The sequence below is a fragment of the Hemiscyllium ocellatum genome, chromosome 10, assembly GCF_020745735.1.
Source record: "Hemiscyllium ocellatum isolate sHemOce1 chromosome 10, sHemOce1.pat.X.cur, whole genome shotgun sequence".
Lineage (NCBI taxonomy): Eukaryota > Metazoa > Chordata > Chondrichthyes > Orectolobiformes > Hemiscylliidae > Hemiscyllium > Hemiscyllium ocellatum.
The window spans coordinates 85469461-85530408 of record NC_083410.1 but is presented as its reverse complement, the minus strand read 5'-3'; the positions used below and the strand labels follow the sequence as shown (position 1 = coordinate 85530408).

The 60948-nt window shown below is 44.2% G+C and overlaps 2 protein-coding genes across 2 annotated transcripts; both read left to right on the top strand.

Moving 5' to 3' along the window:
- Window positions 1–2777: 2777 nt before the first annotated feature.
- LOC132819575 (solute carrier family 22 member 3-like) lies at window positions 2778–21748 on the top strand. The gene is made up of 7 exons (XM_060831143.1): window positions 2778–3188; window positions 6266–6369; window positions 6453–6607; window positions 6893–7061; window positions 7166–7283; window positions 16212–16318; window positions 21484–21748. The coding sequence occupies exons 1-7, from the start codon at window positions 2778–2780 to the stop codon at window positions 21746–21748; spliced, it is 1329 nt and encodes a 442-aa protein (XP_060687126.1).
- Window positions 21749–23380: 1632 nt separating this feature from the next.
- On the top strand, window positions 23381–44116 carry LOC132819574 (solute carrier family 22 member 3-like). Its single transcript, XM_060831142.1, has 5 exons — window positions 23381–23417; window positions 26763–26871; window positions 28341–28453; window positions 43868–43967; window positions 44062–44116. The coding sequence occupies exons 1-5, from the start codon at window positions 23381–23383 to the stop codon at window positions 44114–44116; spliced, it is 414 nt and encodes a 137-aa protein (XP_060687125.1).
- The last annotated feature ends 16832 nt before the right edge of the window (window positions 44117–60948 follow it).

Genomic DNA, 60948 nt, shown 5'->3' with positions numbered 1-60948 from the left:
ATAGATTCCCTACAGTGTGGAAACAGGTCCTTCGGCCCAACCAGTACACACAGACCCTTCGAAGAGTAACCCACCCAGACTGATTTCCCTCTGACTAAGGCATCTAACACTATGGGCATTTTACCATGGCCAATTCACCTAACCTGCACATCTTTGGACTGTGAGAGGAAACCTGGAGGAACCCCACACAGACACAGGGAGAATGTGCAAACGCCACGCACACAGTCGCCAAGGCTGGAATTGAACCTGGGACCCTGGTGTTATGAGGCAGCAGTGCTAACCACTGAGCCACTATGCCACCCATATCCTCAAATACAGATTAACTAGCGTCTGTGAAGAAGTGTTTCTTGTTGTTAAGGTGAGTCTCCTGCAATATCCACCCTCTCTTTTTTGAGGCCCGACAGCACTTTTATCCTTTTAACTGGTGAATGGATCCCTCTAATGTTCCAGGTGCACCTTTTAAGAACACCGCTAGCCACAATCCTTTACAACCACTTCTGACCTTCCAAGAGGAAGAATTTGACTTACAGCACATATTCAACAAAACCAAAACACTAAACTAATTACCCCCTACTCATAGAGAGTGCTTCCACCTCCCACACACATTCCCATTCGCCTGTCCAGCTTGAGTCACACCCTAGACCCAAGCAATAGAAGGAAACAGACAAAATAATGAACACTTTGCCCACCCCCAACTACAGTATATACCGACACCAATCCTAATCGGAGAGAAAAAAAACACCAACAGCAGCTTCTTTAAGAAAAGGGTAACGTTACAAAAAACATAGCAAGAGAAAAAGAAAACCAAACATTATTGCCCATGTCCATAAATCCATCCAAATTATTTTAAAGTGTCCAATAAATGTTTCCAAGGAGTCAACTGACTGCACCATCTCCTTGTGAGTAATACAAAGCACTGCTGGATATCTCAATGAATGTTGAATACCAAGGTCCCTTAATTTTCTCTTCACCTCATCAAACAATTCCCTTTTACGGATTCACTGCCACAGAAAATCCTGGAAAAACATGACCTTAGTTCCCTGATAAGTCAGGGTCTGTGGATCTTTCCCCATCCTTCAAGAAGATTCCAGGGTTCTTGTCCCTGTGGCTTTGAAATTGTACCAGGACTGGGCAGGGGCAGGGGCGCTGACCCAGACCGGATCTGCGCACGGCGATCTAGTGAGCTCTGTCAACCTCGACCCAGTCTGTCTCAGCATCCCAGCCAAGAAACTGTGGCAGCCAATCATCATAAAAACTTGCTAGCTGCCCACCTGCCACTCCCACCGACAGCCCAACGACCCAGGGATTCTTCCTCCTACCTCAGTTTTCCAGATCATCGACCTGTTCAGTCAAGGCCCGGACCTGGGTCCCAAAGGCCTGGATCCGCCTTACCAAGGACTCAACCTCGGTCTCCAATGCCCTGGTCTGCTGCTTGACCTATTCAACTCGTTTCCTGAGCCCTTCCAACTCCTTCTCATGCTTTTGTAGCATGACCGAATCAGTTCCAGTTGAATACAATTGTCTTCCATCAACTCCTTGATCGCCACGTGTTCGTCAGCGACGCTCTGCTGGGGGGTGCCTCTATCTTGGCTTCCGAGGGAGCTGCAGCTGCATCCACAGTCACAGTCGTGGGCACACCCGACGCCTTGGGTGAGTGTCCCGTGTGTTGGGGCTTGGCTGTATGCTTTCCTTTAGTCATCTTCACTTGCTCAAAGAGGATTTACAGTAGAACACCAACCATCCGAATCCTGGACCATCTAAAAAAGATTCCAAGGCCTTGCAAAAACAGCACTAGGCAACCCAGCATTCAGTTATCAGTTAAACGGCATTCTGCTGGATAATCAAGAGATGTTCGATAACTGGCACTCAATCAGCTATCGACTAACCAGCACCATGACGTGAATTGCTGGAGAGACACTCAGACAACCAGCACGCATGGATTACCTACCACTTGTTTCCAGCCACCCGAACTCCTTGCCCATCTCACTCAGACAATCGAGGCTCCACTGCAATTGGATTTAAACAGTTTCGCAACCATTTAACATGAATGTTCTCTGAAACAAGGTAAGGTAGGTGGGTGGGTAAAAATATCACCCCAGCTGGGCTGGGGTGCAGAGCTCAGCAAGGCAGATCTACTCAGATCGCTGCCATCTTGGCTCCCCCGACCAAAGACTGAATTTAATGTGTCGGCCATCTTCAGGATACAATGCAACAATTCACCAATGCTCCTGTAATAGCACCTCCCAAGCTGTGAGTTTCAGGTCCTCGAAGCAAGAAGGAAGCAGGTCTACGGCTCCAGAAGTTTCTAATCAAGTTACATATCAGTCCAGTTTGAAGGGAAATCGCTGTCGTTGGGACAAAATGCTAGAACATGCTGCCAAACAGCACTGACGGAACACTTCAACCCGAGGAGCTGCAGTGCTTGAAGAAGATGGCCCACTATTGTCTTCTTTAGGGCAACAAAGGATAGGCTAGGTATGTCCATAGTATTTGCCCTCGTAGTTTTCATATCCCTATAACGTTTTCATGAAATCACATTAGTGTGGTAGACTGTATTCAGAGCTGTTTCTGAATTTTGGGGGCTGTTATGAATAGTCACCCTTGTTGAAGCAGTTTGGCAGAGTTTTCAGTTGTGGTGTTGATGTGAACTCTGTACTAGTTTCACTGTGTATCAGTGAACCGTGACAGTCCAATAGAAGGAATGTGAGCCCGCAAAGACGGACAGCAGTAAATCTTTGTCTCTTTGTGCAACACGTTGTCCAACATAGCTGGCAAAAATGTTAACCTATGATGATATTTTAAAGGACATCGGAGAGTTTGGAAGATACCAGAGGTGGATTATCCTGCTCTTGTCTTTAAATGGGGTAACATTTTCCTTCCTGACTGTTGCATTTATTTTCCTGGGAGTGACACCAGACCACTGGTGCAGGGGTCCCCCTGGCTTACTGGTGCTGGGACAAAGGTGTGGATGGTCTCCGGAACAGGAGAAGAATTATACTGTGCCTCTGGAGAGATCAGGCAGCCCCTCACACAGTCGCTGTGAAAGCTATGGGATAGACTGGAATGCGACTTTCCTCAGCTGTGAAGATCCTGTGTCATTAATCACCAATGATTCTGGAGATTTGCTTCGCACACCTTGTCAAAATGGTTGGTCTTTTGATGGTTCACGAACAACAATTGTCAGCGAGGTAAGTAAAGCTCAAAATTGTTTCACTGATGTGCAGCAGGGTGAATATTAGCAAACCAGTAATCTTCTTGCGAGTCGCTTTTGGTCCACATATGGGTAATTGTGAAAGTGAGCCTGTTTAAGGTTGACTTCACTAGGTATAACAGGAGGTTTCACAGAATCACGGAAGGTTACAGCACAGAAGAAGGCCATTTGGCCCATCGTGCTTACACAGGTTTGTCCCATCAGTTCTATCCTTCCAACCCTGAAAATTAGTCCTCAAATCATCTGTGTAATTTTGTTGTGAAGGTCCTTATTGACTCCTTTTCCGCCTGCCTTTCAAATTGTGCATTTTAGGTGCTAATATTTTTCTGTGAAAAACATATTTTCTACTTTCAATTTAAATTCTTTTGCCAATGATTTTAAATGTATGTTCTCTGGTTAATGATTCAATACTTTATCCCTACTCACTCTCTCTAAACCCCTCAAAATTTAAAAAAAATTCTATTAAGTGTCCTTAACCGGTCTGCTCTGAGGGCAACAGGCCCCACATAATTGATGCTTCTCATGCCTGCTGTCACCTTGGTCAATTATTGATAGGATGTCAGGAAGTAAAGGCAATAAAGACTGTTTATTTTTTCCGTCTGGTGAGTGGTAATGTGTAAAGTCTCATTTGTATCTGTGAATAATTTATAGAGATTGCAGTAAGTCTTCGTGACTTCTCCATTCTGTGATCTGTAGAGCTGGTGTTTCCACGTCCTTTCGACCTCATCTCAAGTAGGGGGAGGAAATGTGCAGGGTGCAAACCCTCCAGCTGTCCCCAGCCAATGATTGTGAGATTGTGTTATTACATTAGCAACAGCTCCAAGTTGTTTCCTTTCCACCTTATACTGAGACCAGCCACAGAACTCTGGGGCAATTTTCACCCTTTTGTTTTCTAAATGAGATTATACATTTTACACAAAGAAAAACGTTAACCACCAAAGCTGCAAACTAAGAATGAAAAGAGGAAGGACTGTAGTTTAAGGTAAAGTCATCATAGACTGACCAAGCCTTATGGCTGATCTCTTGTTAGAGAGAGGCAACTGGTGGTGGTTTAACCTGGTAATCACCACATCTCAGGCAATGGAGGGATCAAGAAAGAGAACCTTTATGGTGGCCATGGTTAGTGCAAGAATTGAGCCGTTGGTGTCACTTGGTATTGCAAACTAGTTGTTCAAGAAACTGAGCAAAATCAACTCCCTGTAATTGCACAATCTCTGACAACACCATTATCTTCATTATTTGGAGGTGTTGATGTTGGACTGGGGTGGACAAAATGAAAAATCACACAACACCAGGTTATAGTCCAACAGGTTTAATTGGAAACACTAGCTTTTGGAGTGTTGCTCCTTCACCAGATGAAGAAGTGTCGCTCTGAAAGGTAGTGCCTCCAATTAAACCTGTTGGACTATAACCTGGTGTTGTGTGATTTTTAACTTTATCTTCATTGACTAGCTTAACTTTTCAACTTTAGAGTTTTAGATTCCATCTTCTGCCTAAGAAGTTAGTGGCAGAATTAACCAACTAAATTACCAGCTTTGTTTTAATCAATTTCCGAAAGAGGATTAACTAGTTGCAGATTCAAGTTATGGTACCTATATATGTAACTTGTCAAAAATGGCTGGTCTTTTGTTGGTTCGCGAGCAACAATTGTCAGCGAGGTAACTAAAGATCAAATTTGTTTCACCGATGCAGGGTTAATATTAGCAAACCAGTAATATTCTTGCTAGTCCTTACTCACCCAAAAGGGATTGTCTTTTATGGCTGACATTTCCTCTTCAATTCATTGTAATAATCTTGACAATTACTCGATGCTGTTCAACCAACTCTAAACATTTTGTGAATGCTTCCCTCATCACAGATGGACTGAGAATGTTTGCTAGTAGTTCTGCAAAGTTCAGTTTTATTTACAATGCCTTGAAGGACGATGCTTCCCATTCTGTCCAGCAACAGGATCTGAGTAACATCAATTTCTATGCTGATAAGTGGAGATGTTACTCACATAATCTCAAATCTTGTCTCCATCTCTATTCATATCATGGAACACTGCTGACCTGTCATATCAAAACTGGAGCAGTGATTCAGTGAACTCAAGAGGAGTCGCACGTATTATTTCAGATGTGTCATATTAAATTCATCCCTTGGTCCAAAGGCAGATACTTTGCAACCATTTATCAAACCACAGCACAGTATTGTGAGTTTTCTTTTACTCAAGCAGACAAACTCTAAGTCTATCTCATCTGGAATGGGACTCTAACCTCATGATGCTGGTATTAACCTAATCTGTCGAACCAACTTAGCGAGTTGGCCCCTCAATGCACCATGACGCATGGATTCCTTAGTCACCCTATAATGTACAATCTGATTCAGTTCACACCTAAGGTCAAACCTGGTTTCATGGGAAATTCAAACTTGCTTTTGAGCTCAGGGACTTTGGGAGTGAAGCCAAAAATCTCCACAGGGTAATAGTTATTCTCAGATTTTATACTGGATGGAGTAGAGATCATGGATTTCCAGATGCACAGGATGAAGGTAGGGAAATTGATGAATATGGCAGTGGACACTAGGAAGTGACAAAAACACAGCCAGTTTCAGTAGAGATAGGAGCTATTTAGCTTTTGACTTCTGCATTAGTTCTCTGAAACAGCTGTCCCTTTTAATGTGTCCTTCATCAAATATTTATCCTTCCTTGTCTTTCTTTTTCCCTTACCTTTACTGTTGTTCCTTTGATATCCCAGCAGCCCACTGCATAAAGAAAATTCTCCCAACCTTACCCTTCATTTACATTGAAGATCTGAGTATTACGCTTTTGCTGCCCAGTGGAAACCCTTCATTTTCAGAATTTATCCGGATGAAGCAACTTCATTATTAATGGAAGGGAGTTTGACAGTGCTGCGGGAAAGTAAGGAGGTATGAGGGTGAAATTCCAGGAAACTGTTCGGATGCAAGCCGATGACATCAGGAAAGAACTAGATGCATTTGTAACATTTGAGGTTCAGAAATTCATGATACATCTTTACAGCTAATAAACTCTTCCTGTATTGTCATCTCCCATAGTATGAACTTGTATGTGACGATGCCTGGAAGGTGGTTATGTCTCAAGCATGTATTGAAATCGGCTTTTTCCTTGGAGCGCTGATCGCAGGCTATTCTGCAGATAGGTATGTGACACTCACCGTCTAATTATTGCCTTGTCCACTTTGAGTCCTTCATTGCCTAAGTGAAACAGTCTTTCTGTTTGCAGGTTTGGCCGAAAGCTTTGCTTACTGGCCTGTCTGGCTGGGACGGGAGTTTCTGGGATTGCTGTTGCCGTTGCACCTACTTACCCAGTGTTTGTGATTTTTCGAATCCTACAAGGTTTATTTGGAAGAGGGATATGCTTGACCAATGCTGTGATTGGTAAACCTTACATCTGAATATGTTTTGATTCTAGCAAATACCCTTTAAAAGTATAATTTTGCAATTTTTAAATAACATAAGCCAGCTTCCATCCATAAATCCTTCCTGTTGACACAATAATCCAACAATGTTTCACTCTCCATAGATGTGCTGCTATACCCAAGAGTCTTCTAGTCTGTTGTTGTCAGCTCAAAGCTCATCAGTTATAGTCAGATGATATTTGATGTCTTATTGTGTTCCGACCATTATAGCCTCCAGAGCAAATGAGCTTGTTCTTTCTTTCAGCAACAGAACTGGTTGGACCGAGATACAGGAGAGTCATTATAGTTGTAACACAAGCAGCTTTCTCATCGGGGATAATGATACTTCCTGGTTTGGCCTATCTAATTAGATCTTGGAAAGGAATCCAAATGGCCATTACCATTCCAAACTTTGTCCTGCTGCTTTACTGCTGGTAATTCAAATTTACGGGAAATGTTCCCATTGATTAATGTTGCACCACAAACGCTTGCTGCACGATGGAACTGATTGCATGTTATTGACTCTTTCCACTTTTAGCTTAATCCCAGAATCTCCTCGGTGGTTGTTGACACGCAAGCGGATCAAAGAAGCATTGCAGATTGCCCAGAAAACTGCAGAACAGAATGGCAAGAGTCTCCCATCGACTTACAAAGAGGTAATAGATTGTGTTTTGTGCTTGGATATCGGTAACCAACTCTGAATTTCAAATGCCCCAATCTTGATGCTGTGTAGAGCCTCAAATGTGTAAAAGACTAAAGATACTGTTATGACCCCCTGTGTGGACTGTTTAACCAAGGTCACTGAAATTACTGAACTACACTGCAAATGAGGAAAATAATGGACAAGATTTATTTAGAGTCATGGAGATATACAGCATGGACCCTTCGGTCCAACCCGTCCATGCCAACCAGGTATCCCAATCCAGTCTAGTCCCACCTGCCAGCACCCAGCCCATATCCCTCCAAACCCTTCTATTCATATACCCATCCAAATGCCTCTTAAATGTAGCAATTGTACCAGCCTCCATCACATCTTCTGGCAGCTCATTCCATACACGTACCACTCCCTCCGTGAAAAAGTTGCCCCTTAAGTCTCTTTCATATCTTTCCCCTCTCAGCCTAAACCTATGCCCTCTAGTTCCGGACTCCCTCACCCCAGGGAAAAGACTTTGTCTATTTATCCTATCCGTGCCCCTCATGACTGTATGAACCTCTATAAGGTCACCCCTCAGCCTCCGACGCTCCAGGGAAAACAGCACCAGCCTATTCAACGTTTTCCTATATCTCAAATCCTCCAACCCTGGCAACATCCTTGTAAATCTTTTATGAACCCTTTCAAGTTTCACAACATCTTTCCGATAGGAAGGTGACAAGAATTGCATGCAATATTCCAACAGTGGCCTACCCAATTCCTGTACAGCCGCAACATGACCTCCCAACTCCTGTATTCAATACTCTGACCAAACGCCTTCTTCACTATCCTTTCTACCTGTGACTCCACTTTCAAGGAGCTATGAATCTGCACTCCAAGGTCTCTTTGTCCAGCAACACTCCCTGGGACCTTACCATTAAGTGTATAAGCCCTGTTAAGATTTGCTTTCCCAAAATGCAGGACCTTACATTTAACTAAATTAAACTCCATCTCCCACTTCTCAGCCCATTGACCCCTCTGATCAAGGTCCCATTGTAATCTGAGGTAACCTTTTTCGCTGTCCACGACACCTCCAATTTTGGCGTCATCTGCAAACTTACTAACTATGCCTCTTATGCTCACATCCAAATCATTTATATAAATGACAAACAGTAGAGAACCTAGCACCGATCCTTGTGGCACCCCGCTGGTCACAGGCCTCCAGTCTGAAAAACAACCCTCTGTCTATTATCTTTGAGCCAGTTCTGTATCCAGTTGGCTAATTCTCCCTGTATACCATGAGATCTAACCTTGCCAACATAAGTCCAACATAAATTAACAGCCAAATCATATCCATAATGAAATCTAAACTATTCATGAATAAGAAACCCAGCGAACAAATTATATAATATCTTATAGCGATCATATATACTGATAACATAAAAAAGCAACGGTTTTGTCATGGACATGTCTTGGCCTAAGTACACTTAGGGGTGACTTTGGTATTTCTGCTGTTCTGCTGTCACCTATAAAGGATCTGTAATGAGACCAAAATAAGAGAGTAGAATTGAAGCACACATTTAGAGAAGGTCTGACTACTCCCATTTCCCCAACCCCTGTTCAGGCTTTTTAAAAAACATCTGTATGTTTTAATATCATTCGCTCCAAGATTGGGTTCTTGGATTCTTGTTTTGTGAGCGACATGGGTTTTCCTGTGTGCCTGAAGTTAACAAATAAATTGAAGTGTTTCTGTGGCTTTATCTCAGAAGCAGGCTTTGAGGCCGGGCTTTAGAATGAATGGGTTTGTGTGCACCACTCATGGAGTTTTATGCATTTTAAAAATTATTTTGCAACTCAGCAAGGTAAATAATTGGACTCTCAAAGTTGCTAGAGACTTTTGGGGAAACACCCAAAGGTTAGAGAATTAAAAAAAAATAATTTTACTTTGAGATTGAAGCAGTCCTATTGAAATAGGATGGCTGTGGAGACAAGTGCTCCTGAGAAGGGAAGGATATGTAATGAACTAAGTTACCTGAGAGTGAAGAGTGAGTGTTAGTCCCAGACCAGAAGTGTTGGGATAAAACCCTGAAGAGGTTATTTCATACTGAGTACATTTAACGGGTATATATTAGCTCCAGGAAAAAGCTATCTGTAGTTTCAGTTTAAAAGTTGAAGTCACAAGTGTCTCAAGCTTGCTGGGCACAGTCCCTTCCATTGTCTTTTGGCCGAGATATTGTCTGAACCATTAACGTGAATGGCTCTCAATCGTACACGCTTGATGAGGTAGAAAGAAGGAACTCGTACCTCGAGTGGAATTTGGTGTATAAGGTAATCATTCTGAATGAGTTAATGTTCATGCTATGTTCTGAAGCAGTTTTCAAAGGGAACAAACAAATTGGGACCAGGTCTCAAAGTCCTAGAAAGCATGGCTGATCAAAAGTATCTTAATATTCAGCAATAACCCTTCTTGTTATCAAAAACAGAGCCTCTTTTGTATATAATCTATGGCAGTGTGTCCTCTACCACTAATCACAAAGTAAGCTAACCACAAAGGAGAACTGGTGAAATGAACTACCTGAAAAACACTTGCCGAGTAGCATATACTGGTAGAGGTGGTAAGGAGTGGAAAAATGTTCCAGGGTTGCAGAAGCACGAATCTGATCCCTACCATGAAGTGAAAAACACTCTGAGAACCTAGAAAATACTTTGAACAAAGGAGTTTACCAGAAGAAGAGGAGATTTAGTGGAATCACAGCCAGTCAGTAGCTGAAATATGATTATGGACAGAGGGAGAGACAACAGCCACAATGGAAGCAGCATAAAAGGCTAGCTTAGAACTCCAGAAGCACAACTTCATTCAGTAGCTAATAAGAAGTGCTGGGAGAAAGGTTTGGGCCAGGAAAGCAAAGAAATGCCAGCTACACTTTGAAAATACAACGATCTTAGTGAAGGAGGTTCTTTAAGGAGCTCTGAAATGGAAGGATTCAGGAAATAAAGTTAGTGATCCCTAAGGAAAAAAGAAACAACTTTATATTAAAAAAAACTGTGCAAACACCAGAAAGGAAAGACCAGAGAGTGTAAAACAGAGCTCTCACTTCTCACAATGAGCCTTGCCATCATTAAAATTGAGAAGTTGCAAAGTACAGTGAAAAGAACACAAGAAATTGAGGCTGGGACTGGAGGATTGAGAAGGCCTCAGAATTTATTTAAGATTAAAATAGGCAAACTTTCAAAAATCTAGTGAAAGACTCTTGCAGAAGAAAAAAAGGTCAGGAAAAAAAATAAAAAATCAAAAGGACTGGGGCTCAATAATTGAGTGCAATTTTAACAGGAAGATTTATAAAGGCTACAGCCAGAGAATTTGAAGATTTGTGTAGAAGGAAAGGCAGAAAAACATCTATGTTACCCAGGGAGATCTGGAAAATCACCAAAATGCTTCGGTCTTGAATGGCTTCATGTTCATGTTGCATGGGTTGCACCCATTCTATTAATGTCACACAGTCTGGGTGCGGAGACATGGGGCAAAGTCTTACAGTGGTCTGACCAACATGAGCTGCAGTGGGATGGGTGGCAAAATCAGGACAGGAATCTGGTGAGCCACATTTCAATGTCAAGATTATCTCAACTCATCTTTTACATTTTGCACAAGAGATTCTCACAGGGCAGTGGTAAGCTGCCAGTTGATGGGGATCATCATTTAGATTAGATTAGATTAGATTACTTACAGTGTGGAAACAGGCCCTTTGGCCCAACAAGTCCACACCGACCCGCTGAAGCGAAACCCACCCATACCCCTACATTTGCCCCTTACCTAACACTATGGGCAATTTAGCATGGCCAATTCACCTGACCCGCACATCTTTGGACTGTGGGAGGAAACCGGAGCACCCGGAGGAAACCCACGCAGACACGGGGAGAACATGCAAACTCCACACAGTCAGTCGCCTGAGGCGGGAGTTGAACCCAGGTCTCTGGCGCTGTGAGACAGCAGTGCTAACCACCGTGCCACCGTGCCGCCCAAAGATTTGTGAAGATCATCGCTGACAGCTGAGCTCACCTCATTATTATTCCACTGAAATTGATTGTACCAAACTCGCTAAGCAAACTAGACATCAGGAAACCTCAGCATGGGCATCAGAGCATGTATCTGGTAGATTCAACTCATCGCTTGCTCCAAAATACCTCCATGTTGGACTCCAGGCACTGACATCACAGGGATGTTCCAAGGGAACCGGCTACACACATCCCATGTTCACTGACATCGGTAACCAACATGTGCTAGCCTCTAAGAACCCTCATGGCACATCTCCAATTCACTTACACTTCAACGGGTACAATCTCATTGTAATGCTGCAGCAAGGACACTGTGTGTTCAGGCACACAACCCAGCTCACGGACTGCACCAGGAACCAGTTCTGGGCTCCTGGCTCGGAATCATAGTACTTGCTCACTCTGAGCCAACCTGAATGCTCACAACTTACATTGCCTTGCCTTGCCCCTTTTCAGCCAGCGATACCTGGCTCATATCATTGCTGTTTAGCTGTGCTGTCTAGCACCAACACAAAGCCAGGACCTTTGTCATAGTACTTAGCAGACCTCAGTCCAGGCAATGGGAATAGCCTTCACTCAGGAATTCCCACACTGTAATTGATAGGTGCCCTCTGCTACCAGTCTAAGTACTGCTCAGAGTGCTCAGTCAGAACTTTTGCCTTATATTGGGTTTTGGTGAGATGCTCTTTGAGGGGTGGGGTCAGTGTGGGCTCAATGGGCCAAATGATCTGCTTTTACACTGTGGGGATTCTATCATTATATTGGCTGAGGAGCTGAATGGCAGACAGCACACCACCTGTGTTGGGCCATCTGCTCAGTTGTGAGGCTTTTTTTTATTTCAAAAATATGCTTTATTCATAAAATTACTTGGCTCTCTATACAATTGGTCATGCCATTCTTGTGCACACATTACATTACTTTACATACAGACATCGAAATTTATTTTTCCTATATACAAGTCTGTACATTTACTATCCAGCTCTTCCGCTGAGACGTCAGCAGAGCCCAAATGACTGCGCGGGCTCCCTGTTCTTCTTTAGGCAGGCAGATGTTACACGGTCGTCTTTCCCCACCGCGCCTTGGCGGCAGCTGCCCCAAGCTTCAGCGCGTCCCTCAACAAGTAGTCCTGGACCTTGGAATGTGCCAGTCTGCAACACTCAGTTGGGGTCAACTCCTTCAGCTGGAAGATCAACAGGTTTCGGACCACCCAGAGAGCGTCTTTCACCGAGTTGATGATCCTCCAGGCACAGTTGATGTTCGTCTTGGTGTGCGTCCTGGGGAACAGGCCGTAGAGCACGGAGTCCCGCGTAACGGCGCTGCTCGGGACGAACCTCGACAAACACCACTGCATTCCTCTCCAAATTTCTTCTGCTTAGGCACATTCCAGAAGGAGGTGTGTGACAGTCTCGTTCCCCCGCAGCCACTTCGAGAGCGGCTGAGAGTCCAGGACTGAATAAACGATCTCACAGGCAGAGCCCTTCTCACCACCAGCCAAGCCATGTCTTGGTGCTTGTTGGAAAGTTATGGCGATGAGGCATTCTGCCAAATGTCTTTGACAGTCTGCTCAGGGAACCGCTCGATAGGATCCGCCCTCTCCTTTTCCCGAAGGGTCTCAAGGACACTACGTGCTGACCACTTCCTGATGAACTTGTGGTCAAAGGTGTTTTTCTTCGTAAACTTCTCCACAAAGGACAGATGATACGGAACGGTCCAACTACTCGGAGTGTTCCGCGGCAGCGAGGCCAGGCCCATCCTTCGCAACACCGGGGACAGGTAGAACCTCAGTACGTAGTGACACTTGGTGTTTGCGTACCAGGGATCCACGCACAGCTTGATGCAGCCACACACAAAGGTGGCCATCAGGGTGAGGGTGGCATTGGGTGTATTTTTTCTCTCGTTGCCCAGCTCTTTATACATCGAGTCTCTTCGGACCCAGTCCATCTTTATCTCCATATAAACTGGAAGATGGCCCGGGTGACTGCAGTGGCACAGGTTCTGGGAATAGGCCAGACCTGTGCCACGTATAACAGCAATGACAGTGCCTCACACCTGATGACCAGGTTTTTTCCCACAATGGAGAGCGACCGTAGCTTCCATCTGCCCAGTTTCTGCCTCACTTTGCTGATACCCTCCCCCCAAGACTTGGCGCACGCCCCAGCCCCCCTGAACCAAATACCCAGCACCTTCAGGTGGTCAGTCCTGACAGTGAAGGGGATGGAGGATTGGTCGGCCCAGTTGCCGAAGAGCATGGCCTCGCTCTTGCCTCGGTTTACCTTGGCCCCCGACGCCCGTTTGAACTGGTCATATATGCACATGAGTCTGCGCACGGACAGTGGATCCGAGCAGAAAACGGCGACGTCATCCATGTACAGGGAGGCCTTAACCTGCAGGCTACCGCTGCCAGGAATAGTCACCCCTCTCAGGCTCGCATCCTTCCTGATGGACTCAGCAAATGGCTCTATACAGCATACAAACAAGGCAGGAGAGAGAGGGCAGCCCTGCCTGACTCCACATCTGACTGGGAAGCTATCTGATTCCCACCCATTGATTGAGACTGCACTGACAATGTTGGTGCAGAGCAGTCTGATCCAATTGCAGATTCCCTCCCCAAAGCCCATTTTGGAGAGAACATCTCTCATATACCTGTGTGATATCCTGTCAAAGGCTTTCTCCTGGTCCAGGCTGATCAGGCAGGCATCCAATCCTCTGTCCTGCACGTAGGCGATCGTATCCCTGAGGAATGCGAGACTCTCAGTGACCTTCCTGCCCAGTACAGCACAGGTTTGGTCAGGGTGAATCACCGACCCCAGAGCAGACCTGACCCGGTTGGCGATTACCTTTGACAGGATTTTGTAATCCACATTCAACAGCGAGACTGGTCTCCAATGTTTGAGTTCCTCCCTCTCCCCCTTCCGCTTGTAGATGAGGGTGATGATGCCTTTCCTCATGGATTCACTCATGGTACCTGCCTGAAGCATACTGACATACACCTCCAGCAGGTCCTGGCCAATCAAGTCCCACAGAGCGGAATAGAGCTCGACCGGTAAGCCATCGCTTCCGGGAGTTTTATTCTTTTCGAAGGACTCGAGGACCTTGGTCAGCTCGTCCAGAGATAGCGGCTGGTTCAGCCTCTTGCGTGTTCTGTCATCTAAGACCTCCGTGATAGACGACAGGAACGACTGGGAGGCCGCGCTGTCGGTCGGCTTCACGTCATACAGACTGGCATAGAAGGATTTGCTGATCCTCATGACGTCAGCCTGAGATGACGTTATCGAGCCGTCTTCTTCCTTCAGGCTGCTGAGCACAGAGCTCTCTTTGTGCACCTTCTGGAAAAAGAAACGTGAGCATGTCTTGTCCTGCTCCACCGAGCGGACCCTGGACCGGAAAATTATCTTGGAGGCCTCCGAGGCAAAGAGCGAGGCTTGCTTGCCCTTCACCTCCTTGAGGTCCTCCGTGACATCGACTCCCATCGTCTGCAGCAGGAGCAGGTTCTGCATACTTTCCTGGAGCTGGGACAGTTTTCCCCGCCTCTCTCTTGCCTCCTGAATACCTTTGAGGATGAAGAACCTCTTGATGTTCCCTTTTACTGTTTCCCACCAGTCCGATGCGGACTCAAAGAGGGGTTTCATGGTTCTCCAACCTTCTCAATGTTTCCCGGGGTCAACAGCTTTGTGTTCAGCTTCCACGTTCCCTTACCCGCCCGCTGCTTGTCCTGTAGGTGACAGTCGGCCAGCAGGAGGCAGTGGTCAGTGAAGAACACCGGCTTGACGTCGGTGGATCTGACCGAGAACGTTCGGGACACAAACAGGTAATCTATCCTTGAGCGGATAGACCCGTCTGCCCGTGACCAGGTGTATCTACGCTGCGCTCTGTTTGCAGGGGTGCTGAAGACGTCGTGCAGCTTGGCATCGTTTACCGTTTCCATCAGGGCTGTGGATGTGGCGTCCAGTTTACTGTCCTCCCCGCCGGATCGTCCATCTGCATCAATGATACAGTTGAAGTCTCCGGCCAGAATGACCGGCCTGGACGTAGCCAGCAACAGTGGAAGCTGCTGCAGGACGGCCAACCATTCACAATTACCCACTGGGGCGTACACATTAATCAGTCTCAGGGGAGCATTCCTGTACCTGACGTCAGTGATGAGGAGGTGCCCGCCCACCACCTCCTTAACCTCGGAGATGGTGAAGTTGCCTCCTCGCAACAGGATACCCAGGCCAGAGGCGCGGCTATCGTTGCCCCCGACCAAACTGACGGCTCATGGGCTCATAAGCTCAACCATCTCCTGTAGCTGCTGAGGTGCGGTATCCCACACTCCTGCAGAAACAGGAGGTCGGCTTTAACGCTGGCCAGGAAGGCCATCGTAGAAACACATCGCATAGCCGATTTGATGCTACGCACATTGATGCTGGCAACTTTAAACCCCATTTTAACAATTTACAAGGTTAATAGTGTCCATTTGCTGCTGGTCTTGCCCCTCTGGGGTAGCTGTGTGCATCCCTGTGGTGACGGCAAACTGCTGGACCCTCCCAGGGCTGAGGTAGCTGTCCAGCTCCACGCTGGAGCCATTTCCCTGCTCTGGTGTCTATTCTAAGCCAAAGAGGGTGGGTCCTATGGCAGATGAAAGTGGTTGCACAGTTGTTACTGTCTGTGTAGGCGGCGAGCTGTCACATTTAAACCATGTTCGGTGCCCATTTTAAAAAAAACGATTAACACTTTACACAATCTATACCATCATAGCGACACATTTATGACACTATTTTTAAGACCCTGTTGAGAAGAAACTACGCCATTTTCTGAAATAAAGAACAGTTCCTATACTTCAAAATGACTTCACCGGCACAAAAGCACTTTGAACAATGAACTACCCTTCCAATGACATGGTATTTTTACTGGTGCTTTTCAGATGGTAAGAGGAGAGAATAGTTCTGAAGAAATAAAGAATCCTTCCCTCCTGGATCTGTTCAGAACACCACAAATGAGAAAGCGAACACTTATTTTAATGTATTCATGGTAAGGTAATTTATTTAAACTACATGTGAGTTGCTCAAATGTGTTATTGAATACTTAAGACATCTTTTCTGTCTGAATTGTATGACGCTTGTACTTAAGGGTTACTTCGAATGCCATTGAATAAAAAGCCCTTACAGACCTGGAAGACCCCCAGCCCAACCAATATTGTGCTTAGTTCAGTATTGCAGAAGGAATGCTTTAGGCAGTGGAAAATCATCCTGCCTTGATCTGGAATGAATCCCATTGGAAGTGTATGTATGGAGATGTTTGGGGATCAGGGTATGATGAGTCAGCAGTTGTCACAACGCCAGCAAATTTCGGTGCATGACTAGACTTCAAACAGTACGGATGGTGTTAAAAAAAATTAGGCAGAAGGAATATTATTGTTCAATACGAAGAGGGGAAAATGTTCATTTGTCACACACGCAGGAATACTCATGAAGTCAATTTACTTACAGGAGATAATCAGGTAAATTTGAACATCATGCAAACTGGCACAGCTTATTGCTGGAAACCACCTACCTGTTAAGTGACAATCTATAATACCTGTGTAACTCTTTTTACCCCTCAATTAATGGGTTGTCAGAGTAAAGGAAAAATGGAGTGGTGTGCTTTATTGACACAACCTCACCCCAAAGATTCATAAACCAGAGTTGACGTGGTTAAAAATTCACCCAGCCAGAATTGCACATGGGCCTTACATTCTGGAGCAGTGTTACTAATCACCACCTCAAAACTTAACTTGAGTGCCCTGCATCTGCATTAGAGGCAGATTCTCACTGCTTTTAATGATTTCCTGAGGTTGGAACTGAGTGTGGGTCCCACCACCATAAGGGTGCCCACCTGTGCCACCTTCCTGATGTAGATATCACCTCGACAGAAAATAATTCCATTAAAGAATGCAGGTAGGGTATGAACATGGTTGGCCCAATGTGAGGGCCCGCAGAGATGCCAACATGGAATGCCACTCCAGCATGCAGAAGGACATCAAGATGGAGGCACTCTTCGAAGATGTAGGAACATTTTAAAATAATTTGGGGGCACTGTTTCTAAGTGATAATTGTGACCCTCTTTTCTGGATGACCTGTGACAATAGCTGTTGCCCTGAGGCAGAGGTGATGCTGGGATGCAGGTTGGTGGTGGAAGGACTTGGTTAACTTCTACAGCCTGTCACTAGGGAGTTGCTGAGCTTTGACCATAGTTTGAGGATCATTTGTAGCTGGGAAGATTCCAATAGCATTCCAAGTGGCTGTTAACTGGAATGAATTGCTATGTGCCCCCTCTGGGTTTAGAGGCTGTGGCTGCTTCTGATGCTCATCCACTTCTGGCAGGATTAGCCAGTGGCTGGATTGTGCCAGGCGGGTGATCCAAGTTCCTTGTGCCATGTTTATGATGTCACCCCCATGGCATCAGATAGGTCTTAGCATGGCTGGTAAGGTTCATTCAATAAGGAGCACACAGTCATCCCTCAGGAATCTATGACACTGAGTAGGCCAGTGTCATTGAGATCAAACTTTTAGAAGCTTTGTACCAAAATCAACATTTGCTGCTTTTGACCCTTTGGTGTTTCTCTAGAAGTTTCTACGGTGTACTGTAAGGGCTGGGGAAAGTCAATTTTTCGACTGGAGAAATGTCACTAATCACATTTACCTCTCTTCTGTTGGAGGAGGAAATTGTAAAGGATTGATTGGACAAATGAGAATGAGGAATCACAGAATAAATTTTATTTCTTACTTATAAACATCTACCCCATGGGGTTTGTAGACCACCAAGCCTAAACTCTGCAGAATACTGCGTTTTCCCCAAGACGATCTGGAGAGTTATACTGGCTCTGACCAAAGAATTTCAATACATTTCCATTAAGAGAGCAACACAGCCCATTGAAGTGAATGCGAAGCCATTTTGAATTTTATTTTTTTTGCTACCATTTCCTTCTTTGTTGGAAAATCCCTCGTACATCAGCAAGGCTGAAACACAGCGTTGCAAAATTGTAGACCATAAGCAGTATTCCCGGTGAAAGGTGATAGAACACAAAAGGATGTGGACATTCTGTGTAAATGCAATGTTATGGAGGAAACAGCAAACCATTCTAAAGAATAGCTAGGCTTCCCTAGTCTATAACTCATGCTCTCCATCCTCACCAATTCTGTCATGGCATCTCTGTTGTTTCAGCAGGACCTAATTATCTCCCCCCAGGATGATGGATGTCCTTTAGTAAGGGAGATTTCATCATTCCAAACTGGTCTGGCCTATATGTAACTCTTGTAGACTTCAATTCCCACCTTCCTGGCTCCAACAAGTTTACTCGGAATGTCAAAAACACAAGGCAATCCTAGCATTGGGATATACCCAATGTTATTTACTGAAGCAAAATACTACACAAATAACAATACACTCCAGCTTACCCATACAATGCTTGCAATTGGAAGTGAACCCATTTACATGGAGGATCAGATCAAAACAGGTGCTCACCCTGCTCTGTCTCAATCTCTAGTTGCTGACTAGACATCCTCTCCTGAGCTACCTTACTTTTATCTTTACTTTTTATTTCAAAATATAACTTATTCATAAGAAATATAAATATGTATATACATAGCCATGCGGTTCTGGACAGTATCAATTCAAGGAAATAAAACCATTGGAGTTTGACTTTATTCAACAAACCAAAGACATCTCTTACATACACAAAATAATGCATTTGAGGCACTGGGAAGGTCCAATAACTGAACACACCCCAATTTAACTGCCCTCAGGCAGGCTTTCTCATACTCTTTTCCAAACAAACAAGGCGTAATGTTCAAACTCTGACATTGTTCAATCTCCAGCAATTTGATCAGTTTGACTACTGGCCTGACTCACAAATGTGTGTCCCATTTTCCAGGGCCAGCTTGACCAATTAGTCATTACTTGTTTCCCTGGAAAGGGGCTCTTCGCTTGGTCTTAATGAACTTTGACCTCAAGCTGAGCTTGCTCACACTGCTGCCACCTTTACATCATCCAATCAACCAATTCTGTGTTGAAGCACACTGCGTTTAACTGATAAATAGTCAAGTTATTTTCTAGTTCACTGAGTCAGATTTAAAACAAGACCCCAACAGTTCAGGGTTGCTGTGATCGTTTAGACCATTCCTGCTTAGCTTAAAACATTTATTTTAACTTACATACATTACTTCAAAAAGAAACGGAAACGTTTGAACTTTTCTAATCATTAAGTCATCATCTGACCATTGACATTTGAACAGACCAGATTTCATCTCATTTTTTGTCATTTCATTTCATTTCAGCTAAACCAGAAAATTTTAGGTTGGTAGATACGTCCTCTGGTTTTCTGATCCCATCTGGCCTATATATAAAACCAGACAATATATGGTTCACGTTTAACTGCACCGTGGAATGGCCTAGCAAGGTTTTCAGTTGTATTCAAGAAGGTCCTGAGGAGTGTTGCTGAACAAAGAGACCTTGGAGTGCAGGTTCATAGCTCCTTGAAAGTAGAGTCGCAGGTAGATAGGATAGTGAAGAAGGCATTTGGTATGCTTTCCTTTATTGGTCAGAGTATTGAGTACAGGAGTTGGGAGGTCATGTTGCGGCTATACAGGACATTGGTTAGGCCACTGTTGGAATATTGCGTGATCTCCCTGCTATAGGAAAGATGTTGTTAAACTTTAAAGGGTTTAGAAATGATTTACAAGGATGTTGCCAGGGTTTGAGCTTTAGGGAGAGGCTGAACAGGCTGGAGCTGTTTTCCACGGAGCAGTATTGGCTTGGGGTGAACTTATAGAGGTTTATAAAATCAGGAGGGGCATGGGTAGGGCGAACAGCCAAAGTCTTTTCTCCAGGGTAGAGGAGTCCAAAACTAAAGGGTATAGGTTTAATGTGAGAGAGGAAAGATTCGAAAGGGACCTTCAGGGCAACTTTTCATGCAGAGGGTTGTGTGTGTGTGTGTGTGTGTGTGTGTGTGTGTAATGAGCTGCCAGAGAAAGTGGTGGAGGCTGGCACATTAAAGCATTTAAAAGGCATCTGGATGGGTACATGAATAGGAAGGGTTTGGAGAGATATGGGCCAAGAGCTGGCAAATTTAGGATATCTGGTTGGCATGGATGAGTTAAACTGAAGAGTCTGTTTCAGTGCAGTACATCTCTGTGCCTCTATGATGCTGATGATTCGACACCACCTTCAAACTTGGTTTGCTCAGTTGATTGGATGACTGGTTTGTAATGCAGAATGATGCAAACAACATGGATTCAACTCCTGCACCGGCTGAGGTTACCTCTGATAGTCTCTCCTTCTCAACCAGCTTCCCTCAACCCCCATCATGCCTGAGGTGTAGTGATCTCGGGTTAAACCACCATCAGTTGTCTCTCTCCCTCTGTCTAAGGAGAGAGCAGCCCTATAGTCTGGTAGGGTAATAGTGACTTTACTCCTTACTCAAGGGGAATTCGGAACAGGTGATAAATGCTCTGCCAACCTCCCCAACACTGGAAGTGAATATGAAAAAGTAATTAGTAAACTTGAAGGATTTTCATTGGGTGAACCACTAAATCCTAACGATCATTTGGGACTGGAGGAAGCGCAGTGTTCAGGGGAGAGGGTACACATGCTGATTGATGAAGGGACCATTGGCTGTGGCTCCAAATGACAACCTGTAGACTCAGGGTCACATTCTGGTTGAAATTGGTACTTGGTCTAAATGGCAATGCCCCATTACTTCATGAGGAGAAAGTTAGGACTGCAGATGCTGAAGATCAGTGTCGAAAGTGTGCTGGAAAAGCACAGCAGGTCAGGTGACATCCGAGGAGCAGGACAATCGACATTTTGGGCGTAAGTCCTTCATCAGGAATCATGAGCTTTTGCCCGAAACATCGATTTTCCTGCTCCTCGGATGCTGCCTGACCTTTCCAGCACTACAGTCTCGACCCTCATCACTTCATGAGGACTGGCCATTAGTGTTGATGAGCCTCTAAGCATGAGCAGCTATGAAATGCTTAGGGTAAAAAGTCTCTTTCATTTCTGTCCAATCCATTCTTGTAGAGCCTCATTGGAACTTTCAAGAGATTAAAAATAGATTATGTTCTGATTTTAGCAGGAAGTGTGCTCAGTGAATGTAATCAGTGTCCAAGGTTCAGAGGAGCAAGAGTTGTTACATCTATTGTATCCTTACCTTTCAGGTTCACAAACAATTTGGTGTACCTTGGGCTTATCTTGCGTTTAGGAATCCAAGGAGGCGACAGTTACACAGACCTCTTTGTCGTGGGTGCAGTGGAACTTTTAGCAACAATCCTTGGCATTCTGATGGTCGATCGTTTTGGACGGCGCAGACCCTCGTTGTTCTCCAACATACTGGCAGGAACCTTCTGTCTATTGGCGGCATGTATTTCACTCGGTAAGGGCTCAACAATTCTGTACAGAAATGCTGATTCCTGGAACTTGTGAGAGAAACGTTAAACAGAAGCCTCAGGTTTTGCTGAGCTTCAATGATCTCCTTGAACCAGCCCTTTTTGCAATGTGGAAACGGATACCTAGGTCACTGCTTAAGGCAGAGCTTCAGCCTTCCTGTGCTAAACGTATCGTGGGCCATGGAGCTGACAGGCTCCTTGTATTATCGTTGGAAATGTTTTCACCCAGCTAGTAGTGAGGAAATAGAATACACTCCCCCCGCCCTGGAGGCAGGTTCAATGCTCTCATTGGATGATTGTTCAGATGGACATTATGTGGCAAGGGGAGGGGGAGAAAGCTGAAGTTTGCACTGTGTTCCACCTATGACACAGGAAACTCCCCCCCCCCCTTTTGTGTTGTTGTCTCTGTGGACCCTCTGACCTTCCAGCCACTCTTCATTACAATTGAGCCCCTTTATTCTAATATTAATAGCCCCACTTATCCACCAGAACCCACTACCTTCGAATTCCCCTTGTCCTTCTTGGCTTTACTCCCTCCGTATGTAGATGCTAGTGTAACTATGACTTGTGTGACCCTTCCTCCACCACCCCCCAGCCTTCCATAACTCCCAAGACCATCCTACTCACTATGCGGGCCCCACCCTGCTATTTCCAATTGCCCTCCCACCCTGTGGAGTCTACTCCAGTGATGTCCAAGCCCAGTCTTTAGTTGTCCATTTTCCCCAGTACTCCATGGACTGCTACGTGATATTTTTGAGCAAATCTCCAAGACTGACTTGACAGGACAACCCTAATAGAGCATGGCCCAGCCCCAAACTGATGTCTCCACAGCTCTCTGAGTGACTTTGCTGTAATCCCCGCCATGGTTGCACTTGACCTGGGGGACTGTCTGTGCCCTTAGCCCCAGATGGTGGAAGGCCAACTTCCTGACTATGTCCGAACTCCTGAACTGGACTCAGATGTGTGCCTCATTTGAGGATAGCAGTACCCTCTGACTGACTATCTTGACCCCTCTGTGGACTGGTCCCCTCCAACTCTCGCACATCACCCTTTTTGTGAAACACATGTAGACCGTATGCCGCATAAACTCTTGGCACATGCTGCAGATGTGACATTGATATAGCATGGAGCCACACAGTGGCATGTTTAGTGCACCCAACAATGGCTGCACTGAAGCACAATGAGATGAAGAGGCTGTAAGCCCATAATTCAGTGCTGAATTCTGTGTCTGTATGCGAAGAGGGCAATGCGAAGTAGACAGAGGCTGGCAACTCAAAATAAGACATGCACAAAGTTAGTGAGTGCTGCGAAAGCAAAAAGCGATCCTTAAGATGTATCCTGTGCAGATGCATGAGGTCTGTATTTCACTGTATTGACAGAAGCATGCAAGCCGTCCTTGACCCTGCACTCAGTGGTAAATTGTGGAAGGGCTGAACTGGCATGTACATCGGACCAGGAGCTGACATGGTGATATGGAGAGGCTTGTGATTTGTCGATGCCAACCTGCAAGGGGTGAAGGGTCTATAAAGATGGTGTGCAGGGGAACATGTTAGATTGTTGTTATATACCTGTTTGGATTTACATGTTGGGAGCATGTGTCATCTAATTTCTCTGGGAAGGAGAGAATTGGAAGTGGCCGATGGATAAGGCAGGTTTGGGATTTGTTAAGATGCCGATGCATAAAATAAGGCGGCTGCTATTTAAGGGTGAGATTCTAAGATTTCCGTTGAAGGGAAAATTACAAAACATCTCCTTAACTTTAAGATTCTGATTTTTAAAAATTCTCACCATAGTTTCCTACCTCAATATTACTCACACCAGAGCAGGGAGGGGAATATTACACCCAAGAGTCTGAAAAACCCCAGTTGCTAATTAGACAAAGCAATGTATTAGACCTGGAATTAGAATTAGTTTTACTGTCACATGTATTCACATGAGTACAGTGGAAAGTTTACAAGTAGCCAGTTATGGCACCACATTAGGTGTCAAGATATCTCGATACAGATCTTGAGCACAAATTTTTAGGGAAAAACGTTAGAAAAGGTAAGAAATAAAAAGTCCATCAATAAATTAGAAAAGTAGGGAAATAAGATTGCAGAGTAACAGTCCTCCCAAACCGAACGACACCTTGAGGCCAGGAGTCTGAGTCCACACTGAGACTGGGAGTCTGAGTCCGTACTGTGGCCGGGAGTCTGAGTCCATACTGAGGCCGGGAGTCGGAGTCCGTACTGAGACTGGGGGTCTGAGTCCGTACTGAGATCGGAAGTCTGAGTCCATACTGAGGCCGGGATTTCGAGTCCATACTGAGGCCTGGAGTCTGAGTCCACACTGAGGCCAGGAGTTCGGGTCCATACTGAGGCCGGGAGTTTGAGTCCAAACTAAGGCCGTGTTTGTGAGTCCATACTGAGGCTGGGAGTTCGAGTTCATACTGATGCCGGGAGTCTGAGTCCATACTGAGGCCAGGAGTTGGAGTCCGTACTGAGGCCAGGAGTCTGAGTCCACACTGAGACTGGGAGTCTGAGTCCGTACTGTGGCCGGGAGTCTGAGTCCATACTGAGGCCGGGAGTCGGAGTCCGTACTGAGACTGGGAGTCTGAGTTCATACTGAGGCCGGGAGTCGGAGTCCGTACTGAGACTGGGGGTCTGAGTCCGTACTGAGATCGGGATTTCGAGTCCATACTGAGGCCTGGAGTTTGAGTCCACACTGAGGCCAGGAGTTCGGGTCCAAACTAAGGCCGTGTTTGTGAGTCCATACTGAGGCTGGGAGTTCGAGTTCATACTGATGCCGGGAGTCTGAGTCCATACTGAGGCCAGGAGTTGGAGTCCATACTGAGGCCGGGAGTCTGAGTCCATACTGAGGCCGGGAGTCTGAGTCCATACTGAGACCGGGAATCATGGACATTATCGATGCCTCCCGAAGACAAGAGGTAAAAAGAGAAAGATGAAAAACATGAAAAGAGAGGAGGTAAAAAGAAAAGAAGTGGATGGAGAGTACCCTGCCTCAGGAGTCTTACTCTGCTGCCATTTTGGAGACATAAAGAAAGTATATCTTTAAAGGTACAGGAACCAACCAATTGCATTTCATTTCAAGCTTTTATTGAAGTCTTGGTAGATAAGGGTGTGAATAATACATTTCTTTCAGATGAGGACTGACCTGTAAGGGACCCCTGCTGCCTTATCATCATTGATGTTTGAACATGCTCGACCACTCTTACACAAAGAGGAGGAGTTGGTTGCAATGATCATTAATGTTCCATTGATTCTTGTAAAATCTGTCTGACTGCTTTTCCTGTAGCAGATCAGAGAAGGTCTCTGGCACTCAATCACCAGTGAGTGGAGTTGCAGGGTCAGTTCCTGTATCCTGTTAATGATATGGGTCTCTGTCCTTACATGGTCACAAAGCTGGTTTGCAATGTCCCCTTTCTCTGTCTAACCTATTGGGATGTATTTCCACAGCCTTGGAACGGTGGAGCCCTTTAGGAATGTTTCAGATCTGAGCTTTTTGATAGTTAGTTCCCTTAAGCAGGAGGCAAAATCTCATCCGACATGGGCACAGATAAAGCAAGTAGCAAAGGTCTTTTCCTGAGGTTTGGGGAGTTCAAATCTAGGGGCCATATTTGTCACGTGAGAGGAGAAAGATTTAGAAGGAACCTGGAGAGCACAGTTTTAACCCAGCTGGTGGTTCAGATGTAGAATGAATTGCTGGAGGAAGTGATAGATGCAAATACATTTACAACAGTTCAAAGACATTTTGACAGGCGCGTGAATAGGAAAAGTTAAGAGGGATATGGGTCAGGAGCAGGTAAGTGGGATTAATTTAGTTTGGGAAACTTAGTTGGCATGAACTAGTTGGACTGAAGGATCCGTTTCTGTGCTGTATGACCTAACCCCTCATCTCTCCGTACCAAGTGGTGAATTCCTAGTCAGTGCTGAAAATGTGTTGCTGAAAAAGCGCAGCAGGTCAGGCAGCATCCAAGGAGCAGGAGATTCAACGTTTCGGGCATAAGCCCTTCTTCAGGAGGGCTTCCTGGTCAGTACTGTGTTCATGATTCTAAGAAGATATTGTCATTCAATTAATGTGGTTGACATCAGGAGTGCGGGGTAATTGGCCTAGGTAGATGCCAATCTCATTATTTTCCTGTTGCGGCTTATGTCTGAATGGAAAACCACAGCATCTTAATCAAGACGAGGTTTTTTTTGCGCAGTCACTTGGATACTAGCTTCTAAAATGTGTTGATGCAGAACCTGGCTGCTATCTGAATGTACTGAGGCAAAGTGAGCTCTGCTTATTAGGAGGCAATGCCAAATCTGGTACATGGTTGGCATTAACATTGGCAAACTGTACATCCCAGTCCAATGCCATGTTTCTGTGTACTCCCTTCACTTACCACAACACTTGCTAGTTAAGTCTCTTTCAAAGGTCAAACATTTTTACCAACATAATTGAAGAGAATTAACAGCAGGTCAAATCTGTGCTCAAAAGAGAACAACAAGCAGTGAATATGCTTTCAGATAGGAATCTCAAGAAAAAAGAGATCTGGACCCGGAGTTACAGTTTTCTGCTAAGTTGAGAAGAAGGCCGAAGACTGCTTTTCATCAAAACCCCTTGTGATTGATTTTTTTCCACCACAGACAGCATAAAAAAGACTGGAGAGAATGTTGAGATATGTTTTGAAAATCAGGTATTTTGGTCATGATTTGGAGATGCCAGTTTTGGACTGGGGTGGACAAAGTTAAAAATCACACAACACCAGGTTATAGTCCAACAGGTTTAATTGGAAGCACTAGCTTTCGGAGCGCCACTCCTTCATCACCTGAAGCTAGTGCTTCCAAATATACTTGGTGTTGAGGTATTTTGATGGTTGCTTTAGGTTTTAGACAAATATTGTCTCCCCAGATGTGGAGCTTTTCCTAAAGGTTTGATTCAATTGGAAGGGTGTGGTTCGTGTTCAATGGACATCATGTACCTAAAGTGACTGACTGCTCTGCTGTGTTACAAACTCTACATTTCACTCGACATTCTTATATCAGTTTTGTTTTTTCATCTCAAAGACATGCACTGGCTCAAAAGTGCCGTTGCCACGTTGGGCAGATGTGGGACAACTGTGTCACTCAGTATCCTCTTCCTTGTGACCAATGAGCTACAACCCACATCAATAAGGTAACTCATAAAACCTTTTTAATGTTTGTAAATTGAATGAAGAAAAGATTGATGTGCCATTTCAGTTTTGTACCCATAACCCTTTCCAATGTTTCCAATACCCTTAGAGATGTTTTCTAACCCTAATGGTTCAATCTTTACAGGCAGAGCATTCCAGGATCATCACTCGTTGCAAATTGGAAAGAAAATCCTCCCCTCATCTCACTAGTTACTTCGCATCCACCTCCTCCTGTGGGATGGCATAGTGGCTCAGTAGTTAGCACTGCAGCCTCATTGCACCAGGGGTCCCTAGGTTCGATTCCAGCCTCAGGCGACTGTCTGTGTGGAGTCTGCATGTTCTTCCCCATGTCTGTGTGGGTTTCCTCCGGGTGCTCTGGTTTCCTCCCACAGTCCAATGATGTGCAGGTCAGGTGGATTGACCATGCTAAATTGTGTCCAGGCCTATGTAGTTTAGATGGATTGGCCATGGGAAGTACAGGTTTATAGGGCAGGGGAGTGTGGGTTTGGATGGGATGTTCTTCAGAGAGACTGAGTGGCCTGCTTCCACACTATAGAGATTCTCTGATTACTGAACTTACTGCCAGCAGAAACATTTCTTCCTATTGACTCTTTTGCAATCCCCCAAAATTTGGACAGTGTGACCAAAATCCCTTCTTGCCTTTCTTCTGTCCACGGAGAAAAAGACAAGGTTTTTCTGTGCCACTGGAGTACAGCTAGGACTGGTCTGAATGGCCCTCACTGCACCATAATAACTCTATGGAGTGAACTAATAGTGTGTCACTCCTGAGGTAAAAAGAGAATAGTAAAGATGACAAAATAGGCTGAATTCATGAGGGTTTGCTGGAGAAATGAAGGAAATAAGGTAGCAGTACCTTTTTTTTCTGAGAAGATTAAACAGTTTATGTCCCATCGAAGGGCAGGAAGCTGATTGTGTCATGATTCTGTTTAAAACATTTCCCAGTGTGGAAAGTGACCCATTTTCGGAAGGGTGTGAGTCCAGGTCCAGGAAGTCTGCAGATTTGGTTAGGGTAGAGCTCAGGTTAGAGTCTCCTATCGAAGAGCGGGGTTCAGTTCAGGAGTGTTCAGTTCGGGGGTGTTCAGTTCGGGGGGGGTTCCTGCTGCAGGAAATGTCCCAGACTCAGTTGGGGCAGATAACAGGCTGTGTCCCGTCGAAGGGCAGAGTGCAACACAATTGAGTAGAATACAAACCCGACTTTTCGTTAAGGCAGCCTGATTTACCAACCCTCAGCTGTATCCTCCCCACCTTTATGCTGCTGATGCTCTGACTCTCTTCCCTCATCTGCTCTTTTCTATCTTTCATCTCCTTGTCTATCTGCGACCTTGTCCTTCAATCTCTCACCATTTGTTTCTCTCTCACCTCTTTGTTTCGGTTCCATTTTATTTGTCTGCCCTTCCTTTTCTCAGTGTAAAATGCTAATGAAGTGTTTGTTGTTGCTTTAAAACGACAGGAGTTTCGGTGTTTCGGTTTGTTCATCCCTGAGTGCCATTGGAGGGATTGCTGCACCGTTTGTGCTCTTCAAATTGGCCATCCTTTGGAGCGAGCTACCTCTGGTTATTTTTGGTGAGCCTTTTGAAAGGATTTAACTGAATGAATCCATTTTATTCATTTTTTTGGAGAACGGAACTATTAAGTCAATTCTCCCTAAGAAGTTAAAACTACATTGGAGGCAACCTCAATAAACTACTATCGAAAATGTCAGAACTAAACTTATTCAATTTTTGTTAGGTAAATGCATTAAGGATTAAGGAACCAAAATGGATAGTTGGCATTAAGATACAAATTATCCATGACCTTACTGTATGATAGAATGGACTGGGAGGGCTGAATGGTCTCTTCCTGGTACTCTGCTAGATGATCCTTTATCTCTGAGATGTCCTTTGTGGAGGGAGTTATTATTGGATTCAATGTGTGGCCCATTACAGAGCTGGGAGAGCCAAGCTGCTGTGTTGCAGTAATTACTTTCTTTCTCGTAGTATGCTGGATTTCTGGACCAGATAATTGCTTTTCAATTGGAACAGACATTCCCTTTTTTGCAGAATCATGGAAGTTCATACCAGGCAATTTCTCTTTTTATGAAGTGTCCTGAACTTGTGGGTGCTGGTCTGGCTTCAATACAATCGTATTCGGCTCATCTCCACCTCCTATAAACAAATCTTTGCTCTCAATCTACTGATACATCTGAAGTGAAGCACAGAGTCATAGTCATTCATGTCTACAGCATGGAATCAAGCCCTTTGGTTCAACTTGGATATGCCACCCAGTTTTCACAATTAATCTAGACCCTTTTGCCTGTGTTTGATCCATATCACATCCATGTACTTGACTAAATGTTTCTTAAATGACAAAATTGTACTCACTTCCACAACTACCTCTGGTGGTCTGTTCCAGACACTCACCACCCTCTGTGTGAAAACATTGCCCCTCTGGACCCTTCTGTATCTCTCCCCTCTTACCTGATACCTAGGCCCTCTAGTTTTAGACTCCCCTACCAAGAGGAAAAGCTGTTGGCTATCTACCTTGTCTATGCCTTTCATGATTTTATAAACCTCTATAAGGTCACTCTCAGCCTCCTATGCTCCAGATTAAAAACTCCCAGCCTATCAGTCTCTCCTTCTAACTCAAACCTTCCAGTCCAGGTAGCATCCCAGTAAATCTTTTCTGCACTCTTTCTAGTTTAATAATATCCTTTGCTGGAAAAGCACAGCAGGTCAGGCAGCATCCAAGGAGCAGGAGAATCGACGTTTCGGGCATAAGCTTGATTCTTGAAGAAGGGCTCATGCCCGAAACATCGATTCTCCTGCTCCTTGGATGCTGCCTGACCTGCTGTGCTTATCCAGCAACACATTTTCAGCTCTGATATCCAGCATCTGCAGTCCTCACTTTCTCCTCTAATAATATCCTTTCGATAGTAGGGCAAACAGAACTGTATGCTGTACTCCAAATGTGGCCTCACTAACCTCTTGTACAGCTGCAACAAAATGTTATATACTCCTATACTCACTGCCCTGATTGATGAAACTATGGCGAAAGCCTCCTTCACCACCCTGTCTACCTATGACTCCATTTACAAGGAGCTATAAACCTGTACCCCTAGATCTCTTTGTTCTACAACATTCCCCGGGGCCGTCCCATTGACTGTATAAGTCCTGCCCTCGTTTGACCCACCAAAATGCGACACCTTGCATTTATACTTCAACCTATTGATTAAATCCGACACCTTCATTCACTGTCTATGGTAGTCCTTGTGGTGGTGAATGAGATATTTTCACATTCTCAGTCATATTACTGGAGGAATGGTGCTCACTTGCTACTATCCTTTGGACTGGCATATCTGCTTTGGGAGACAACAAATCAAAATGCTCTGATGATGTATAATGGGGTGGGTTAAATGAATTATTTATGATTGAAACAGGGTGGGATAGTGGCTCAGTGGTTAGCACTGCTGCCTCACAGCACCAGGGACCTGGGTTTGGTTCCAACCATGGGTGATTGTCTGTGGGGATTTCACATGTTCTCCCCGTGTCTGCGTGGGTTCCCACCAGGTGTTTCGGTTTCCTCCCATAGTCCAAAAGATGTGCAGGTTAGGTGGATTGGCCATGATATAATGGCAAGGGCTGTGCAGGCTGAGTTGATTGGCTGTGGGAGATGAAGGGCTACAGGGATAGGACTCTGGGGGTGGGAAGCTCTTTGGAATGGACTCAATGGGCTGAATGGCCTGCTTCCATACTGTAAGGAGTCCATAAAAGATCTCTTGGGAAGCAATGACCATAACATGATGGAGGCGAAAGTGAGTTCTGCAGATGCTGGAGATCAGAGTCAAGAGTGTGGTGCTGGAAAGGCACAGCAGGCCAGGCAGCATCCAAGGAGCAGGAGAATCAATGTTTCAGGCAAAATCCTTTCATCAGGAATGTGATGAAGCCCTTCACCATAACATGATAGAGCCTAGCATTCTGTTTGACAACAAAAAACATGAGTCAGAACCGACAGTGAATCCTTTGAGAACCCATAGATACCCTACAGTGTGAAAACAAGTCCTTCACCTCACAAGTCCACACCTATCCTCTGAAGAGCATCCCACCCAAACCTATTCCCTCACCCTATTATTCTACATTTACCCCTGACTAATGCACCTAACTTACATATCCCTGAACACTACGCGCAATTTAGCATGGCCAATTCACCTGACCTGTACATCATTGGACTGTGGGAGGAAACCGGAGCACCCGTGGAAACCCACGCAGACACGGGGAGAACGTGCAAACTCCACACAGACAGTCACCCGAGGGCAGAATCGAACCCGGGTCCCTGGCGCTGCGAGGCAGCAGAGCTAACCACTGAGCCACTGTGCTGCTAAACCAAATTATAAAGGAATGGAGGCAGAATTGACTGATGTGGACAGGAAAGGAATTTAGCAGAAAAGATGGTTGAGGAACAATGGCAGACATTTAAGAAAGTACTTCCTGATTCACAATATGGACATATCCCTGTGAGAAAAAGGCATTCTAGGAATGGGATATGACAATCGTGGTTAACCAAGGAAGATAAGAATGATATCATATTGAAAGAAAAAATATATGCAGTGTGGCAGTGATTAATGGTAAGACAGAGGATTGAGAAAGTTTTAAAAGCCAACAAAATCAACCAAAAAAAGAAGTAAGGAGGGTGAAAGTAAACTTTGAAGGTAAAATAGCAAATAGGAACACAGGAACAGGAGGAGGCCATTCAAAACCTCAAGCCTGTTCTGTCATTTAATAAGATCATGGGTGGTCTGTGGCCTAACTCCTTATAAGAGCCTTATCCCTTGATTCTTTACTTAACAAAAAATTTATTGTCACAGGTTTAAAACGAGCAACTGATCTAACATCCACTGCCATCTGTTGCAGAAAGTTCCAAATCTATACCATCCTTTGTATGTAGAATTGCTTCCTAACATCTCTCCTGAATGGTCTAGCCCTAATTTTAGACTATATCCCCTGGTTCTAGAATCCCAATCAGTGGCAATAGCTTATCTGTCTTTTCCTGTTAGTATCTTGAAAATTTCAATTGGATCAGCCCTCAACCCTCTAAATTTGAGAGAATAACATGAAAATGATCAGTAAGAGCTTCTTTAAATATCTATGAAGAGCAATAGAGATTCCAAAGTGGATGTGTGTCCCCCAGTGAACGTGGCTGGGAAAATAACAGTGTGGAATCAGGAACTGGAAGAATCATAGAGCCATTGAATCATACAGCACGGAAACAGACCCTTCAGCCAAACTAGTCCATGCCAACCATGTTCCCAGACTAATCCAGTCCCACCTGCCTGCGCAAGGCCCATATCCCTCCAAACATTTCTTATTCATCTACTTATCTAAATGTCTTTTAAATGCTGTAACTGTCCCTGCATCCATCACTTCCTCAGGAAGTTCATTCTACAATCCAACCGCTCTCTGTTTAAAAAGGTTACACCTCATGGCCTTTTTCAAACTTTCTTCTCTCCTCTTAAAAATATGTCCTCTCGTTTTCAACTCGCCCATTGTAGGGAAAAGGCTTTTACTTTTCAACTTATCTCTGCCCCCCATGATTTTATAATCTTCAGTAAAATCACCTCTCAACCTTCTATACTCCAGTGAAAAACACCCCAGCCTATCCTATAACTCAAACTCTCCATTCCTGCCCGTATCCTGGTAAATCTTTTGGCGTCCTCTCCAGTTTAATAGTATCCTTTCTATATCAAGGTGACCAGAACAGCACACGATGCTTGGCATCATTGAGGTGAAGCAAAGATGCTGGAAATCTGAAACAAGAACAGAAATTGCTGGAGAATCATCGGGATCTGGCAGCATCAGTGGAGAGAAAGCAGAGTTAAGGATTTCAGTCCAGTTCTGAACAGGGCTCTCTGGACTCAAAATGTTAACTCTGCTTTGTCTCCAAAGTTTGTATCAGTGTTCAGGGTGGACTATTAGTATTCCAAAAACGCTAAGGAGTCAAGAACAAAAGGAGGAGAAGGAAGTTCTTGCTACAGAAACAGTACCAGGGAAGTGGAGTGCAGCTCTCCCTCATGTATGCTGTGTCTGGGTCAAATGTCAGGAACTGTGCAGGGCAACTCCAAATTGACAGCGCTCGCCCTGGTACACAGCAGATTTTCAAAGGTGGTGCGTGGCAAGAGATACCAATGAATTCTAGGATAGCCACTGAGAGGTGCATTGTTCCAAGGATGGCACGTGAAAAGATGGGACAGAAATTGGAAGGAAGAGACTCCAAAGATTAATTAATTAACAAAGCGAGTTTGGTAAGATATCAAGTGAGAGTATCTGTCAAGCTTCACAGGTAGAATGTCTCCAAAAAACCTGCACGCAGCTTAGTCTTCATCAAAATATGTAAGATTCCGTCCTTGGTGTTCTAGTTTGTTGCTTTATTTATTTTTCTCAGATTATGGTCCGATTAACCGTTGTTGCCTGGTTACCGCATTGACAACAGTTATTGGTTGGGCACACTGAGGCAAAGTGTCAAATCTCTATCGACTAAGAATTAGCTTTATGAGTTTAGTTAAAGCAGACATACAGTCCACACCATTTGGTTAAGAAGGGGTTAAAAGCAAGCACGCAATCCATACAAGCCGAAAATCTACATCCGCACACACTAGGCTTCTCTGATGTTCCCTGAACAGTCACAGAATATAAAGGAGTTCACGCTGGCTGGGCGATCCCTCACTGCACTCCCCACGCTTCCAACTTTCCTTTCTTGTTAATCTCGGGAGTTTTTGCTGGCTGCATGCCCGGAATCCCTCATTTATGTCCTTGATCCTTATCTTCCTGAACTGTGACGTCTCACTCTTATTGGATCTGTAAAGCCTGTGACCATTTGTTATAGGATCTGGCCTAAGGCACTGCTAGCATTACCTCACTACCCTTCCACCAATAAGGATTTGTACCTTATGTCACTTCCCTTGCTTTCCACTGAGTCGAGCTAATTCCACCCAGCACAAGCTCATGGCTGGGTTTCGGGTTACTTCAGTTCACAAGCTGCTGTTTTTATGTGTGAGCAGCCTCTGACTAACACCATCCTAGACATTAAATTGGTGATAATTCATACCTCATCATAACTTGTGGAAAAGTCAGGTTTAACGTCCAGTGCACTATTCCCACCTGGATTGCGACAAGAGTTTGAGCTGTTAGGTCCAGGATCTTTAAACATAGACCGTGTGATATTGGATAAGATTAATTGGGAAAGGATAAAAGGACAGAAACGAGATTTCATGCTGTTCCTTAAGGTAGAATTGGAAGCAGTGAAAACTATCCCCCAGATAAAGGAAATAGAGCTGACTCTTTTACAAGAATTAACAAAGTTAAAGGCCATGGAATTGGCAAAGAGGGTAAAGGTGGAATTCCCTGCAAAAACTAGGAAGGCAGAGGTAATGAACATATTATGGATTAGTGGTGCTGGAAGAGCACAGCAGTTCAGGCAGCATCCAAAGTGCAGCGAAATCGACGTTTCGGGCAAAAGCCCTTCATCAGGAACATATTAGCACAGGTCTTGGGACTGGTGCAAATACAAAAGTGATCAGGTATTCCAAACAGTGAGTCATTGAACATCATTCTGATTGGTTTACAGTTAGGGCAACTTCAGCATGAAAAAGGATTGAGGAGCGTAGGTGAGAGACAGAAAAGGAAAGAACATTGCACTTGGAAAGAATGGAGATGGAGAGACTTGAGCTTGAGAGAAAAAGAGGAAGAGAGTGAGAATCCCTGAGGTCAGAAAAGGAACGTGTAAAGGGAATTTGAGAGGCTGGAATTTGAATTACATAGGGGAATAGACGGGAGGAAAGAAAACGAATATAGCTTTAGAAGATTGCAATTAAAAGAAAAAAAAAGACCCAGATGGAGAGCAGCTTCGCCACAATCTAAAGTAAGGTTTAATTCTATGACAACACAATTAAAAGTTAAGGAAAAGGATGTGGAATCATTCATTTGAAAATGAAGCAAAACAATCGAACAGCTGAGTACATTAAGTAGAGTGCATTAAGTTTATGCATCACTGTCAGAGGACCTTCCTGTGAATTATGACATTTTAAAATAAAGATTGCTCTGGGTCTGATGAGTTAGTTCCTGAAGTTCCTGAACCAAAAGTTTTGATATTTAAGGAAGCTGCCTGGGCAAATCTGCATTGAACTTGAAAGGGTAAAACAAAATAATGTTTACCAGTGGAAATGGACATTAGGGGTAAATACTATGTCTGAAACACTTAGAGAAATCAGACTTTTTGAAGAATTTACAAACTCACTACTTTTTTATGATTGGAACCTATGGCGAAGACCAGAAGGTAGCAGCTACAAAGCAGGTAGCAGCAATGGATAATAATCATGAGCTGATCTGTAAAACTAAATGTATTTTCTGTCACCCCTGTAAACCCAAGAAGGATAGAAGGTGGAAGAGTAGAAAGGAAGGCAAGTAGCTAGGGTAAAGAAGAGACATCTGGGAATGCAGCAAGGTTTCCTCCTCTGATCAGAAAGAAAGGTACTGAACGTGGAAGTGAGAACGGTGGCCTGAAGTATTTCCATTCTGACAGAGTGGGACCCTTTCATTCAGAATGGTGGAAGTTGAATGGGAACCCCATGGCACTTAATGGAGTTCATAAGAATGAATTTGAGATGAGAACACACAAAGAAAATGCAGCAGATCAAATTGTAGCTTTGGCTATAATCAGGAAAGTGGAGGATAAAAACTACTATGGGCGGCACGGTGGCACAGTGGTTAGCACTGCTGCCTCACAGCGCCTGAGACCCGGGTTCAATTCCCGACTCAGGCGACTGACTGTGTGGAGTTTGCACGTTCTCCCCGTGTCTGCGTGGGTTTCCTCCGGGTGCTCCGGTTTCCTCCCACAGTCACAAAGATGTGCGGGTCAGGTGAATTGGCCATGCTAAATTGCCCATAGTGTTAGGTAAGGGGTGAATGTAGGGGTATGGGTGGGTTGCGCTTCGGCGGGTCGGTGTGGACTTGTTGGGCCGAAGGGCCTGTTTCCACACTGTAAGTAATCTAATCTACTATAAGTGCAGGTGAACAAGTTTGATGAGAGATATGAAATGTCTTTGTCAAAAGGGAAGATAACCTTTTTTCTTCAAATAATACAGTTAAATCCAAAACTATCTCAAATGATACAGGAGCTATGCAAACTGTTTTGCTGGAGAATGTCTTAGGTTTATTTCTTTTTTGGGAGTATATTGAAAGCCAAAGTCCTAAGTAGCATGATAAATGGAGCACACACATTTGTACAAAGTGCATTTGGAATGTGACTTGATGTCTGGAATAGTGGTAATGGACTAGCTCAGTGATTACCTGCGGATGGAGTTAACTTATTGCTGGGTAATGATTTGGTGAGAGTGAAAGTTATTAGAATGTCTAAGTGAGGTTTAAGAGACAGAACGGTTAGAAGAACAAGTTCCAGGTATTTTTCCTTCATGTGTAGCAATTTGAGCAATAACTAACCCAAGTCCATGAGGAGAGGTCAAAGTAATACCACAAACAGACATAGCCAAAACTTTCCTTAAGGAAGGAGATAATTCATGAAGTATTTAGCATGTCTTCTTTAATTGAAGTTCAGAAAGCAGCTTGAGGTTAAACAAGTAAACCTAACCAGTTTGCTCTGGAATTGGGATGAAAGATATTATGGAATATCATTCTGCTTGGTATGGAGTTGTGGTGAGGAAGCGAAGACACCCTTCACAGATCTGCAGGTGAGGAATGTGTGGTTGTTCATCAAAGAGTGTTACTACCCAGATTTTACAATACTGTAAAACACGCTGCACATGTCAGGCAGTAGTGAAACCTTAATGTGTTTTCAAACCTTAATACCCTCCCTGCTTTGAAGAACTATTCAATTGAGGATTAGTAGATTGCGTATGAAAATTACTGAAAATAAATGCAGCTCATCACTTTATCTTTCAGAAATTATTCATTTAAAGGCAATTACAGCTTTTGGAATATTGTGTGCAATTCTTGTCTCCTTCCTATCAGAATGATGTTGTGAAACTTGAAAAGGTTCAGAAATGATTTACAAGGATGTTGCCAGGGTTGGAGGATTTGAGCTATAGGGAGAGGCTGAGCAGATTGGGGCTGTTTTCCCTGGAGCATTGGAGGCTGAGGGGTTACCTTATAGGGGTTTATAAAATCATGAGGGGCATGGATAGGGTAAATAGGCAAGTATTTTCCCTGGGGTCAGGGAATCCAGAACAAGAGGGCATATGTTTAGGGTGAGATGGGAGAGACATAAAAGAGACTTAAGGTGCAACTTTTTTACACAGAGGGTGGTGCATGTATGGAATGAGGAAGTGGTGGAGGCTGGTACAATTGCAACATTTAAAAGGCATCTGGATGGGTATATGAATAGGAAGGGTTTGGAGGGATATGGGCCGAGTGCTGGCAGGTGGGACTAGATTGGGTTGGGACGGATTGGATCGAAGGGCCTGTTTCCGTGCTGTACATCTCTATGACTCTACAGCTAAGATAAATAGGACTGTTGTTTTTCCTGACATATTAATGAGTTGGACCTTGCTGTGCAAGGAACAATTTCAAATGTTTGCTGATGACATGAAACTTGGTAGAATTGAAAACTATGAGGAGGACAGTATGGAATTCCAAAAGGACATTGACAGATTGCTGCAGGGAGTGACAGATGCAGAAAATTGTGAGCTGATGCACATTGATTGGAAGAACATTAGGAGTCAATATATAATGGGGGGACAATTCCAAAGGGAACAGAGGGAGCTGTGTGTGTACATGTGCAGATCATTGAGGTTGTTAAGACAGGTGGAGAGAGTAGTTAATAAAGCATAGAGTGTTCTTGGCTTTTGTTTCAGAGAGTTAAATGTTTTATTTATTAATCAGGGATAGATTGGTAAAGCATGTCCTTTCATTACCATTTCCCCAGTGTGTGATAGAGGAGCAATGTTGTCACTCATCCCAAGATTCCTTTTTGCAAGAAACTGCCTTTTAGTTTCACACTTTCCAATAGATTAGAATTTAGGGTTTTCATTTAGAATTTAGTATTAAAAACTTATTGTCATATATATCATTGACAAGAAAAACATGATGACAACTATCACAATTCGCCAAACCATGGCACTTATATTAATAACAGGAGTCAGAAATAAACTCAGGAGTTACAAAACGCACATTTAAGACAAAGTTATTCGAAGTCCAGTTAAAATCTCCAGGTCGATCAAGAGATGATGCACACAGTCGGAATGGGGCGGTGTACACGGCCGGAATGGGGCGGTGTACACAGCTGGAATGGGATGATACACACAGCCGGAATGGGACGGTGTACATGGCCGGAATGGGGCGCTGTTCACGGCCGGAATGGGGCGGTGTATACGGCCGGAATGGGACATTGTACACGGCCAAAAAGGGGCGGTGTACACGGTCGGAATGGGGCAGTGTACACAGCCGGAATGGGGAGATGTACACGGCCGGAATGGGGCGTTGTACACGACCCGGAATGGGACCATCCGGGAATGACGAGAACAATGACATAGTGGGATGAAATCCGCAAAGCCAGAACAGCAGAAAACCTGGGATGAAAGTCTCCGAAGAAAACCGCCACCAAGAACTACAGTTAAAACACCAAGACATGGGACCATTGGGTTGTTCGGATCACCGGGCCTTCGGATCACTCGACCATTCAGATGTGTGAAGGCATTTGAGGCCATGAGGGATTCTAATGCTTTAAGATGGTGGCAGTGGGGTAGCAACTCAGCCTGTGGAATCACTGAGCCATTTGGATCACTGGGTCATTCAGATCACTGGGCTATTTGGATCACTGGGCTGTCGGATCACTGGACAATTTAGATCACTAGATCGTAGAGATCACTGGGCCGGTGGATCACTGGGCCATGAGATCACTAGACCATTTGGATCTGCCACCCACAGAAGAAAAGACACACCACACTGTGTCACATTGCTCCATCAGAGACCACTCCACACGGCCGGGCCCACTACCACACCGGGTCACACTGTTCCATCAGAGACCACTCCACACGGCCGAGACCACCACACCGGGTCACAGTGCTCCATCAGAGACCACTCCCACACGGCCGAGACCACCACACCGGGTCACAGTGCTCCATCAGAGACCACTCCACAGGGCCGGGACCACCACACCGGGTCACAGTGCTCCATCAGAGACCACTCCCACAGGGCTGGGACCACCACACCGGGTCACACTGTTCCATCAGAGACCACTCCACACGGCCGGGACCACCACACCGGGTCACAGTGCTCCATCAGAGACCACTCCCACAGGGCTGGGACCACCACACCGGGTCACACTGTTCCATCAGAGACCACTCCACACGGCCGGGACCACCACACCGGGTCACAGTGCTCCATCAGAGACCACTCCACACGGCCGAGACCACCACACCGGGTCACAGTGCTCCATCAGAGACCACTCCCACAGGGCTGGGACCACCACACCGGGTCACAGTGCTCCATCAGAGACCACTCCACAGGGCCGGGACCACCACACCGGGTCACAGTGCTCCATCAGAGACCACTCCACACGGCTGGGACCACCACACCGGGTCACACTGTTCCATCAGAGACCACTCCACACGGCCGAGACCACCACACCGGGTCACAGTGCTCCATCAGAGACCACTCCTCACGGCCGAGACCACCACACCGGGAAGGAATGTTACTCCAGACGGCCACACATGAGAAGGTCTCGGTTTGATTAAATGAAGGGAGACTGAATTTGGTATTAACTCCTGTATTGGAACAAATTGGAAACATGTAAAAACAGAGAAAGAAAAGAAAAATTGTCAAAGTGAATGGAGTAGATGAGGAACCGGTTCCTGTGCTGTGGATCCTGCAGGCTGCGCTGCTGTTCCACTGCCACCATCTTAATACTTTAGCATCCCTCATGGTCTCAGATGCCTTCACACATTCAGATTTCTTTGTAAAGTTGTCACATGCTTTCTTCCTGGATGCACTACTACAAGCACGAAGATGCCGGCTCATGTAAAAGTTAAAGCAAGAACCATAGCCGAGTTAAACCATAGCCGGTGTTTAGCCGCCAGCTCTCTCATCACAGGCTTGGCAATCACAGCAGAAGATGTGGCTTATTCTCTCTTGTTCAACTGTGGGCTTTCCTCCTGGAGGAACCAGGCCACTACTAAGTACCCCAGTACCAAACCCTCACAAAGGACACCGAGTATAAGAGTAAGGAGGAGATGTTGAACTTGTACAAGATGCTTGTTAGACCTCAGAAGGAGCATTGTGCATGGTTGTGAGTGCCACATTGTAGGAACAATGTGAGACATCAGAGACAACATAGGATTGATTTACAAGAACGATTCCAGGATTGAAAAACTTCAGACTGAAGAGATTGCAACTGTCCTGGGACAGAAGAAGGTTGGGAGAAGCCTGGATAGAAGTTTTCAATCTCGTGAGCACGGCCGGACAGAGTAGATAGGATAAACCATTCCCACTCATAAAGGAACAAGAATCAGTGGGCATAGAATTGAAGTGATGTGCAACAGAAGAAGGGTGATGTGGGTGGGAAAACCTTTTCGGTGTAACAAGATGTTAAGGTATGGCCTGGATATGTCAAAGAGGCAGATTGAATTGAGGCATTTAAGCAGGCATTGGCTGATTACTTGGGCATATCACTACAGCAAGGGTATGGAGATAAAAACCGGGGGTTGCCATTAGGTCGTGATGCTTGTTTGAAAAGCTGGTCAGGAATGAGAGGCTGAATGGCCTCCTGCCCTGCTGTAAACATTTTGTGATTCTATAATTGGGCCAAAACTCCGTTCTCTTTTTTTTATTCATTGTGGACTATCTAATGAAAAAAAAGACTAAAATTCCAGCTTGATATTAAAACTTTTCAGGGCACAATCAGCAATTTGAGTATAAAATAATTGACATTAACTGCTTATTATCCTCAAACACAGGGAGCTGCAGAGAGATACCATCACACTCTTCAGACAATGTTTAAGACATGGATACCCACAGGATAGAAACAAAGGATTACATTAGATTAATTACTACCAGATGTTCCCTAAATTAACCTAATGCATTTAATTGATCTATGGTCACAGGATAAGAGGTCCAATTAAATTGATTAAAGAAAGGTTTTTAAGGCAAAGGGAACAAGTCTGCAGTGTTGGATTATATGTCCATGTTTTTAGACAGGCTCACATGAATCTGTCCAATAGCACAGAAACATTTAAAAACTCCACAGATGAAAGAATATGTAGACAGATCTGTAATAGCTAGGTCATTGCAAACAGGAGGTAAAGTGTTAGTGTTATAAAGGTGAACCTTTGAAAGTGAGATTCACTGGTCCATACAAGGTAATTAGGAGTGTGAATAAAGTGATTTATGGCAGATAGGCCAGATTACAGAAAAAAAAGAATAGGTTACACTAGATAAACATTTTCAAGCAATATCAAAGTGGAGAGAAAGATAACAAAAAGTAAATCTACTTTGTGGTAAGATTAATGGAGGATGGCAGAGACGGTAAGCAGTTAGGCAAAAGAAAAGATAAACAGGTCAAAAGTGTCCTTCCTCCAATCCAGTTGGTCAAAACTAAAAGAGTGGGACAGTTATTACATAGTACTGTTATTTTTCCAGGAAGACTGAGTAAGTTTAGATCGGAAATTGAAGGAGATCTGTAATCATACACTAGATGGAGTCATAGAGTTACACAGCACCGAAACAGACACTTCAGTCCAACTCATCCATGCCAACCCAATATCCTAAATTAATCTCATCTCATATTTCTCCTACTCATATACCCATCCAGGTGCCTTTTAAAATTTTATAGTTGTACTAGCCTCCACCACTTCCTCTATCAACTCATTCCATACACTCACCACCATCTACGTGAAAAAGTTGCCCCTCAGGTCCATTTTAAATCTTACCCCTCTCACCTTAAAACAATGCCCTCTTGTTTTATACTCTCTTACCCTGGGAAAAAGACCATGGCTATTCACCCTGTCCATACTTCTTAGGATTTTATAAACCTCTATTAGGTCACTCCTCAGCCTCCAACGCTCCAGGGAAAACAGTCCCAGCCTGTTCTGCCTCTCCCTGTAGCTCAAATCCTCCAACCCTGGCAACATCCTTGTAAATCTTTTCTACAGCCTTTCAAGTTTCACAACATCTTTCCTATAGCAGATAGACCAGAATTGTACACAGTATTCTAAAAGTGGCCTAACCAATGTCTTGTACAGTAACAACATGACATCCCAACTCTGATACTGTGTGGGAATCAATACAGACAAACCAACATCCCTATCATTTAAATCCAAAAGAAAATGATCATATGGAAATTGAGATCCAATACTTGCTTGAGAATAACTTGATAAACTAATAAGTTAACAGATTTATTGCAAAAACAGGTAACAATGATTGGGCCAGAAGCGAGCCAATGAATTTCGGAAAGCTGAAGGCCACTCTAATGAACTAATATTGGCCACACCTGATTTTTGTGAACTTTTGATAATGGCAATTGGCATTAGTGACTTCAGGGTGGGTGCGGTTTATTGCAAAATGATATAACCTGTTAGGTACTTTAGTAAGAAATGAATCAGAAGAAATATTCTACAATGGAAAAGGAAACTTTGGGATTGATACTGGCTCTTAAACATTGTGAAATTTATATCCATCAAGACCCCAAAGAAGCACTAATGTGTGCTGACAATAATCCAATTGCTTTTGCAAAAATCTTCAAATCTCAATATGTAAGGACTATTTCAATGGAACTTACGAATTCAACCTTATAATGTCAGGATTGTTCACTTTGTTGGAATGAACAATGTAACTGAGAATATTATGAAGAATGTAAATGTACTGGGATAAGTTAATAATTTGAAAATACAATGAGAAATTGTACAAACCCTGTAGAAAGAAAGAGTGAGGTGATTTAATATAATTCCTTTTTGTGTGTTTTGTTTGCATTTAGAATGGCATTTTATCATTCCAAGAGGGAGGCAGATACGGACTATAGATATCTTATTTGAAAATATGAACTGTAAAATAGAAGCTTGTATAATTAGCTTTCTTCAATGACTTGAAGGAAAGTGGAACTCATTTGCTGGAACTGTGTTTAATATTTTTGAGACACACCAGCACGAAATATCTTGACAAGAAGGAGCTGACAAGCAAAACGTTTGTTAAAGAACAGTTTGTCACAGAACTGGGAAGCAGTTGGGATAAGATTTCTAAAAGCTTGTAAGCAAGCCGAATCCTTTTCTCTCTCTCTGTGTAGTTATTGGAAATTAAATAATACCCTATAAGATTGGGAAAGGAAAGGTAACTTCTAATTCAAGTCAAGGCCTTGGTCCAGCTGGTTGACTCTGGAGTTGAGGTTCACCACAGTTAAAAAGAATATAACATCACTGCCAAAAAAACCAAATAAAACTGAGGAAAATCATCTCATTCCATACTTTTGGTTTGAACTTGGGATCACAGACGTTGTGCCTGTTTGTGTATATTTTCACTCACAACATTCCTAAGAAGACTATTTATCTCATCTGTCTGAATGAATGTTTAGGTTTAAAGCAGGTGCAGTTTAACTTGTATTAGTAATTATAATTTGTTTTGTCACATGATAGAGGATAATTTTGGTTTCTCGTTCATTGATGACACCTGATGCAAGTTTCTTTTATCATAGTCCATGGTTACAGCTAGGCGTTATTCATTCTGGAGACTAAATTGGTTATATTTTACATTTGTGATAACCCCACTGAGAATAGTGGGAGTTGATTTCCAGTGCACTATTCCCATTGGAGCCTTGACACTTGCAGTGCATATTTTGTTTAACCTCTGGCAGCTATGTTTAGGCTGGCATTTACTGTACATTTAACTTTTCAATCAATAATGCAAGTTTTCAAACAAAGACTGGGAAATTGTTTTCTCCACATGATCAAACTGTGGAAAACATTGTGGCAAAAGCCGTGTATTGTAATTGGCTTCCATTTTCTTCCAGGTGCTCTATCTCTGGTAGCTGGTGGTCTGATGCAGCTGTTGCCTGAAACAAAGGGCACGAGACTACTGCAAACGGTCGACGATGTGGAAAATATTATGCGGTAACTACCAATGTGATCATGTATGAGTAGGTTGCTTTGCTTCTTTTCAAACTACCACAGACGGTTCACACTCTCTTCCACATTCTACCTGCAGGCTTTATGACCAAGATGAATACAAAGAGATGATCAACCTCAGCATTTCCACCTAGAGAATGGAAAAAAAACTAATAGAGGAAGAAAGACTCCCTTGTTATTGAATATCAAATCAAAATTCAATAAATCCTTACTTGTAAGTTACAGTGCAAATAATTATCTTCATTGTGCTGGTCGAGTTTTGTGCAAAAGACAAAATTGAATTGAACTGGCAAAAGCATCTATTTCTTAATAAATCAATTGGATGCCTATTGTGCTCTATTTGAATTATAAATGTGAATTGCGACATGGGCAGTAATAGATTATCCATTATAACTGATATGGTGAACATTAATAAATATATAATCTCGCATCTCCAACTTACAGCTGGGAACATGACATTAAATTATCAGGATCAGGAGCCCATGTTTATAGAAGTTTATAGAAAACCCTTGTTTTCTCTCCACACATGCTGCCAGACTGCTGAGTTTCCCCAGCAATTTCGGTTTTGGTTTCAGATTTCCAGTCTCTGCAGTTTTTTTGTTTCATATTAAAAACTAATTGTGCCAAAAGGGAAAGAATTGAAATAGTTGAAGGTATTGAAATGGAATAAAACAAAACCAACATAAGCATTCTGTGTATGCTAAAATTAAATATATTTGTTTAATTACCAAACATCGCACTTCCTAAAAATCTGTTTGAACTTTGACACAGAATGCCGCATAAATTTGCACAGCAAAAGACATAAGGACATATTGGAAAGTTGTTTCCCATTTTTCCCCATTCAGATAACAATGGAATCAGGGTTGATTATAATGAAATAGTGCAAAATTGTGGGCGGCACGGTGGCACAGTGGTTAGCACTGCTGCCTCACAGCGCCTGAAGACCCGGGTTCAATTCCCGACTCAGGCGACTGACTGTGTGGAGTTTGCATGTTCTCCCCGTGTCTGCGTGGGTTTCCTCCGGGTGCTCCGGTTTCCTCCACAGTCCAAAGATGTGCGGGTCAGGTGAATTGGCCATGCTAAATTGCCCGTAGTGTTAGGTAAGGGGTAATGTAGGGGTATGGGTGGGTTTCGCTTCGGCGGGTCGGTGTGGACTTGTTGGGCCGAAGGGCCTGTTTCCACACTGTAAGTCTAATCTAATCTAATCTAAGTCAAAGGACTGCAGAATGCACCCATTACAGCGAGCTAGAAGTCTGGTTGCATGAAACTCTGCTCAAAAACTGTCTACACTGTCAGGTCAGTCCACACAGCCAATTAAAAACAAAGAGTATCACTCAGTTGAAGAATTACTCAATATTTTACACTTCCACTGCCTTGTGACATCTTCTTCCAGTCAAAAGGCAATTGTTATGAATTAGTCTGCATGGGAGAGTTTACATTTCCAGTTAGGCCTTGTACAGGCACTTGATTATAACTTCACCCCAAGAAAACTGACCTGTCCAGCAAATTGTGGCTATATTCGGTTGCATCTCAACACAGGTTCCAAATGCTCTGTAACGGGTCCCAGGAATAAATCCTCTCCATCCCTACTGCAGCCTTTCTGATTAGAATCATCCTAAGTCAATCTGAGAACAGAGAATTGACCAGAGTAAGGTCACTCTAATCAGAAAGACTGCAGTAGGGATGGAGAGGATTTATTCCTGGGACCTGTAACAGAGCTTTTGGACCAGAATAAAGCTGACTGCGGGGCAGTAGAAAAGTGCGACTGAGTACACATGAGAAAGATTGCACAGTCACGTCGTTCTGGAGAAAGATGGATGATAGGAGGTACTTAGTGGCAACTGTTTAGTATAAACTACCTGTAATTTAAAACTGATGAAGTGATTAGTTCTAATAAAATTACAAGACTGCCTAAACGCAGTTCTCACACTCAAGAAGCTTCACAAATCCAGGATAAAGTAGCCCATTTGATTGACCTCCCACGTTAAACATTGACGCCTCCCATCATTGGTGTACAGTGGCAGCAGTCGAAGAGTGTGGTGCTGGAAAAGCACAGCCAGTCAGGTAGCATCCAAGGAGCAGGAGAATCACTTTTCGAGCATAAGCCCTCCATCAGATTTCGTCAGGGCTTATGCCTCCTGCTCCTCGGACGCTGCCTGACTGGCTGTGCTTTCCTAGCACCACACTCTTCGACTCTGATCTCCAGCCTCTGCAGTGTTCACTTTCTCCGAGTACAATGGCAGCAGTCTGTACCATTTGAAAGATGCATTGCAGCAACTCAACCTGCCTCCATTCAGCACCTTCCAAAACCATGGCCTCTACCACCTTATGCCCGGTGTCACTTTGTGTCTTGTGTTTCTTGAACCAGGACAGTGGACACATGGGAATGTCCCCAGTTGTGAGTTTGCATTCAAACCACACGCCATCCAGCCTTGAGTCTATGTTACTGTGTCCCCACAGTACTTTAGCATGGTGGATTGCAGTAATTCAAGAAGGCGACACATCCCGCTGGGAAATTAGTGATGAATAACAAATGCTGGCCTGGCCAGTGATGTGAGGAAAATTGGAGAGGGGTGGGGTTGGAAATTGGAGAATATTGAATGGCTACAAAAATGTGGTTAGGGGATTGTGATGCTCAGTTGCCCAGAAACTGGTTCTTGAAATGATTGTGTCTTGCAGCTCACTATTGAGTGGTTGCATACCTCAGCATTGGGTGCAAGGTCATGTGAGTTCAACACCAACCAAATGCTAGCCTGCAGTACTTAAAGCCAGCCTACAACTCTTAAGGGGTGCTTACATTACAGGTGGGACACTGACTGGGAGTGGCTGGATGGAAGAGTCTCACCCCAGCAGTTCGTAATATACATTATTGATTTGAAATAAATGCAATATTTCCAAATTTGTAGATGACACTATGCTTGGTGGCAGTGTGTGCTGTGAGGAAGATGCTGAGAGGTTGCAGGGTGACACGGGTAGGCTGGCTGAGCGGGTAAATGCAAAGTAATGTGGATAGATGTGAGGTTAGGATAAAGTGAGGACTGCAGATCAGAGCTGTAAAATGTGTTGCTGGGAAAGCGCAGCAGGTCAGGCAGCATCCAAGGAGCAGGAAAATCGACGTTTCGGGCATGAACCCTTCTTCAGGAATGAGGAGGGTGTGCCGAGCAGGCTGAGATAAAAGATAGGGAGGAGGGACTTGGGGGAGGGGCGTTGGGAATGTGATAGGTGGAAGGAGGGTAAGGTGAGGGTGATAGGCTGGAGTGTGGGTGGGGGTGGAGAGGTCGGGAAGAAGATTGCAGGTCAAGAAGGCGGTGCTGAGTCCGAGGGTAGGTACTGAGATAAGGTGAGGGGAGGGTAAATGACGAAGCTGAAGAAATCTGCATTCATCCCTTGTGGTTGGAGGGTTCCTATGAGGAAGATGAGGCGCTCTTCCTCCAGGCGTCGTGTTGCCATAGTCTGGCGATGGAGGAGGCCAAGGACCTGCATGTCCTTGGTGGAGTGGAGGGGGAGTTAAAGTGTTCAGCCACAGGGCGGTTGGGTTGGTTGGTGCGGGTGTCCCAGAGGTGTTCTCTGGAATGTTCCGCAAGTAGGCGGCCTGTCTCCCCAATATAGAGGAGGCCACATCAGGTGCAACGGATGCAGTAAATGATGTGTGTGGAGGTGCAGGTGAATTTGTGATGGATATGGAAGGATCCCTTGGGGCCTTGGAGGGAAGTGAGGGGGGGAGGTATGGGCGCAAGTTTTGCATTTCTTGTGGTTGCAGGGGAAGGTGCTGGGAGTGGAGGTTGAGTTGGTGGGGGGTGTGGACCTGACGAGGGATCGCAGAGGGAGTGGTCTTTGCGGAACGCTGAGAGGGGAGGGGAGGGAAATATATCCCTGGTGGTGGGGTCTGTTTGGAGGTGGCGGAAATGATGAAGGATGATACGATGTATCTGGAGGTTGGTGGGGTGGTAGGTGAGGACCAGTGGGGTTCTGTCCTGGTGGCGATTGGAGGGGTGGGGTTCAAGGACAGAGGAGAGGGAAGTGGAGGAGATGCGGTGGAAAACATCGTCAACCACATCTGAGGAGAAATTGCAGTCTTTGAAGGAGGAGGCCGTTCGGTTGTTCGGTCTTGGAATTGGTCCTCCTGGGAGCAGATGCGGCGGAGGCGAAGGAATTGGGAATATGGGATGGCATTTTTATAGGGGGCAGGGTGGGAGGAGGTGTAATCTAGGTAGTTGTGGGAGTCGGTCGGTTTATGGTAAATGTCTGTGTTGAGTCAGTCGCCCGAGATAGAAATGGAGAGGTCTAGGAAGGGGAGGGAGGAGTCTGAGACGGTCCAGGTAAATTTGAGGTCAGGGTGGAAGGTGTTAGTAAAGTGGATGAACTGTTCAACCTCCTCGTGGGAGCACGAGGTAGCGCCAATACAGTCATCGATGTAGCAGAGGAAAAGGTGGGGGATGGTGCCAGTGTAGCTGCAGAAGATGGACTGTTCCACAAATCCGATGAAGAGGCAGGCATAGCTGGGGCCCATGTGGGTGCCCATGGCTACCCCTTTGGTTTGGAGGAAGTGGGAGGATTGGAAAGAGAAGTTGTTCAGGGTGAGGACCAGTTCAGTCAGTCGAAGGAGGGTGTCAGTTGAAGGGTACTGGTTGGGTCAGCGGGAAAGGAAGAAGTGGAGGACTTGAAGTCCTTCATGATGGGGGATGGAGGTGTATAGGGACTGGATGTCCATGGTGAAGATAAGGCGTTGGGGGCCGGGGAAGAGAAAATCATGGAGGAGGTGGAGGGCGTGGGTGGTGTCCCGAACGTAGGTGAGGAGTTCTTGGACTAAGGGGGTCAGGACCGTGTCGAGGTATGCAGAGATGTGTTATCCACTTTGTGAGGTTATCCATTTTGGTGGCAAAAACAGGAAGATAGATTATTATCTGAATGGTAACAGTTTTGGAAAAGGTGAGGTACAACGAGACTCAGGTGTCATGGTGGATCAGTTGCTGAAAGTTGGCATACAGGTGAGGCAGGCAGTGAGAAAAGCTAATGGCATGCTGACCTTCATAATGAGAGGATTTGAGTATCTGAGTAAGGATGTCTCACTGCAGTTATACAGGGCCTTGGTGAGGCCACACCTTGAGTATTGTGTGCAGTGTTGGTCTCCTAGTCTGAGGAAAAACAGTCTTGCTATTGAGGGTGTCTAGTGAGGTTCATCAGACTGATTCTTGGGGTGGGAGGACTGATATATGAGGAAAGACTGAATCAACTGGGCTTGTACTGACTAGAATTTAGAAGAATGAGAGGGACCTCTTAGAAACATATAAAATCCTGATGGGACAGGACAGACTAGATGCAGGAAGAATGTTCCCAATGTTGGTGAAGTCGAGAACTAGGGCTCACAGTCTAAGAATAACGGTAAGCCATTCAGGACTGAGATGAGGAAACATTTCTTCACTGAGGGGGTTGTGAACCTGGGGAATTCTCTCCCACAGGAAGCTGATGGCATGGGATATATTCAAGACAGGGCTGGATGTGGCCTTTTCAGTCAAAGGAATCAAAGGCTATGTAGGGAAAGCAACAGTAGGATACTAAAATCAGCCATGATCTTATTGATGGTAGTGCAGGCTCGAAGGGCTGAATGGCCTACTCCTGCACCTAGTTTCCATGTTTCACCCACAAAGCAGATTGACTAATGGTGTCAGGAAAGGAGCATGCACTCTAAGATTCTCCAAAGCTGTACCAGAAACCTCGATGGTGGAAGTGAAGGTGAGGAGAGATGTCTGTCTAACTACTAGGTCCACCAGGCAGACACTGAGAAGGCAATGGAGCAAGTAGGTCTCATGGAATCATATGCCATGGAAACAGACCCTTTGGCCCAATCAGTCCATGCAAATTATTATACCAAGCCAAACCAGACTCACCTGCCCGCACTTGGCCCATGTCCCTCCAAACATTTCTTATTCTCAAATATTTATCTAAATGTCTTTCAAATGTTGTAACTTTGGACAAGCATATGGACGTACATGGAATAGTGTAGGTTAGATGGGCTTCAGATTGGTATGACAGGTTGGCGCAACATCGAGGGCTGATGGGCCTGTACTGTGCTGTAATGTTCTATGTATATATACCCACATTCACCACTTCCTCTAGAACTTCGTTCCACATACAAACCACTCTGTAAAAAAGGTTGCCCCTTGTGTCTTTTTAAAATCTTCCTCCTCTCACCTTAAAAATATGCCCTGTTGTCTTGAAATCCCCCACCCGAGGGAAAAGACACCATCCACTTACCTTATCTATAGCCCCCACAATTTTATAAAACCCCTATAAAGTCACCTCTCAACCTCCTGCACTCAAAGTGAGCAGAGCAGCCACATTTTCCCATGATGATGACTAGGCAAGGACAAAGTTTGACACACAGCTTGCTGGATTCTTCAGGTTACCTCCATGCAGTTCTGGCAGAGGATCTATTGCTTGAACAGCTCATTACTCTGCTCATTCGTTGTTCATGTGAAAGTTGGTGCTCATTATGTGTAAGTTGCCCATTTGAGTGTGGCCTGGGCCTCAGAGGCGTCAGCCAGAGGGTCACCCAGTCACCCACCAGCCACTCTTCAGTGTTTGTCATGGAGGCTCCAATGAAGATAGCACAGCAGTGGACTGCCACAGAAGGAGGGCACCTTGACTGCTGTGTTGACCTGCGATGATGTGTTGTGTCAGGTCACCCACCATTTGGACACTGAGAGAATAGAAACCTTTGTGCTTCCAGTTCCACCCACTCAAAATCAATCTGTGAGGCCTTGAATTCACCCTGCACCATCAGAAAATCAGCAGTCCTCAGAAAGCCATACTCTCACTTCACCTGCCTCTCCCTGCCAAGAGGACAATGTAGCCAATCTCATCTGCTCAAGCACCGAAAGAGTCAGATGCATAATTTGCATCACCACAGCTCCCTTCACAATCACTGGCAATGTTATTTTTACCCTCTTCAGAGGCAAAAGTTCGGATTGCAGCAGATGGTTAATGGAATTGTGCATCTGTTTAGTGAGACTACTATAATTGTCTCAGCTGAGGTTGACGAAAGGATATTGGTTCCTGTTGACAACAGGGGACTGGAGTGAACTGTTAGCTTTGCCCTTCTCTTCCCCTCCCTCCTTCAGCAGCATGTTCCTTTCTGTGAGATCTCTGTTGATCCTCTCCATCACTTCTTGTTTCCCTGTTAATCAAAGAATCATAGAATCCCTACAGTGTGGGAGCAGGCCATTCAGTCCATACCAACCCACCAAAGAGCATCCCACCCAGACTCACCACTTACCCTATCTCTGTAACCCCACATTCCCCATGGCCAATCCACCCAATCTGCACATCTTTGGACTGCGGGAGGAAAGTGGAGCACCCAGGGGAAACGCACAGAGGTATGGAGAGCATATGCAAATTCTACACAGACAGTTGCCTGAGGGTAGAATTGAATCTGGGTCAAATGCAGTGCACAGAATGGAATAACATTTGCGGGTGTCACAAATGCTCACTGTAATTAGGACTCTCAAACAGTAGAGGATGGCTTCAATCAATGTTTTTCTTTTTTTCTTTCTTTATGTACTTTGTTCATAATGGAAGTGTGCATCTGGTTAGTGTGACTTGAATCTTCCAGAATTTGTAATAAAATTGAACTTGTCTCCATTACAGCATGTTCCTCTCTTATATGCATCAATATGATAGCAATAACTTTAATACTTACAACATATATTCCATATCAAGTATATAGCACATGGGCAAAACAGTTAAATTTGAAAACTACAGAGAATAGAAGATCATTGACGTTTTCTCTATGTATTATGGTCCACTGTGATTTTCCTCAATACCTTTTAAATATTCCTTTGGTCATGCAAAACTTGAGAATTCCTGAAAAAGACACGTTTTGTCAAAGTTTTTATCTTGCACTCATCAGGATATTGTGTAAGAACAAATATTCAAAGTGAGAACCAACATTTATACTGTATAAGGGGAAAAAGTTGAATGGTTGGCAAGTCAACTCTGATTGATGGAAGTGTTGCCATGGAGAATGTACCCATTCATGGTGATTGACAGTTAACAGCCAGACTTTGATCAATTTTTTTTTCTGTTTATTTTTATTTTATTAAACAAATTACAAAAGTTTACAAAAAACATTTACAGCTGTACAAGAGGCAGCAATTTTACAAGGGAGAGGAGCAGCAAAGCTAGGCCCCAAACCTTATTGTTCGACCATTTTACAGGGAGAGGAGGACAAACCTCAAATCCCAGTCCCACATATGACAAGACAGTGACAATGACATTTGTACATTAAACAACACTGTTGCATACAGAAGTGCAACTTTGATCAATTTTAAACCAGGCAGATTGACTGTGATTGGTTAGGGCCTTGCTCTGAGAAATGAGCCAGTAAATGACTGTCATCTATTTTGTTTTAGTTAAAACAATAATTGTGCCTGCGCTTATTCTGCCCATTTGGTAAAACATAGGAAGGTGAACATTAATGAGGGGATTTGTGACATTAAGAAGGTGTTTAACAGGCAATAATCTCACTTAAATTGGCAACTCTCCACCACCTAGCATGAAAGTCATCTCGCCAAAAGCCTATAAGATGTGATGAGATACTCACGATGTTGAGATAGGCCTCAGCAGATTTCTTGTCTGGTTCTGTCACAAATGTCACCAGACACCATGTTGATCAAACCCCGATAAGATTCTGTGCTTCAAGATTTCATTTGGCTCTTCATCAGTTCAAAATTTACAGCTCAATCACAGCTGAAGAAAATGATATTTATACAGATCTTTGAGTTTCTTTTGTGGAGCAGTTTCGGAACAAGAACTTTCAGTTGTTTCAGTCAGGTTTAAAATGGCAAGGAAAGGTTCTCTGTCTCTCTCTGGGAGGCCTTAGTGAACTTACTTGCACTATGATCGCAAACCTGCTTCTTTAACAACAACCCTGCCCCTTTGCTGCTAGTGTTATTAATGCCAGTCCCATTGGTCATAGCTGGAGGTATTTGCAACTTCAGGGGGTTTTCTGGTTTTTCTGCAGTCTGTATCTTTCTTAATAGACTATTGGTGCATCTGGACGAGTGCTGCCAGCCCAAAGCTGAGACATGCATTGTTTATGACATTTGCCCTTGACATGGAAGACATTTGGGATAATTAGTACAGACAGGAATGTGGTAGGGTGGGGTGGGGTGGGGAGAATGCTCCTGATGGATGGGCAGTGCAGAGAAAGGATATCCTGTTCCCTCATGACAGGCAAAGGAGGTTACAGCACTCTGCCCTGGCAACCTGGTCTGAGGTTGCCACTGGGTCAGTGCAATTTGAAGCATCTTGAAGAATGCCCGGCAATACAGGAAGAAGGTCAACATCCTCCTCCACTCCGTCAAGGTAAGTGCCACCATCTTCTCCCTGCTACCTCACCTGAGCTCGGTCTCTGCCACTGCAACCCGCTTATGTCATAGCTCACGCTCTGCCACACTCACTGTTGCATGCGACAACTTCTTTCACTTGCTCTCACCTGCCAATTCCCCTAATACCATTAACCCAGGATGCCCTCTGTGCTGCCCACTCATTCATTCAGGACAGTGTGCCACCTTTCCCCCACATGTACCAACAGCTGTGCCATCCTCTTTTCTTCTTACTTCACCTTTACCATACTTTGTATCCACAAGATAACAACGACGTCAGAACAATTAATGGTGGTGGGCTGCTCAACCTTCATCTTTTCCCCCAATTTGAGGGGAGGAGCAAACACCGAATGCCCAGACTGTGTCCAAGTTCCTGGGCTGATGTCAAAAGCTGCTCTTGTTTTTTTTTAAACGTATACATTCACAGAATATGGGCAGCGCTGGCTCGGACAGCATTTATCACTCACCCTAATTACACAGATGGTAGTCAAGAATCAAGCATATTACTGTGGGTCAGGCCAGACCAGGTAAGAACAGCAGTTTCCTTCCCTATAGGGCATTAGAGAGGGTTTTCCCAACAATTGTTAATTCTTTCCCCATGTCATCATTAGACTCTTCATTCCAGATTTTAAAAAAAATTCATTGTATTCAAGCTCTATCATTTGTCATGGCAGGATTAGACCCTGTGTCTCCAGAGCATTATCAGCCTCTCTGGATTAATAGTCTGCCAATAATATCACTAAACCATTACCTCCCCTCCTGGAGTACCAGGGTCCCCTGACTGATGGGTGTCTCACCGACATCACTAAGAACCAACCCTTTAGACTTTGAGACATGGTCATTTGCTTGAAACACATGCAGCGTTGGTCACTGGGCATGCTGCTGGCACCTGGTGGAATTGAGGCAGCAATGTGCCATGCAGCAAGATGCCAGCCTCCTTGGTTGATGACTGTAGACTGGCATGACCAGCTGCCTGGCTTTGTGTCTGCACCGAGCAGCAAGGCAAGGTAGCAGTAGTGTGAAGCTTTTCACTGTGGCTGAGAAGCCAAATGCAAAAAGGCAAGGCTAGGGGCTGCGATATTGTGAGCATCTGGATAGGCACTAGATGAGTGTGCAACAAGGAGCCCTGAAATGCAGCCTGGTACATTCTGTGAGCTTGTCCCTGAGTGGACAGTGCCATTGTAGCAGTGTTCCAGTGAGAAATGCCAGTGCACCCCAAAGTGCAGCATTACAGAGTAGAATTAGATTACTTACAGTGTGGAAACAGGCCCTTCGACCCAACAAGTCCACACCGACCCGCCGAAGCGCAACCCACCCGTACATTTACCCCTACCTAACACTACGGGCAATTTAGCATGGCCAATTCACCTGACCCGCACATCTTTGGACTGTGGGAGGAAACCGGAGAACCCGGAGGAAACCCACGCAGACACGGGGAGAACGTGCAAACTCCACCCAGTCAGTCGCCTGAGTTGGGAATTGAACCCAGGTCTCAGGCTCTGTGAGGCAGCAGTGCTAATCACTGTGCCACCGAATCCATACTGTAAGTGGAGCAGAGATGTGCCATGATGGTGCAGTAAGACTGGCATGTGTCAAATACCAGTGTCTGTAAACATGCGGTGCATGCAGCTAAGATGTTCGTGCAGTGTGCCTAAGATGGTGACCTGGAGAAGCAAATGCCGAGTTGCCAGGTATGTATTCATACTTCAATGTTAAGAGTTTTCAGCATCGAGTTTCTAACCATCCTGTGGCACAAGAGGAAGCTTTGTATTAATGAGGTGGAATTTTCAGTCAATGAGGGTGATAACCAGCAATAACTCTTGTTATTGTCTCTGTTACTGCTCCCTAGCAAAAGTCTCCTTTTGATATTTGGAAAATGCAACTAATTGCTCTCGATGTCAATATAAACCTTGCTTGACTTCTCACCTAGCCATCTCACCATGATCCATTTTGTGCAAGGTCTTTTGAGATTGTGTCCCTCATATGTCTTTCTATATATCTAGCTAGCTTTCTCTCATACTTTAATCTTTTCCTCATTCTTTGCTGTTTACATTTTGTCTAATGTTTTGACCAAACACTCTTCTTTGCAGAGGTATTAACTTTTACTTTCAGTTTGACAATGTCTTTCTCTTCCTCGGGTAACTAAAGATAATGTGTCTTTCCTGAAAAATGTTTATTTTCCAATTGAATGTGTATTATCTGACCATTCCAAAATATCACCTGAAATATCCACCTCTGTACTGACATAAGCCTTATTATCCCAATGCAGCCAATACACACGAGCCAGCTCTGCTTTTACACTCTCACAATTTGTTTAAATATATTATGGATCAGGCCAGACCCCCCCCTCAAAAGAAGGTAGCCTAGACCCTAATGTTTTCTTATTTTAAAAGTTTTGAGAGAAACACAATTTATTTAAACAACATGGTTGAAACATGAACAAAAAGAAATGAAATAACTTAGTCATTGGAAAACTTAACTCACCCAGCACAACAACTTAACAAATTAACTGTTTCAATACAGTAATATCCCATAAACGTATCCCTTGGCAAAAGGTAAATTTGAACAGAGATTCTTACAGGCAGAAGGGAACAACAGAGAGAGGGAGGTTTCAGAAAAAGTTGGTCAGGAATTCTTTACTGAAACTTGCAACCATTCTGGTACTAGCACAGCTTGTGACTGCTACAGCCAAAAAGAAGCTGGAAAAAGACCTGATTTGGGGGAATTGTCGACTCCCCTTTCATCGTTAAACTGCTGTTCCCTAGACTCTTGTGCACCTCTGCTTTTACAACCTCTCTTCAAAATAAAACCAAGGCCAAAATAACCTTTTAAAATGACAACATCAATTAAAATATAAATATAAATATAAATAGATCCACTCTTCTTTCTCTTAAAATAAATGTGAAATTCAGTTATGATGACTAACTCTAGGAGTGCCTTTGCTATGAGATAATTACTTAATTCTATCTCATTGTGCATCACCGGTTTTGTAACATGTGGGTATATGAATGGGAAGGGTTTGGAGGGATATAGGCCAGGTGCTGGCAGGTGGGACCAATTTAGGTTGGGATACCTGGTCGGCATGGATAGGTTAGACTCTATGATTCTAAATTCTTGTGTGAAGCTATTGGAATATTGCATCCAAATTATCAGGGAAACTTCAAACAGGGAGAGGTTTAACAAGAAGAGATACTGAAGGGAGATGACAATCTCTCCCCTCTTGACAGAAAGCCAACTCTTACAGGCATGTTGTTTCACCCTCAAGGACTGGATTTAAATAGCTAGTTTCAATTTTACTGGAGTGGACTAGTGGGACTGCCCAACCATTAATGTAACTTGGGTTTGAGTGTTAGCATGATATAAAGATCACAGTTAAAGAGCTGTTCCCTAGTTACCCCTGTGTTGCAGGTAAAAACAGTCTCTGATTCCAAGTGCTGCAAACCCAGTTAAATGGAAACAAGGCAACAGAAGACTCTCTCTCTCAACCTAAGCCTACTAGACCAAGAACCTCTGAAGCAACTGTTCAGCTACCAAACTCAAAGCCACATTAAAGTAACCTTCACTACAACAATTAAACTATTCAAGTGTTCCATAAACAATTGAAAGACTGGCAATCAAATCCCTACATTATAAGGAGAGATCCATCAAGTCTGCACTGATCCTCCAAAGAGCATCACAACCCCAAAGAAGGCTAGTATTGAACTTGAGTCCTTAGCACTATGAAGTAGTCATGCTAACGACTGAGCCCAGTACATAGCTTTTTTGAATTTGGTTATATTTTTGAAGATTATTTCTACTCTGTACACATTAGATTAGATTACCTACAGTGTGAAAACAGACCATTTGGCCCAACAGATCCACACCAAACCTCCAAAGAGTAACCCACCTAGACCAATTCCCTTACCGTATATTTACCCCTGACTAATGCACCTAACACTTTGGGGAATTTAGCATGGCCAATTCCCCTAATCTGCACATCTTTGGAATATGAGAGGAAAACAAAGTACTTAGAGGAAACCCATGCAAACACAGGGCGAATGTATGAACTCCATAGACACAGTCACCCAAGGCAGGGATTGAATTGGCCATGCTAAATTGCCCGTAGTGTTAGGTCAGAGGTAAATGTAGGGGTATGGGTGGGTTGCGCTTCGGCGGGTCGGTGTGGACTTGTTGGGCCGAAGGGCCTGTTTCCACACTGTAAGTAATCTAATCTAATCTAACCCAGGCCCCTGGCACAGTGAGGCAGCAGTACTGATCACTGATCCACTGTGCTGTGCTGTGTTGCAATAGTGGCTTCTTGTGTGTGTAGCAATGAATAAACTCACTTTTTTTTCATTAGCTCCTTTTAAAATCTAAGTTAATTTGTATCTGGGAGAAAAGTATCAGAAAGGAAGGGATCCTTTCTGAATTAACTTTGTTGCAACCAACCAACAGCAAAACAGTTTGGGATATCTCATATAGAATGATAAAAAATTGCTGAACCTCACCCAGCATCTTGTACCAATACCAGTAAATTAAAACAAGGGACCAAGTTGGTGAAAACATTAAAAATTAAATGGTAAAGATAAGTTAAGGCAGCAGGGCAGCAATAATGAAAATAGCACTTAGAACGTGATGGGAAGGTACAGAATGCAATAAAGAGTGTTAGGGATCACAAAAATAGAAAAAAGATCAAACTAATGACTATGTATAACACATAAAACATTCATAACAAAATACATGAAATTAAAACACAATTAAAAATAAATATACATAATCTGATAACCATTACAGGAATATGTATGTCTACAAGATGGTCAAGTCTGGGACCAGAATATTAAAAGATACATGACATAAGGGAAATGTGGGAAGTTAGATATGGTGGAGGGGTAACTTTGTTAATTAAGAACAAGGAGAGAGAAGATTTTAGTTCTGGGAATCAGGCTGTAGAGTCAGTTTGAGTAGAGAATGAGAAATAGTGGAGATAGGAATGGTTTCTAGGCCCTCTAACAGCAACCATACTGTCGAGTGGAGTATACAGGATCAAATCATAGAGGTTTGTGAAAAAATATGGATGATTTTAATCATCATATAGATTGGGGGAATCAGATTGACAAAGGTAGCTTGGGGACCAGATATCCCAACCCAATCTAGTCCCAACTGCCAGCACCCAGCCCATATCCCTCCAAAACCTTCCTATTCATATACCCATCCAAATGCCTCTTAAATGTTGCAATTGTATCAGACTTCACCACTTGCTCTGGCAGCTCATTCCAGACACGTACCCCCTCTCACCCTAAACCTATGCCCTCTAGTTCTGGACTCCCCCACTTTGGCTATTTATCCTATCCATGTCCCTCATAATTTTGTAAACCTCTAGAAGGTCACCCCCCCAGCCTCTGATGCTCCAGGGAAAACAGCCCCAGCCTGTTCAGCCTCTCCCTACAGTTCAAATCCTCCAACCCTGGCAACATCCTTGTAAATCTTTCATGAACCCTTTCAAGTTTCACAAATTCTTTCTGATAGGAAGGAAACTAGAATTGCATGAAATATTCCAACAGTGGCCTAACCAATGTCCTGTACAGCTGCAACATGACCTCCCAACTCCTGTATTCAATATTCTGACCAATAAAGAAAACCATACCAAACGCCTTCTTCACTATCCTATCTACCTTCGACTCCACCTTCAAGGAGCTATGAACCTGCACTCCCAGGCCTCTTTGTTCAGCAACACTCCCTAGGACCTTACCATTAAGTATATAATCCTGCTAAGATTTGCTTTCCCAAAATGCAGCACCTTGCACTTATCTGAATTAAACTCCATCTGCCATTTCTCAGCCCATTGGCCCATCTGATCAAGATCCTGTTGTAATCTGAGGTAACCTTCTTCACTGTCCACTACACCTCCAATTTTGGTGTCATCTGCAAACTTACTAACTATACCTTTTATGCTCACATCCAAATCATTTATATGAATGACGAAAAGTAGTGGACCCAGCACCGATCCTTGTGGCACTCCACTGGTCACAGACCACCATTCTGAAAAACAACCATCCACCACCACCCTCTGTCTTCTACATTTGAGCCAATTCTGTATCCAAATGGCTAGTTCCCCCTGTATTCCATGAGATCTAACCTTGCTAACCAGTCTCCCATGGGGAACCTTGTCGAGCGCCATACTGAAGTCCATATAGATCATATCTACCACTCTGCCCTCATCAATCTTCTTTGTTACAAAAAGCTCAATCAAGTTGGTGAGACATGATTTCCCACGCAAAATGCCATGTGAACTATACCTAATCAATCCTTGCCTTTCCAAATACATGTACATCCTGTCCCTCAGGATTCCCTCCAATAATTTGCCCACCACCGAGGTCAGGCTCACTTGTCTATAGTTCCCTGTCTTGTCCTTACCATGCTTCTTAAACAGTGGCACCACTTTTGCCAACCTCCAGTCTTCCAGCACTTCACCTGTGACTATCGATGATACAAATATCTCAGCAAGAGGCACAGCAATCACTTCCTTAGCTTCCCACAGAGTTCTAGGGTACACCTGATCAGGTCCAGGGGATTTATCCACTTTATGCATTTCAAGACATCCAGGACTTCCTCCTCTGTAATATGGAAATTTTTCAAGATGTCACCATTTAATTCCCTCCAGTCTATATCTTCCATGTCTTTTTCCACAGCAAATACTAATGCAAAATACTTGTTTAATATGTCCCCCATTTTCTGCGGCTCCTCACAAAGGCTGCCTTGCTGATCTTTGAGGGACCCTGTTCTCTCCAAGTTACGCTTTTGTCCTTAATGTATTTGTAAAAACTCTTTGGATTCTCCTTAATTCTATTTGCCAAAGCTATCTCATGTCCCCATTTTGCCCTCCTGATTTCACTCTTAAGTATACTCCTACTTTCTTTATACTCTTCTAAGGATTCACTCGATCTATCCTGACTATACCTGACATATACTTCCTTCTTTTTCTTAACCAAACCCTCAATTTCTTTAGTCATCCAGCACTCCCTATACCTACCAGCCTTCCCTTTCACCCTGACAGGAATATACTTTCTCTGGATTCTTGTTATGTCATTTCTGAAGGATTCCCATTTTCCAGCCGTCCCTTTAGCTGCGAACATCTGCCCCCAATCAGCCTTCGAAAGTTCTTGCCTAATACCATCAAAATTGGCCTTTCTCCAATTTAGAACTTCAACATTTAGATCTGGTCTATCCTTTTCCATCACTATTTTAAATCTAATAGAATTATGGTCACTGACCCCAAAGTGCTCCCCCACTGACACCTCAGTCACCTGCCCTGCATTATTTCCCAAGAGTAGGTTAAGGTTTGCACCTTCTCGAGTAGGTTGCTAGGCAGTCTCTGAAATTAAATCTAAAATCCCCCTTTTAAAAACAATGTATTTTGGAATTAAGAGAAATAAATGCTCATAAATATGTGAAGGTTCTGATCTATCATCATAACAGTACATAGAAGCGATAGTCATTGTCCAAAAATGGACAATGGTATTGACTTTCAAAGAGTGAGATATTTCCTGATGAAGGGCTCTGGCCCGAAACGTCGAATTTCCTGTTTCTTGGATGCTGCCTAA

What these genes read in the sequence shown, in the direction of transcription:
- LOC132819575 (XM_060831143.1), top strand. Translation starts at nt 2,778, where the DNA reads ATGTTAACCTATGATGATATTTTAAAGGACATCGGAGAGTTTGGAAGA. An exon ending in GAACAACAATTGTCAGCGAG is followed by an intron (nt 3,189 to 6,265) that starts GTAAGTAAAGCT and finishes CATCTCCCATAG; the next exon opens with TATGAACTTGTATGTGACGA. An exon ending in GCAGGCTATTCTGCAGATAG is followed by an intron (nt 6,370 to 6,452) that starts GTATGTGACACT and finishes TTCTGTTTGCAG; the next exon opens with GTTTGGCCGAAAGCTTTGCT.
- LOC132819574 (XM_060831142.1), top strand. Translation starts at nt 23,381, where the DNA reads ATGCCGATGCATAAAATAAGGCGGCTGCTATTTAAGG. An exon ending in AAGGCGGCTGCTATTTAAGG is followed by an intron (nt 23,418 to 26,762) that starts GTGAGATTCTAA and finishes TTCATCTCAAAG; the next exon opens with ACATGCACTGGCTCAAAAGT. An exon ending in GCTACCTCTGGTTATTTTTG is followed by an intron (nt 28,454 to 43,867) that starts GTGAGCCTTTTG and finishes ATTTTCTTCCAG; the next exon opens with GTGCTCTATCTCTGGTAGCT.